The sequence below is a fragment of the Oncorhynchus nerka genome, linkage group LG12 (assembly GCF_034236695.1).
Source record: "Oncorhynchus nerka isolate Pitt River linkage group LG12, Oner_Uvic_2.0, whole genome shotgun sequence".
Classification (NCBI taxonomy): Eukaryota; Metazoa; Chordata; class Actinopteri; order Salmoniformes; family Salmonidae; genus Oncorhynchus; species Oncorhynchus nerka.
The window spans coordinates 18,462,999-18,535,087 of NC_088407.1; the positions used below are offsets into that span (position 1 = coordinate 18,462,999).

The following is a 72,089-nucleotide window of genomic DNA, read 5'->3' on the forward strand; positions in this document are numbered from 1 at the left end:
TGTGAACAGTTCCTAAGATCTGTGGTTTGTCATGTCGACTAGGGGGTGGATCTTTGCTATAAAAGATCTCAGTTGCCATTATGTTGACACTCTCAGATATTTCATTTATAGACACTGAATTGATCTGAGAGTCACAGGGCTATGGTGAAGCTCATATTATTAAAAGATTAAGTTTAAAGTATAACTCTGACTTGTGTGTGGTTTGTAAACTCTCCTTTCACTTAGTAATACAGGAAATTACCACGACAGTCTGCATTTAAAACAATGTTAACCCATTGTTGCTTGGCATTAGAAAAACTCCCTGGTCTTGGTGGTTGAATCTGTTAAGCACAATTTTACTCGTGAACTTATTTAGGCTAGCCATAACAGAGGTTATGCCTCCTCCCCAGCCATGTCAAGGGGACAAAATATGACCCTCTAATCCATTTCTGTTTTTCATGGACTCTTGGAAGATTTTGCCCCATTGGGGACTAAAATAGATTAAAATAAACAAATTCCTCTGCCATGTTGACAACAATAGTAAGAGATAACTTGCTGAAATATTTTCAAAATAACTTTATTTCTTTTTTGAAAGAGAAAGCTTGAAATGGGCATGGTGTAATTAACTCAACAACCTTAAACACAGATTTAAGTTGAGATTTCTTAATGAACCAGAAAATCAATAGTTATATCTGGTGTTTTGTCAAAGTTAGCTGGCTAACTGAGTCAGGTTACCACGCTAGGGGTGAGATTATCTAGTTCGAGTTATTATTTGGGGGCAGATGTACATTTTAGTTTTCTTGGACATGGTGTGACAGAAAGAACACTGCAGTATCACAGTATTTATGGTCTATCATGGTCTTATGAATACTGATATTTCTCAGGTTATTTCATTTATTCATATTCTATATAATGTTCATACATTAATTACATTATTTCCCAACTCGGTCTCAATGTTTTAACAGGGGAGTACATCAATTTGTAGAGAATTTATGTCACACATTTGTATGGTTTCTGCACAATTAAATTAAAACACCTAAAGCTAAGCTTCTATTTAGAAAATACCAGATTGGGTATAGTGCCAAGCAGAATCAATGCGTTAGCCACAAACATGCCTAAATATTCTAAAATAACTATATATATTAGAAAGATAAGCTTGAAATGGGCATGGTCTAAACCAAAAACATAATGTACCTGAAAATCAGTCTTTATTTTGGTTGTTTATCAAAGTTGGCTGGCTAACTCATTGGTGCTTCTTTTGTAAGTCAATAGAATGCAGGCTTGAAGTAATATACTTGACTAAACCATGTTCATTATTTGAAACAAATACATGTTGAAAGGAATAATGTTGTTGATACAAACATTTAAATACAGGAAAACTTCAATTAATTGCCCCGGCACTTATTTGCTTATATCACTGAACACAACAGCCGCATATTAGATACATGCTTCTATTTAGAGTTGAAGTCGGAGGTTTACATACACCTTAGCCAAATACATTTGAACTCAGTTTTTCACAATTCCTGACATTTAATCTGAGTACAAATTCCCTGTTTTAGTTCAGTTAGGATCACCACTTTATTTTAAGAATGTGAAATGTCAGAATAATAGTAGAGAGAATTATTTATTTCAGCTTTTATTTATTTTATCACATTCCCAATGGGTCAGAAGTGTACATAAACTCCATTAGTATTTGGTAGCATTGCCTTTAAATTGTTTAACTTGGGGCAAATGTTTCGGGTTCCTTTTGGCCCATTCCTCCTGACAGAGCTGGTGTAACTGAGTCAGGTTTGTAGGCCTCCTTGATCGCACACGCTTTTTCAGTTCTGCCAACAAATTTACAATGGGATTGAGGTCAGGGCTTTGTGATGGCCACTCCAATACCTTGACTTTGTTGTTCTTAAGCCATTTTGCCACAACTTTGGAAGTATGCTTGGAGTCATTGTCCATTTGGAAGTCCCATTTACAACCAAGCTTTAACTTCCTGACTAATGTCTTGAGATGTTGCTTCAATGTTTCCACATACTTCTCATTATGCCATCTATTTTCTGAAGTGCACCAGTCCCTCCTGCAGCAAAGCACCCCCATAGCATGATGCTGCCACCCCTGTGCTTCATGTTTGGGATACACTTTAGATGTACTTTGATGTACTTTGGTGGTTGGATGTACTTTGGTGGTGTTCATCACCATAAGCAGTAGAATCACCAACATCACCACCATCAGTAGAATCATCACCATCAACAGTAGAATCATCACCATTATCAGTAGAATCATCACCATTAACAGTAGAATCATCACCACCAGCAGTAGAATCACCAACATCACCACGAGCAGTAGAATCATCACCATCACCACCAGAAGTAGAATCATCATCACCATCACCGCCAACAGTAGAATCATCATCATCACCAGCAGCAGTAGAATCATCACCATCACCACCAGCAGTAGAATCATCAACATCCCCAACAGCAGTAGAACCATCACCACCAACAGTAGAATCATCACCACCAGCAGTAGAATCTTTATCATCATCACCACCAGCAGTAGAATCATCCCCACCAGCAGTAGAATCATCATCATCATCACCACCAGCAGTAGAATCATCACCACCAGCAGTAGAATCATCATCATCATCACCACCAGCAGTAGAATCATCACCACCAGCAGTAGAATCATCATCATCACCACCAGCAGTAGAATCATCACCACCAGCAGTAGAATCCTCACCATCACCACCAGCAGTAGAATCACCAACATCACCACCAGCAGTAGAACCATCACCACCAACAGAATCATCACAACCAGCAGTAGAATCATCACCACCAGCAGTAGAATCATCATCATCATCACCACCAGCAGTAGAATCATCACCACCAGCAGTAGAATCATCACCACCAGCAGTAGAATCATCACCACCAGCAGTAGAATCATCACCACCAGCAGTAGAATCATCACCACCAGCAGCAGTAGAATCATCACCAACAGTAGAATCATCATCACCAACAGTAGAATCATCATCACCACCAGCAGTAGCATCACCACCAACAGTAGAATCATCACCACCAGCAGTGGAATCACCATCATCCCCACCAGCAGTAGATTCAACATCATCATCACCACCAGCAGTAGAATCATCAACATCATCACCAGCAGTAGAATCATCATTACCACCAGCAGTAGAATCATCACCACCAGCAGCAGTAGAATCATCACCAACAGTAGAATCATCATCACCAACAGTAGAATCATCATCACCACCAACAGTAGAATCATCATCACCACCAGCAGTAGCATCACCACCAACAGTAGAATCATCACCACCAGCAGTATCATCATCACCAACAATCATCACCACCAGCAGTAGAATCATCACCACCAGCAGTAGATCATCATCATCATCACCAGACTCATCATCACCACCAACAGTAGAATCATTACCACCAGCAGTAGCATCACCACCAACAGTAGAATCATCACCACCAGCAGTGGAATCACCATCATCCCCACCAGCAGTAGAATCAACATCATCATCACCACCAGCAGTAGAATCATCATCACCACCAGCAGTAGAATCCTCAACATCATCACCAGCAGTAGATCATCATCAGCAGTAGAATCATCACCATCACCACCAACAGAATCATCAACATCATCACCAGCTGTAGAATCATCACCATCACCACCAACAGAATCATCTGTAGAATCATCAACATCACCACCAGCAGTAGAATCATCACCACCAGCAGTAGAATCAGAATCATCACCACCAGTAGTAGAATCATCATCCCCACCAGCAGTAGAATCATCATCATCCACCACCAGCAGTAGAATCATCAACATCATCACCAGCTGTAGAATCATCATCACCACCAACAGTAGAATCATCAACATCACCACCAGCATCATCACCACCAGCAGTAGAATCATCATCACCACCAGTAGTAGAATCATCATCCCCACCAGCAGTAGATTCAACATCATCATCACCACCAGCAGTAGAATCATCAACATCATCACCAGCAGTAGAATCATCATTACCACCAGCAGTAGAATCATCAGTAGAATCATCACCAACAGTAGAATCATCATCACCAACAGTAGAATCATCATCACCACCAACAGTAGAATCATCATCACCACCAGCAGTAGCATCACCACCAACAGTAGAATCATCACCACCAGCAGTAGAATCATCACCACCAACAGTAGAATCATCACCACCATCAGTAGAATCATCAACATCACCACCAGCAGTAGAATCATCATTACCACCAGCAGTAGAATCATCACCACCACCAGCAGTAGAATCATCACCAACAGTAGAATCATCATCACCAACAGTAGAATCATCATCACCACCAACAGTAGAATCATCACCAACAGTAGAATCATCATCACCAACAGTAGACTCATCATCACCACCAACAGTAGAATCATTACCACCAGCAGTAGCATCACCACCAACAGTAGAATCATCACCACCAGCAGTGGAATCACCATCATCCCCACCAGCAGTAGAATCAACATCATCATCACCACCAGCAGTAGAATCATCATCACCACCAGCAGTAGAATCCTCAACATCATCACCAGCAGTAGAATCATCATCATCACCACCAGCAGCAGTAGAATCATCACCATCACCACCAACAGAATCATCAACATCATCACCAGCTGTAGAATCATCACCATCACCACCAACAGAATCATCAACATCATCACCAGCTGTAGAATCATCAACATCACCACCAGCAGTAGAATCATCACCACCAGCAGTAGAATCAACATCATCATCACCACCAGTAGTAGAATCATCATCACCACCAGTAGTAGAATCATCATCCCCACCAGCAGTAGAATCATCATCATCACCACCACCAGCAGTAGAATCATCATCATCACCAGCTGTAGATTCATCAACATCACCACTAGCAGTGGAATTATCAACATCACCAACAGCAGTGGAATCATCACCACCAGCAGTAGAAACAACATCATCATCACCACCAGCAGTAGAATCATCATCACCACCAGCAGTAGAAACAACATCATCATCACCACCAGCAGTAGAATCATCAACATCATCACCAGCAGTAGAATCATCATCATCACCACCACCAGCAGTAGAACCATCACCACCAACAGTAGAATCATCATCATCATCATCACTAGCAGTGGAATCATCACCATCACCACCAGCAGTAGAATCATCATCATCACCACCAACAGAATCATCAACATCATCACCAGCAGTAGAAACATCACCATCACCACCAGCAGTAGAAACATCACCATCACCACCAACAGAATCATCACCATCACCACCAGCAGTAGAATCATCATCATCACCACCAACAGAATCATCAACATCATCACCAGCAGTAGAAACCTCACCATCACCACCAGCAGTAGAAACATCACCATCACCACCAACAGAATCACCACCATCAATAGAATCACCTTCAACAGATTAATCACGATCACTACCAACAGACTCCTCACCACCAGCAGTAGAATCATCACCACCAGCAGTAGAATCATCATCATCATCATCACTAGCAGTGGAATCATCACCATCACCACCAGCAGTAGAATCATCATCATCTTCATCACTAGCAGTGGAATCATCATCATCATCACCAGCAGTGGAATCATCACCATCACCACCAGCAGTAGAATCATCATCATCACCACCAACAGTAGAATCATCATCACCAGCAGTGGAATCATCACCATCACCACCAGCAGTAGAATCATCATCATCATCAACAAAATTGAACAATTACATGGGGCCCATAGGGCTCTGTCCAAAAGTAGTGCACTATACAGGGAATGGGGGGCAAGTATCCTGCCTCTACAAGTATTCTGCCTCTATTGTATTGTGTTTTGGAGAAAATGGGGGTCATGTTAGCAGTAACTGCATAAAGTTACTGTGAAACCAGGGTAAATACAAGCATTTTTTCTCAGTTCCACGCAATGAGCAGTTACTGCCTTTTTGCTTGGTAGGGCAGCATAGTTCTATGCACTATGTCAGTGTGTATCTTATTTTCCTGAACCAGCAAATCTTACCAGTGTACAAAGAGGACAGACAATTATTGTAGTTCAGACTTGTGTTCTTATTGTATTACTGTGTTGTTGTCTCTTCATCTCTTCTCCCAACACCTCATCTCTCTCTTCTCTCTTCTCCCAACACCTCATCTCTCTCTTCTCTCAACACCTCATCTCTCTCTTCTCTCAACACCTCATCTCTCTCTTCTCTCAACACCTCATCTCTCTCTTCTCTCAACACCTCATCTCTCTCTCTTCTCCCAACACCTCATCTCTCTCTTCTCTCTTCTCCCAACACCTCATCTCTCTCTTCTCTCTTCTCCCAACACCTCATCTCTCTCTTCTCTATTCTCCCAACACCTCATCTCTCTCTTCTCTATTCTCCCAACACCTCGTCTCTCTTCTCTCTTCTTCCAACACCTCATCTCTCTTCTCTCTTCTCCCAACACCTCATCTCTCTCTTCTCTCTTCTCCCAACACCTCATCTCTCTCTTCTCTCAACACCTCATCTCTCTCTCTTCTCCCAACACCTCATCTCTCTCTCTCTTCTCCCAACACCTCATCTCTCTCTCTTCTCCCAACACCTCATCCCTCTCTTCTCTCTTCTCCCAACACCTCATCTCTCTCTTCTCCCAACACCTCATCTCTCTCTCTTCTCCCAACACCTCATCTCTATATTCTCTCAACACCTCATCTCTCTCTTCTCTCTTCTCTCAACACCTCATCTCTTGTGTTTCATACAGGCCCATGAAAATCATGAATGTATATTTAAAGTGACTATGCATATATGATACACAGAGAGTAGCAGCAGTGTGAAAAAGAGGGGTTGGGGGGGCACACAATGCGAATAGTCCGGGTAGCCATTTGATTACCTGTTCAGGAGTCTTATTGCTTGGGGGTAAAAACTGTTGAGAAGCCTTTTTGTCCTAGACTTAGCACTCTGGTTCCACTGTAGAGAGAACAGTCTATGACTGCATTGCTTGCACCAGCATTGCTTGCTGTTTGGGGTTTTTAGGCTGGATTTCTGTACAGCACTTTGATATATCAGCTGATGTAAGAAGGGCTATATAAATACATTTGATTTAATGACTGGGGTGGATGGGGTTTTTGAAAATTTTTAGGGCCTTCCTCTGACACCGCCTGGTGTAGAGGGCTTGGATGGCAGGCAGCTTAGCCCCAGTGATGTACTGGGCCGTACGCACTACCCTGTAGTGCCTTGTGGTCAGAGGCCAAGAAATTGCAGTACCAGGCAGTGATGCAACCAGATCGGATGCTCTCGATTTTGCAGCTGTAGAACCTTTAGATCTGTACCTAGGGGAAACGTCACCCCGGACCTACACAGAAAAAGGATGAGCTTATTTTGCACAACTAAACTGCGTAACAGATAAAAGGTGTAGTTTGCCGTCCTAATCGAGAACTATAGAGCCTGGTGACACAACAGATAAGAAGAAAATGTCAGATAGATTTTTTTTTTTAAAGCAAGAATAGTTTCTCTAAATATTGACAGACAATACCATGGAACTGTTAAATTAGCCTCTGATGCAAATGGCTGTTGAAATGTTTGACGACAGTCCGCTCATTTGACTGTGGCTGCCATGTTTTACATCGGACTAATAGACACTCTGGGGTGAAGTTTCCCCCAGGTGCAATAAAGATCTTGGATCAGCTTCCTCTCCCTCAATCGTGACCTTAACCATTACTCACGATCAGTGCCTAGGGCAAACCCCAACTTCAACTAATTTTATGGGTTAAGTTTAGGCAATACGTTTAAGGTCAGGGTTAGGTTAAGTTTAGAGTTTGGGTTGGATTAGACTGGAAACCTTTAATCGTAAGCCACAATTTACATCCTGCCTTTTTTATTTGTATTTTACCCCTTTCCTCCCCAATTGGTAGTTACAGTCTTAATCCATCGTTGGAACTCCTGTACGGACTTGGGAGAGGCGACGGTCAAGAGCCAGGAATTAATAAGAATATGTACATAAAAATATATGAATGAGCAATGGCCGAACGGCATAGGCAAGATGCAATAGAAGGTATAGAGTACAGTATATGCATATGAGATGGGTAATGTAGGGTATGTAAACATATAAAAGTGGCATTGTTTAAAGTGGCTAGTGATACATTTATTACATCAAGATGGCAAGATGCAGTAGATGGTTCAGAGTACAGTATATACATATGAGATGAGTAATGTAGGGTATGTAAACATATAAAAGTGGCATTGTTTAAAGTGGCTAGTGATACATTTATTAAATCAAGATGGCATGATGCAGTAGATGGTACAGAGTACAGTATATACATATGAGATGAGTAATGTAGGGTATGTAAACATTATATAAAGTGGCATTGTTTAAAGTGGCTGGTGATACAGTCATTACATACATTTTTCATTATTAAAGTGGCTAGAGATATTTTCAGTATGTTGGCAACAGCCACTAAATGTTAGTGATGGCTGTTAAACAGTCTGGCCTTGAGATAGAAGCTGTTTTTCAGAAGGGACATGAACAGTCAAAAAAATGCAAAAGGCTAACATGCAAAAGGCTAACATGCAAAAGACTAACATGCAAAAGGCTAACATGCAAAAGGCTAACATGCAAAAGACTAACATGCAAAAGACTAACATGCAAAAGACTAACATGCAAAAGGCTAACATGCAAAAGGCTAACACTACTCCTTTCACTATCTCTGTTGTGAACTGGTGGTACAGAGAATGGTGGCGTGTTCTTTAACACACTAAAACGTGATAAACACAGAGATGAATAGGTGTACTGTCAACAACTTTATTCTGACAGGGATTCTAGACAGTGCTCCATTCAGAGAGAGGTTCAGATGAACAGAGACTCTACAGTACCAGATCAGGTAAGGACATTTCACCAGTACAGAGGAAAGCTAGCAGGTTTTCTTTACAAAAGTGATAACAACATAATTCAAGAAATGTATCATATTTTAAGGGTGATGAGGATGACAACAATCATGTCTAAATGTATTCACCTTTGGTCTGTAGGTACAAGAGGTCTGTTATTATGTCATGGACAAGAAGGTGCTGGTCCTGTTTCTCTCTGGTCAGTGTCTTTATCAAGGTTTTGTTTTTAAATCCAGATTTGAGATTTTAAGTCAACATTTATCTGGCAGAATTTTCCATTTACAAGTATATTCACATATTGCGCTGGAATGGATATCTATAGGCTACAGTAGTTTTAGAAAATATAATCATTTGTTTGGTAAGAACATTTATATGGAGAGGTATGCTGGTTGAAAAGTGAGCTGTTTGTTTGTCAGCGTCACACTGCATGGAGAGCACACCATGGCACAAAGCTCAATTGCAAGCCTGTTTATTCTAACATTATTATAATTATAACATTGCAAGACAGTCAAGTTTGATACCAAAGTCTCAAGATGTGACGTAGAATGTATTTATTAACTGTATTGAATTTGCATCGGGGATTTGGGTTCGATAGAAAAAACAGCCCATTCTTCTCGTAAAGGTCGTTATTGAACCAATACTTCCAACATGTAGATAATGTTCCTCACATAGACACTACAGTGAAAATATGAATGAGATAATGGACTTCTCCACAGGGCTCTACACTCTCTCGTCATGCCTTGCTCATGAGTATCACTTTGTGAACATGAATAAGACCTGGACTGAAGCACAGAGATACTGCAGAGAGAAGTACACTGACCTGGCTACCATAGAAAACATGGAGGATATGAAGAGGCTGATCAACACTGTAGACAGTGGTTATATTGGATCAGCCTGGATAGGGTTGGAGAAGGGAGAGTGGCAGTGGTCTCTGGCAGACAGAGATTACAGTCAGGGATATGTCAACTGGGAAGAGACCGAACCCAATAATGCCGGAGGGAAGGAGGACTGTGTATTTATGAGACGCAGTGGTCAATGGAATGATGCCCTGTGTAACGTTCAACATTTCTTCATCTGCAATGGCAGTAAGTAACCCTATTAGGAACACTGGCTCTTTCCATGAGAGACTGACCAGGTGAATCCAGGTGAAAGCTATGATCCCTTATTGATGTCAATGGTAAAAATCCACGTCAATCGTTGTAGCTGAAGGGGAGGAGACAGGATAAAGAAGGATGTTTAAAGCCTTGAGACAGTTGAGTGCCATTCACAGGGTGAACGGGAAAGACAAAACATGTAAGTGCCTTTGAACAGGGTATGGTAGTAGGTGCCTTTGAACGGGGTATGGTAGTAGGTGCCTTTGAACAGGGTATGGTAGTAGGTGCCTTTGAACAGGGTATGGTAGTAGGTGCCTTTGAACAGGGTATGGTAGTAGGTGCCTTTGAACAGGGTATGGTAGTAGGTGCCTTTGAACAGGGTATGGTAGTAGGTGCCTTTGATCAGGGTATGGTAGTAGGTGCCTTTGAACGGGGTATGGTAGTAGGTGCCTTTGAACAGGGTATGGTAGTAGGTGCCTTTGAACGGGGTATGGTAGTAGGTGCCTTTGAACAGGGTATGGTAGTAGATGCCTTTGAACGGGGTATGGTAGTAGGTGCCTTTGAACAGGGTATGGTAGTAGGTGCCTTTGAACAGGGTATGGTAGTAGGTGCCTTTGAACAGGGTATGGTAGTAGGTGCCTTTGAACAGGGTATGGTAGTAGGTGACTTTGAACGGGGTATGGTAGTAGGTGCCTTTGAACGGGGTATGGTAGTAGGTGCCTTTGAACGGGGTATGGTAGTAGGTGCCTTTGAACAGGGTATGGTAGTAGGTGCCTTTGAACAGGGTATGGTAGTAGGTGCCTTTGAACGGGGTATGGTAGTAGGTGCCTTTGAACAGGGTATGGTAGTAGGTGCCTTTGAACAGGGTATGGTAGTAGGTGACTTTGAACAGGGTATGGTAGTAGGTGCCAGGTGTCAAGAACTGTGATGCTGCTGGGTTATTATTGCTCAACCGTTTCCCATGTGTATCGAGAATGGTCCACCGCCCAAAGGACATCCAGCCAACTTGACACAACTGTGGGATGCATTGGAATCCCTGTTGAATGCTTTCGACACCTGAATCAATGTACACTGCTCAAAGAAATAAAGGGAACACTTAAACAACACAATGTAACTCCAAGTCAATCACACTTCTGTGAAATCAAACTGTCCACTTAGGAAGCAACACTGATTGACAATAAATTTCACATGCTATTGTGCGAATGGAATAGACAACAGGTGGAAACTATAGGCAATTAACAAGACACCCCCAATAAAGGAGTGGTTCTGCAGGTGGTGACCAGACCACTTCTCAGTTCCTATGCTTCCTGGCTGATGTTTTGGTCACTTTTGAATGCTGGCGGTGCTTTCACTCTAGTGGTAGCATGAGACGGAGTCTACAACCCACACAAGTGGCTCAGGTAGTGCAGCTCATCCAGGATGGCACGTCAATGCGAGCTGTGGCAAGAAGGTTTGCTGTGTCTGTCAGCGTAGTGTCCAGAGCATGGAGGCGCTACCAGGAGACAGGCCAGTACATCAGGAGACGTGGAGGAGGCCGTAGGAGGGCAACAACCCAGCAGCAGGACCGCTACCTCTGCCTTTGTGCAAGGAGGAGCAGGAGGAGCACTGCCAGAGCCCTGCAAAATGACTTCCAGCAGGCCACAAATGTGCATGTGTCTGCTCAAACGGTCAGAAACAGACTCCATGAGGGTGGTATGAGGGCCCGACATCCACAGGTGGGGGTTGTGCTTACAGCCCAACACCGTGCAGGACGTTTGGCATTTGCCAGAGAACACCAAGATTGGCAAATTCGCCACTGGCGCCCTGTGCTCTTCACAGATGAAAGCAGGTTCACACTGAGCACATGTGACAGACGTGACAGTCTGGAGACGCCGTGGAAAACGTTCTGCTGCCTGCAACATCCTCCAGCATGACCCGTTTGGCGGTGGGTCAGTGATGGTGTGGGGTGGCATTTCTTTGGGGGGCCGCACAGCCCTCCATGTGCTCGCCAGAGGTAGCCTGACTGCCATTAGGTACCGAGATGAGATCCTCAGACCCCTTGTGAGACCATATGCTGGTGCGGTTGGCCCTGGGTTCCTCCTAATGCAAGACAATGTTAGACCTCATGTGGCTGGAGTGTGTCAGCAGTTCCTGCAAGAGGAAGGCATTGATGCTATGGACTGGCCCGCCCGTTCCCCAGACCTGAATCCAATTGAGCACATCTGGGACATCATGTCTCGCTCCATCCACTAACGCCACGTTGCACCACAGACTGTCCAGGAGTTGGCGGATGCCTAGTCCAGGTCTGGGAGGAGATCCCTCAGGAGACCATCCGCCACCTCATCAGGAGCATGCCCAGGCGTTGTAGGGAGGTCATACAGGCACGTGGAGGCCACACACACTACTGAGCCTCATTTTGACTTGTTTCTAAGGACATTACATCAAAGTTGGATCAGTAGTGTGGTTTTACACTTTAATTTTGAGTGTGACTCCAAATCCAGACCTCCATGGGTTGATACATTTGATTTCCATTGATCATTTTTTGTGTGATTTTGTTGTAAGCACATTCAACTATGTAAAGAAAAAAGTATTTGATAAGAATATTTCATTCATTCAGATATAGGATGTGTTATTTTAGTGTTCCCTTTATTTTTTTGAGCAGTGTGTAATACATGTATATCAAAATATTCAGCAAATATCTGTTGATCAGGGAAATATAATACTGTAGTAGTTCCATCAGAATAACACCCAATCTGACTTAATGTCATACTTACATTACAGTGAAAAATTCTAAGGAGTCTTTCCATTTCATTAATGAGGCTAAAACGTGGCACGAGGCACAGAGTTACTGCAGGAAGTACTACACAGACCTGGCCAGTGTGAGGAACCAGACTCAGAACCATGAGGTAGTGACAGTGGCTGCTGCCAATGAAGGGTGGATCGGCCTGTTCAGAGACTCCTGGAAGTGGTCGGCCGGAAGTAACTCCTCATTCACATACTGGATAAAGGAAAAGCCCAACAATTCCAAAGGAAATCAGGACTGTGCCTCGACAAGGTTGAATAACTTGGGAAGATGGGATGATATGCAGTGTTACATAAACAGTCCCTTCATTTGCTACGGTGGTGAGTTATGCTCCTTTTTTATCACATTCATCCTCAGTACACAAACACTGCTGAGAAGGATCTGTGTCTGTGTCTCTGTCCATGTGTGGTCCTAGGGCTCAGATCCTCTGGGAGATGAGAGGGAAATGGAGAGAAAGGGAGAGAAAATCAGTGGGAGCATACTTAAATTCATCCAGGACACCAGATAAGACAGGAGAATTTCGCCAGATAGGACAGACTGACCCTAGCCCCCCCAGCACATAGATTATTGCAGGATAGATACTGGTTACTGAGATAGGACCAACTAGGCAGGATATAACCCCACCTACTTTGCCAAAGCACAGCCCCCCCCCCCCACCACCACCACCAGAGGGATATCAACAGACCACCAACCTACTACCCTGAGACAAGGCCGAGTATAGCCCACAAAGATCTCCCTACCGCACAAGACCGAGGGGGAGAAAAATCAGACAGGACGGTCATGTCAGTGACTCAACCCACTCAAGTCAAGTATAGACTTAAAGGTTTAGACCGAGTCTGCGTCTCTCACATGGATCGGCAGGCCATTCCATAAAAATGTTGCTTTATAAGAGAAAGCCCTGCCTTCTGCTCTTTGCTTTGAAATTCTAGGGACAATGAGGAGGCCTGCGTCTTGTATAGGTACATGCGGCTGTCTCTTTGTCTCCGTCTGTCTCTGTTAGCTCCAGTGAAGACACAGCAGGTGGTGAGAGTGAAGCTGACCCCAAAGGACCAGAACATGGACCTGACTGATCCTGCCATTCAGGAGGCCATCTTGCAGCAGGTGAATTTCACCTTCTCTTCCTCGTTGAAAAATTAGAGCCAGTTTAGTACAAGTGATAAAGGGTTACTGCAGTATCTGGCCATAATATATACCATTGACTACAGATGTAGTACCTGTCATCTATAACGACCATTACAAGTACAGTACATTTAAAACATATTATGCTATTGTTCATAATGTTTATTACCGCCTATGACTGATGCTATAATTTCTTATGTAGCTGTTATAAAGGCTTTATGAATGAGGAATACAGTAAAGTGTTAGCCAGTACTGGCTGCATAGTTGGTAGACTAGTCAGACTAGTTTGTGTTCCAGATAAGGAAAGAGCTGAGGGAGAAGGGGATTTCTGATGACGTCAAACTGAGATGGAAGGAGCAGACCGATGGAAAGATCTTCCACAAGGAAGAAAAGAAGAATTAAAGAGGAGAAACTCAACCGAGTATTAAGCTGGAACTGTAAATACCATTACAGTAGAGACTATGGGGACTTTTCTGACCAACATCCCATTGACAGCCCGACTAATCAAAACCCTGAAAACTAACCCTTACCGTGTCCCTAATGTTAACCAACCCCCTAACCCTAACCTTAAGTAACCCCCTAACCCTGACCTTAACCCTAACCAACCCTCTAACCCTGACCGTTACCAAACCCCTAACCCTAACCTTAACCAACTCCCTAACCCTAACCTTAACTAACCCCCTAACCCTGACCTTAAGTAACCCCCTAACCCTGACCTTAACCCTAACCAACCCTCTAACCCTGACCTTAACCAAACCCCTAACCCTGACCTTTACCAACTCCCTAACCCTGACCTTAACCCTAACCAACCCTCTAACCCTGACCTTTACCAAACCCCTAACCCTAACCTTAACCAACTCCATAACCCTAACCTTAACTAACCCCTAACCCTGACCTTAAGTAACCCCTAACCCTAACCAACCCTCTAACCCTGACCTTAACCAAACCCCTAACCCTGACCTTTACCAACTCCCTAACCCTGACCTTAACCCTAACCAACCCTCTAACCCTGACCTTAACCCTAACCAACCCTCTAACCCTAACCTTAACCAACCCCTAACCCTGACCTTAACCCTAACCAAACCCCTAACCCTAACCTTAACTAACCCCTAACCCTGACCTCAACCCTAACCAACCCTCTAACCCTGACCCTAACCAACCCTCTAACCCTGACCTTAACCAACTCCCTAACCCTAACCTTAACTAACCCACCTAACCCTGACCTTAAGTAACCCCCTAACCCTGACCTTAACCCTAACCAACCCTCTAACCCTGACCTTAACCAAACCCCTAACCCTGACCTTTACCAACTCCCTAACCCTGACCTTAACCCTAACCAACCCTCTAACCCTGACCTTTACCAAACCCCTAACCCTAACCTTAACCAACTCCATAACCCTAACCTTAACTAACCCCCTAACCCTGACCTTAAGTAACCCCTAACCCTGACCTTAACCCTAACCAACCCTCTAACCCTGACCTTTACCAAACCCCTAACCCTAACCTTAACCAACCCCTAACCCTGACCTTAACCCTAACCAACCCTCTAACCCTGACCTTAACCAAACCCCTAACCCTAACCTTAACCAAATCCCTAACCCTGACCTTAACCCTAACCTTAACCAATCCCTTAACCCTAACCTTAACCTCAGTTTAACCAATGTAGAAATTAAATATAGTCGTTCAAGTACCCTTCGTTTCTCCCAACTTTTATATATTAAAATAAAAACGTATATTCTTTGAATCCTGTTCTTTATACTCAGTAGCCAACAACAGTTACATATTAATACTGTCAAATTGCATCTGGATTGTTTTCACACTTATTGTTCAAACTATAATTCCAATAAATATCTAAAAGTTTCAGCTTTCTTGTTATTGATTCAATCTATTTCTTTTTCTTGTTGTTTCTAACTGTAAACAACTACTTACTGTACCTTAACATGAAAGAGTGAGTTTAAATTTACATTGTCGGTTAAAGGGGAAATAGTTGTATCTCTGTGTTTATTCTGTCGTTTTTTTTCAGGTAGGTTTAACATAACAGTCCCCACAGGGAGAATATGTAAATGGTTGATTTTAAATCTAATTTGTTGATCAGTTGATTGATTGATTGCTTTATTATGTGATTGATTATGTATTGAATAATTATGGGATTTTAATATGTTTTACAGCATTAAAGATTATTTCATTGATAAGGTTTTACTGTGTATGTTTTTCTTCCTAGGATACACATGTGAAGTCATATAATCTACAGTTTACCTTGTGCATCTGTTGCCCTTGTTACACATTCAATGACTGGCTATATTTAGAAAATGTAACATTTAAGGAGAATTGACCTGATAATACAATTGTTTCTGACATGCAAGAAAACAGAATACATTCTATTCTATTCAAGACATTTCATTACCTAGCTCCTGATGATGTAGGACACTGTTGTGAAATTCATTCCATGGAGAGTTTTCACTCTTCCCTTGTAATTGATTCATCAATTAATATCACTGATTAATTAGGATCTCCCCTCATCTGGTTGTCTAGGTTGTAATTGGACACAAATTGAAAGGAAAAAACAAAAAACCAGCAGACATTCGGCCCTCCATGGATTGAGTTTGGCACCCATGATCTGGTAGGCTTTCTATTCATTGTGATGATCTAGGACCGGTTAGTCAAGTTTGGGTAAGGAAAAAGATAACTATTTCAGGAACCTTCCTGAAGAATAGGCAACACACACACAGAGAGAGAGAGAGAGACTCTCGATAGAGAGACAGAGAAAGAGAGAGAGATAGAGAGAGGAAGAAAGAGGTGAGGAGATCATGGTTTCTGCTTTTAATACAGAGGTTGACAAACTGTAGAAACATTTATAACACTGGATTATTTGAAGAGTTAAACTTACTTTAAAACTTGAGTTATACTTACTATTATTTCTGTGTTCAAGAAGAGGTCAGATAAGGATTGTCTGCTGGACCAGATGAATGGTGAGATTAAGATATAGAAGTAACACATTATAATTGCCATATTCAAATGAAATATTTATGAATAGTTTGTAAATCGTTCATAAATTTTTTGTCATTATAGCTATTACAAAGCAACAAAAAAAAACACTAATGGACCTGATATTCAATGTATAAACCCATTGATATTATCTTTATGACTGAAATGGGGAAAATGTATATGTCGTCGGATATGGCCTTGAATTCTTCAGCGAGCGGTGTGATCATCTTTCAGTTCCAGCCAGGTGAGTCTGTCTGTGTCCCAATAACACCATATTCCCTGTATAGTGCACTACCTTCAAACGGAACCCTATGGGCCCTGGTCAAAAGTAGTGCACTAAAACAGGGATTAAGATGCCATTTGAGAGGCAGCCATACACACTCGCAATTATTTGCTTAAAGGCGCACTCTAGATTTTCACAGCGATTTTTAAGCCATTTAAATGAATGATAAATACTAATTGAATAAATTATAAATTACAGTTCAATTAAATTTGAGGGTGGTTACATTTCCCTAGTGTCATCCCTCAGCTTTTTAGGAAACCAAGAGGCAGGGCTGCCATTTTGTTGCTGTTTGAATTACAGAGTGGGGATTTAAATCATGAATGCGATATCAAACGTACAGCTATGGAATAAATTGATGTTTAGATTATGATTGCATTTAAGGGTTCATGGTTTCAGTTCAGGTCTGTTGGGTTTCAATTGAACAGAAAGAAAAAGAAAGAAAGAAAGAAGTTTAAAAGGAAAAGAACAATAGGGTAGAGGAGATAGAGGAGGAAAATAGATAAATGTCATAAAAAGGAGGACAGGCAAATGAGGGATGGATGTGTGAGCGACATAGAGAGCAGCAAAGTGGAAGAAGAAGGGCAAAAGAGAGAGAAAGAGAGGGAGGGAGAGACGCAGTCAGCCAGACTAACATAAAACAACTTGAAAGACAGGTTAGCTACTTTAAAGAAAAAACTTCTAACAGTTTTAACAGTTGTTGATATTTTATAACCTATAGCCGTGATCTTGGTATCAAAGGAAGTCATCTGTTCATGCTCTCTTCCCAGTGTAGCCTGGTGTCACTACGGGAACATAGACAAGGTAAGATACCCACATGTAAACGTTTATTTAGGCCTAAAATATTATTTGAAATGTGGAAACGGCTTTTCGTGTCATTTGTTTTTTTGTCATTTGTGTTACATATTATTTGAACTGTAGCTTTTGTTCATTTGTTTACAATTCTCTTCATCCACATATTGGTCTTTGACAGAGAGAGAGAAAGAGAGAGAAAGAGAGAGAATAAGAGAGAGTGAGAGAGAGAGAGAGAGAGAGAGAGAGAGAGAGAGAGAGAGAGAGACCTCGGCCTAAACATCAGCACCACAGGTAACTTCCACAAAGCTGTGAACAATCTGAGAGACAAGGCAAGAAGGGCCTTCTATGCCATCAAAAGGAACATACAATTAGATTTAGGATCTGGCTAAAAATACTTAAATCAATTATAGTGTCACTACCTCTGAATGTCGTTACATATACAACACATTGCCTTTTATGGTTGTGAGTTCTGGGGTCCACACACACCAACCAAAAATTCACAAAATGGGACAAACACCAAATTGGAAAAATATCCTCCTGGTAAGCATAAATGGTTAGCATAGCAGAAGTGGTTAATGTTATAGCATTATGGTCTGGTTAGCACTGGTTGGCATATTAGACGTGGTTATAGCATTTGGGCCCGGTTAGCATTAGTAGTTATGGTTAGCATGATTTAGCACTGAGGATTATGTGTGTGTGGGGGGGGGTTCCTCCCTTTCCACATGGATTTACAGTCAGTCATCCAAGGAAGACAACATCATGATTGTAAAATATCAAAGTTACTCAGAGAACCTGAATGGACTATGCCCTGACTCTGACCCTCCTTTGTCCTTCAGTATCCCTGGCAACAAGGACAGGGATGCAGGATTGAACCACCATGCAAGACAACCCTTAAGGATACTTGGTGGTTGGGGGAAACAGGACTGGAGACATGAACAAGACTGGTAGTGGGTTCTCTTGTGGTGGAGACAGGGAAGACGGAGACAAGGGAAGAGACGAGAGAGACAAGCCTGGAGCTGACAGATTTGTCCAGCAGCACAACAGACAATGCTGACTCTAGAGAATGTCTGATTGCAGAGGAAGAAGAGGATGGTGACAGCAAGAAAAGGAAGGACATCACAGTGAAAACATTTGGTATCAGGACTCACAGTAATGACATCAGAGATGAGGTCAGCGGAGATTCCAAGAGCCAATCAGTACACGGTGAGCCTCGTGTCTATAGAGTTGGGCGTGGCTAGGGTGGAGCTAGCTCCAGAACCACTCAAGGCCCAATTGCCTGTCAAAGAATCTCTGGAGCCCCACCCCCTGGTGATAACTATGGCACTGAATTCAAACCAGACACTGTGAAAATTCAATGTGGATGCAGTTGCTTGCGAACGTATTCACCCTCCTTGGCATTTTTCCTATTTTGTTGCCTTACAACCTGGAATTAAAATTCATTTTTTGGGAGTTTGTATCATTTGATTTACACAACATGCCTACCACTTTGAAGATGCAAAATACTTTTTATTGTGAAACAAACTTGAGCATGCATTACTATTCACCCCCCTCCCCCCAAAGTCAATACTTTGTAGAGCCACCTTTTGCAGCAATTACAGCAAAAAGTCTCTTGGGGTATGTCTCTATAAACTTGGCACATCTAGCCACTGGGATTTTTGCCAAAACTGCTCCAGCTCCATCAAGTTGGATGGGTTCCGCTTGTGTACTGCAATCTTTAAGTCATACCACAGATTCTCAATTGGATTGAGGTCTGGGCTTTGACTAGGCCATTCCAAGACATTTAAATATTTCCCCTTAAACCACTTGAGTGTTGCTTTAGCAGAACCTCCATCCCAGTCTTATATCTCTGGAAGACTGAAACAGGTTTCCCTCATGAATTTCCCTGTATTTATGGCCATCCATCACTCTTTCAATTCTGACCAGTTTCCCATTCCCTGCCGATTAAAAAAAATCCCCACAGGTGTTTTCTTATTTTTTTATTTAAGCAATGGTATTTTTCTGGCCACACTTCCATAAATCCCAACTCTGTGGAGTGTACGGCTTAAAGTGGTCCTATGGAAAGACATTCCAATCTCTGCAATGGAGCTTTGCATCTCCATCAGGGCTATCTTTGGTCTCTTTGTTGCCTCTCTGATTCATGCCCTCCTTGCCTGGTCTGTGAGTTTTGGAGGGCGGCCCTCGCTTGGCAGGTTTGTTGGGGTGTCATATTCTTTTCATTTTTTTAATAATGGATTTAATGGTGCTGCAAGGGATGTTCAAAGTTTGGGATATTTTTTTGTAACCCAACCCTGATCTGTACTTCTCCACAACTTTGGAGAGCTCCTTGGTCTTCGTGGTGCCCCTTGCTTAGTGGTGTTGCCTTTCAGATCAGGTGTATATATACTGAGATCATGTGACAGATCATGTGACACTTAGATTGCACACAGGTGAACTTTATTTAACAAATTGTGTGACTTCTGAAGGTAATTGGTTGCACCTGATCTTATTTAGAGGCTTCATAGCAAAGGGGGTGAATACATTTGCACGCACCACTTTTCTGTTTTGAATTTTTTGACATTTTTTGAAACATGTTATTTCTTTCACTCCACTTCACCTATTTTGTGTTTGTCCATTACATGACATCCAAATAAAAATCCATTTAAATTACAGGTTGTAATGCAACAAAATAGGATAAATGCCAAGGGGGATGAATACTTTTGCAAGGCACTGTAAATGCACTGCCAGTCCTGACGATGGATGAATTCATCACAGACTTTAACAATGGCGCCTTGAAATGAAAAACAAATCCCTACAATCACAACTTTAATCTAGCCGTGATGGACTCCACAACAACCCTCTGCAGCCATAACCACGACAACAACACAACCCATGACGACACTTCCTGATCAGCAAATTCCATCCCTGTGAACCAATCAGACCCTGTACCCGACATCACATGAGACAACACTCCGCACCTCAGAGAGGGTGGACGGTCCTCACAGAAGAGTGTAGCAGAGGGGGTGTGCTGCTGCTACAGAGGCGTACACAAGGCATTCATAAGGTGTGTATGATTTGGACATTTTAAATCCAGGGATGAAACCCTGGTCTCCGGTGGGGGGAAGCAGTAGCCTGTTAGCCCTCGACCACAGCTCTCTGTAGGTGGAAGGAGGATGATTATAGCCACACAGAAGCCTATGGTCAGCATCAGTCCAAGCTGGTGTCTCCTCCAGACATCTTATGAGAGAAAATAATGGAAACATTACCTTGGTGTCAATAACAGCGAAGGCTGAGTTAATTTGATACAATTGACGATTTCCATAAATAGGAAGAATAAACAAACAATAGAAATGTCCAACAATTACCATTTAAATCTTCCCAATGGAGACTAGGGTTCAATCAGTGTGTCCACCCTTCCACTGTTTCTCCCACTAGCCAGTCTCCCCACTTGATTTCTCTTTTTTTACTTATATCAATAAATGACATTTTATGTGTTTAGGTGGGTTGATACAATTATTTGCAGCAATTAATGAAAAAAAAAATGAAATTGAAAAATGAAAAAATGAAAAAAATGAAATTGTCATAAATATGAAAAATAAACTCTGCACTAAATATCTATTTCAAATGTGTATAGTGTGTATAGTGTCGTTGGATTACGCTAGTGTGTGTTTATTTTTCATATTTATGACAATTTTCAATTGATCTACAACATGGAGGAGCTCTCTTGCTTGAAGTGTTGTGTATTAAATGTATCTTTATATGAATTATATTTCAATTCATATGGTTTTATCTAAATCTTTCTCTCTCTTTCCCTCCCTCCCCCTCTGTCCCTTTCTCTCTCCCTCTACAGGTAGCATTCTTCCAGTTTATGTCTCTGTGTGTGTACATGGTGCAGCCCCTGTCCCTAGCCTGGGCCTTAATGGTGGGCATAGAGACCAGCGTGTCACACATTATCATCATAGATGACCACCATTAGTGGGCTGCCTTCCGAACAAGTCGAAAGAGATCGAATTAACCCCACTCCCCTCAATTCTGCTAGGAAACATGAAATCTTTGGACAATAAAATTGACAAGTTATTGGGAAGAATAATCTACCAACGGGACATTAGAAACTGTAACATCTTCTGCTTCACAGAGTCGTGGCTGAACGACGACAATATCAACATACAGCTGGCTGGTTATACGCTGTATCGGCAGGATAGAACAGCGGCGTCTGGTAAGACAATGGGCAGCGGTCTATGTATTTTTGTAAACAACAGCTGGTGCATGATATCTAAGGAAGTCTCGAGCCTGAGGTAGAGTTTCTCATGATAAACTGCAGGCCACACTACGTACCGAGAGAGTTTTTATCTATATTCTTTGTAGCTGTTTGCATACCACCACAGTCCGTGGCTGGCACAAAGATAGCATTGATTGAGATGTATTCCTGCCATAAGCAAACAAGAAAATGCTCACCCAGAGGCGGCGCTCCTAGTAGCTGGGGACTTTAATGCAGGGAAACTTAAATCAGTTTTACCAAATTTCTATCAGCATGTTAAATGTGCAACCAGAGGGAAAGAACTCTGGACCACCTTTACTCCACACACAGAGACGCATACAAAGCTCTCCCTCGCCCTCCATTTGGCAAATCTGACCATAATTCCATCCTCCTGATTCCTGTTTACAAGCTAAAATTAAAGCAGGAAGTACCAGTGACTCGCTCAATACGGAAGTGGTCAGATGAAGAAGATGCTAAGCTACAGGACAGTTTTGCTATCACAGACTGGAATATGTTCCGGGATTCCTCCAATGACATTGAGGAGTACACCACATCGATGACATCGTCCCCACAGTGACCGTACATACATACCCCAACCAGAAGCCATGGATTACAGGCAGCATCCGCACTGAGCTAAAGGCTAGAGCTGCCGCTTCCAAGGAGCGGGACTCTAAACCGGAAGATTATAAGAAATCCCGCTACGCCCTCCGACGAGCCATCAAACAGTTAAATGGTCAATACAGTACTAAGATCGAGTCTACACCGGCTCTGATGCTTGTCAGATGTGGCAGGGCTTGCAAACCATTGCAGATTACAAAGGGAAGCACAGCCGAGAGCTGCCCAGTGACACAAGCCTACCAGACGAGCTAAACTACTTCTATGCTCGCTTTGAGTCAAATAACACTGAAACATGCATGAGAGCATCATCTGTACCGGAAGACTGTGTGATCACGCTCTCCGCAGCCGATGTGAGCAAGACCTTTACACAGGTCAACATTCACAAGGCCGCAGGGCCAGACAGATTACCAGGATGTGTACTGTGGGCATGCGCTGACCAACTAGCAAGTGTCTTCACTGACATTTTCAACCTCTCCCTGTCCAAGTCTGTAATACCAACATGTTTTAAGTAGACCACTATAGCGCCTGTGCTCAAGAACACTAAGGTAACCTGTCTAAATGACTACCGACCCGTAGCACTCACGTCTGTAGCCATGAAGTGCTTTGAAAGGCTGGTCATGGCTCACATCAACACCATCATCCCAGAAACCCTAGACCCACTCCAATTTGCATACCACCCCAACAGATCCACAGATGATGCAGTCTCTGTTGCACTCCACACTGCCCTTTCCCACCTGGACAAAAGGAACACCTATGTGAGAATGCTATTCATTGACTACAGCTCAGCCTTCAACACCATAGGGCCCTCAAAGCTCATCACTAAGCTAAGGACCCTGGGACCTCCCTCTGCAACTGGATGCTGGACTTCTTGACAGGCCGCCCCAGGTGGTAAGGGTAGGTAACAACACATCCGCCATGCTGATCCTCAAGACAGAGGCTCTTCAGGAGTGTGTGCTCAGCCCACTCCTGTACTCCCTGTTCACTCATGACTGCACGGCCAGGCACGACTCCAACACCATCATTAAATTTGCTGATGACACAACAGTGGTAGGCCTGATCACCAACAACAATGAGAGCCTATAGGGAGGAGGTCAGAGACCTGGCCATGTGGTGCCAGGACAACAACCTCTCCCTCAACGTGATCAAGACAAAGGAGATGATTGTGGACTACAGGACAAAGAGGACCGAGCACGCCCCATTCTCATCAACGGGGCTGCAGTGAAGCAGGTTGAGAGCTTCAAGATCCTTGATGTCCACATCACCAACAAACTAACATGATCCAAGTACACCAAGACAGTCGTGAAGCATGGTTGCATCACTGCCTGGTATAGCAACTGCTCGGCCTCTGACAGCAAGGCACTACAGAGGGTGCAAATACATCACTGGGGCCAAGCTTCCTGCCATCCAGGACCTCTATACCAGGCGGTGTCAGAGAAAGGCCCTAAAAATTGTCAAAGACTCCAGCCACCCTAGTCATAGACTGTTCTCTCTGCTACCACACGGCAAGCGGTTCCAGAGCGCCATGTCTAGGTCCAAGAGGCTTCTAAACAGCTTCTACCCCCAAGCCAGAAGACTCCTGAACATCTGGTCAAATGGCTACCCAGACTAATTGCATTGCCCCCCCACCCCACCCCTCTTTACACCACTGCTACTCTCTGTTGTCATCTATGCATAGTCATAGTCCTATTAATCATTCCCCTTTAGTTTGATAGTTACACACAAACCCTCCTCATGCCCCTCCCCTGACAACAGGAGCATCTCCTCCTGTCTGTGTTGCCATGGTACATCGCCATGGAGCTGAAGACAGAGATCATCAAATGACTGTCAGAGAATAAATACAAAGGACAGAACTTCCACAGTCTGTACATCCGTCAACACAAAGACGTCAGGTCAGGAAATGTGTCTGTACATCCGTCAACACAAAGACGTCAGCTCAGGAAATGTGTCTGTACATCCGTCAACACAAAGACGTCAGCTCAGGAAATGTGTCTGTACATCCGTCAACATAAAGACGTCAGCTCAGGAAATGTGTCTGTACATCCGTCAACACAAAGACGTCAGCTCAGGAAATGTGTCTGTACATCCGTCAACACAAAGACGTCAGCTCAGGAAATGTGTCTGTACATCCGTCAACACAAAGACGTCAGCTCAGGAAATGTGTCTGTATATCCGTCAACACAAAGACGTCAGCTCAGGAAATGTGTCTGTACATCCGTCAACACAAAGACGTCAGCTCAGGAAATGTGTCTGTACATCCGTCAACATAAAGACGTCAGGTCAGGAAGTGTGTCTGTACATCCGTCAACACAAAGACGTCAGCTCAGGAAATGTGTCTGTACATCCGTCAACACAAAGACGTCAGCTCAGGAAATGTGTCTGTACATCCGTCAACATAAAGACGTCAGGTCAGGAAATGTGTCTGTACATCCGTCAACACAAAGACGTCAGGTCAGTCTTGTCCTGGAGGCAGCTCTGCAGAGTGGTCACTATCTTGTTTAGCCACAAAGTGATAAAATCTGATTTTAAACCTACAGTAACCATAGCATTAACCCTAACCTCAACCACACTGCTAACCTTATACCTAATCCTAACCTTAAATTAAGACCAAAAATCGAATTTTTTAAAACTATTTACGATATAGCCAATTCTGACTTCGCAGCTTGGAGATTTAGCGGAAAGATTCATCCCAATAAACTTCAACCTGCTTTTTTGGGGGAGTTGCTCTCATCTTCCCAATGATCTGTTACTTTGGCCAGCACACCTAAATACTATCAGAGGACCGAGCAGAGTCACATTGATTCCCCTACTGTATCTTCTTGGCTCGGTGTAGTATTCTGTATTCTGACATCGTGGGGTTTACTAAGCTGGCCACCTGTTCTCTAGAGGAGCTGGTGGGAGTCCTCAACAAACTCTTCAGCAGGTTGGATGACATTGCCAAGGTGACATATCATTTCAACAACAGCTGAATAGATCCCGATGGCGTACGCTCACTCAAACATCATCACATACTACTCAGGGTACCATGTAAAAACTCTCCATCACTGACTCTCTAACTCTTTCTTTATCTCTCTCTCTCTCCCCTCTACCTTCCCTCCCTCTCCCCTCTCCCCTAGTCTCCGTCCCCCTCTCTCTCCCATCCTCTTCTCCCCCTCACTCCCTCCCTGCCTAAATCTCTGGATCACTCTCACCCCTCCCTCTCTCCCTCTCCGCCCCCTCTCCCTTCTTCTCTCTCTCTACTTCCCTCTCTTTCTTTCTCTCCCTCCCTCACGTCCTCCTTACCTCCTGCCCTCTATTTCCCTCCCACCCTCACACCCTCCTTATCTCTCTCTCTATCTCTCTCCAGAAGAATGAGTGTTTGCGTATCAAGATCCTGGGTGACTGTTACTACTGTGTGTCCGGTCTGCCAAACACCATCCCCACCCATGCTAGGAACTGTGTTCAGATGGGGCTTTACATGTCATTCTGCCAACCAACCAATCACTGCTCTTCATCACCTCTCACATACCATGCTCTCTCCTTCATCTGTATCTGCCTGTCATTAAACTCCATCTATCACCTCCATGTATCACCTCCATGCATCACCTCCATCTATCACCTCCATGTATCACCTCCATGTATCCCCTCCATGTATCACCTTCATGTATCACCTCCATGTATCACCTCCATGTATCACCTCCATGTATCACCTCCATGTATCACATCTATCACCTCCATCTATCACCTCCATGTATCACCTCCATGTATCACATCTATCACCTCCATGTATCACCTCCATCTATCACCTCCATGTATCACCTCCATCTATCACCTCCATGTATCACCTCCATCTATCACCTCCATGTATCACCTCCATGTATCACCTCCATGTATCATCTCCATGTATCACCTCCATGTATCACCTCCATGTATCACCTCCACGTATCACCTTCATGTATCACATCTATCACCTCCATGTATCACATCTATCACCTCCATGTATCACATCTATCACCTCCATGTATCACATCTATCACCTCCATGTATCACCTCCATCTATCACCTCCATGTATCACCTCCATGTATCACCTCCATCTATCACCTCCATGTATCACCTCCATCTATCACCTCCATGTATCACCTCCATGTATCACCTCCATCTATCACCTCCATGTATCACCTCCATGTATCACCTCCATCTATCACCTCCATGTATCACCTCCATCTATCACCTCCATGTATCACATCTATCACCTCCATGTATCGCCTCCATGTATCACCTCCATGTATCACCTCCATGTATCGCCTCCATGTATCACCTCCATGTATCGCCTCCATGTATCACCTCCATCTATCACCTCCATGTATCACCTCCATCTATCACCTCCATGTATCACATCTATCACCTCCATGTATCACCTCCATGTATCACCTCCATGTATCACCTCCATCTATCACCTCCATCTATCACCTCCATGTATCACCTCCATCTATCACCTCCATGTATCACCTCCATCTATCACCTCCATGTATCACCTCCATCTATCGCCTCCATGTATCACCTCCATGTATCACCTCCATGTATCACATCTATCACCTCCATGTATCGCCTCCATGTATCACCTCCATCTATCACCTCCATGTATCACCTTCATCTATCACCTCCATGTATCACATCTATCACCTCCATGTATCACCTCCATGTATCGCCTCCATGTATCATCTCCATGTATCACCTCCATCTATCACCTCCATCTATCACCTCCATGTATCACCTCCACGTATCACCTCCATCTATCACCTCCATCTATCACCTCCATGTATCACCTTCATCTATCACCTCCATGTATCACATCTATCACCTCCATGTATCACCTCCATGTATCACCTCCATCTATCACCTCCATGTATCACCTCCATGTATCACCTCCATGTATCGCCTCCATGTATCATCTCCATGTATCACCTCCATCTATCACCTCCATCTATCACCTCCATGTATCACCTCCACGTATCACCTCCATGTATCACCTCCATGTATCACCTCCATGTATCATCTCCATGTATCACCTCCATGTATCACCTCCATCTATCACCTCCATGTATCACCTCCATCTATCACCTCCATCTATCACCTCCATGTATCACCTCCATGTATCACATCTATCACCTCCATGTATCACCTCCATGTATCACATCTATCACCTCCATGTATCACCTCCACGTATCATCTCTATGTATCACCTCCATGTATCACCTCCATGTATCACCTCCATCTATCACCTCCATGTATCACCTCCATGTATCACCTCCATCTATCACCTCCATCTATCACCTTCATGTATCACCTCCATGTATCACATCTATCACCTCCATGTATCACCTCCATGTATCGCCTCCATGTATCACCTCCATGTATTACCTCCATGTATCGCCTCCATGTATCGCCAAATCCCGAGCTGACAAGGTAAAAACATTTCGTTCTGCTCCTGAACAAGACAGTTAACACACTGTTCCTAGGCTGTCATTGAAAATAAGAATTTGTTCTTAACTGACTTGCCTAGTTAAATAAAGGTAAAAAGATATATACAGTATAAATCTGTATCATGTAGATAAATCAATCATTTATCTCAATCACTAATCTACTTTCTCTATTAATTATTTTATTGGCTCTGTTTCTGATAAATCAACTTGTCTCGCTGGCAATGCAGAAATAATTTACAAATAATTTAACCTTGTCATATCTCTGTAGTAAACTACGGGAGGCTACAGGTGTGGAGATCAGTATGAGAGTGGGCGTGCACTCCGGCAACATTCTCTGTGGCGTAATTGGTCTACAGAAGTGGCAGTACGATATCTGTTCACATGACGTGACCCTGGCCAATCATATGGAGTCTGGGGGCATGCCAGGGTAAGGAACCAGGAAGCTGATGTGTTTGTTTTATGAACTGTTATAAAGGTGTAATAAGCTTTTTAAGACATGTCTCATACTGTACCTGGGTTAAAAACCCATGTGGTATGTGTGTATTATGATAGCTTTATGCAAGTGTGTGTTCAGGTGGGCACAACGTTACAGATCATTTAGACAGAAATTTCTTAGGTAGTACAGATGTGATTGTTTACCATGCAGAATATGGCGTTGTGTCAGTTCTATTCAGTACAATTCTAACTGCAATGTTTCCCACCCAAGGCGTGTCCACATCACAGAGGAGAAACTGGGTCACTTAGCTGGGGCATAACAAGTGGACACTGACGGGGGGAGCTGGGACTTTCTGCTAAAGGGGAGGAAAACCTACCTGGTGGTCGACCCACATAAGGAAGAGACGACCTCTAAGAAGAAGGAAGAGGTGTCTGCAATGTGCATGTTTTAGAACCTGTTGTTGTGTGTATTGATGCGTTTATGTACAGTACCAGTCAAAAGTTTGGACACACCTACTCATTCAAGGGTTTTTCTTTATTTTTACTATTTTATTACATTGCAGAATAATAGTGAAAAGATCAAAACTATTGTCTGGGTTCCACCATCTGGACTCACAGTGACAGACAAAAGGCATGAAACTCAAACCAGGGTTGAGTCAGACATGTGTGTCCAGTTTGTGGAACCCTCTCTCTCCTTCCCTCTCTCTCTCAGGAAAGTGAGTTTGAATATGTTTTTTAAAAGACTGACATCACAGAGGGGGAGAGAGAACAAGGGAAATACGGATTATTACATGGTGGCTCAAAGTGTGTGTTTGTATTTCCCCAGGCCTGGAGTCCTAAAGGACCCTAAGATCATGGCTGGAGTTTTGTTGTTCATCTTCTATTACACCTGTCTGTTCATACGTGCATGCGTGCTTGTCACTGTCACGACTTCCGGGCGTTCGGTGGTTGACGTCACCGGCTTTCTAGCCATCGCCGCTCCACTTTTCATTTATCCATTTGTTTTGTCTTGTTTTACACACCTGGTTAACATTTCCCAATCACACTGCATGTATTTATTCTTCTGTTCCCCCTCATGTCTTTGTGTGATATTGTTTGTGTGTTACGTGTTTTGTAACGTTAACGGTTTTTGATGCAGCTGCGTCCGTCTGTAATCTTTCTCCTGTAAGAAACAATTCTCTGCTCTCCTGCACCTGACTTCACCAAAAGTATGCACACGCCTGACAGTCACACCCATGCCTTTCTGCTTTAATGTGTGTGTGTGTGTGTGTGTGTGTGTGTGTGTGTGTGTGCGCGCACATGCAAGTGTGTAGCTGTACTGTATGCGTTTGTGTTTTAATTGTGTTTGTTTAAACCGTGTGTGTGTGTTTTAATTGTGTTTGTTTAAACCGCGTGTGTGTGTTTTTTAAAACTGTGTGTGCGTTCTTCAGGTGAACTGGGCTGTCGTGTGTTCCTGCTGGAGCAGTGTTTAGGACAGAGAGAGATGAGATGGAGAACATTAACAAATTACTACTGCAGAATGTCCTGCCCCTTCATGTAGCATCTAAATTCATGGCAAAGGCCATACGCAACCAGGCAAGTGTGTGTGTGTGTGTGTGTGTGTGTGTGTGTGTGTGTGTGTGTGTGTGTGTGTGTGTGTGTGTGTGTGTGTGTGTGTGTGTGTGTGTGTGTGTGTGTGTGTGTGTGTGTGTGTGTGTGCGACCTGGTGTAACGAGTGCGCTGAGAGTCGGGAAGCAAGTTCAGGGAGTGAGTGTTTTAATAAATTAACAAAACAAAAAAACACGAAACACAAACAACGCACCGACATGAAAAGAGAGTCAATGACACCTGAGGAAAGACATATATAGGGAAGATAATCAAAGAGTTGATGGAGTCCAGGTGAGTGTCATGAGGTGCTGGTGCATGAGACGATGGTGACAGGTGTGCGGGATAATCAGCAACCTGATGACCTCGAGGCCTGAGAGGGAGTATACGTGACACCCGGACTCAAGTACAATTTGAAATCATTTAAAATACTTAAGTTCGATTGAGCTGCCTGTTGCAATTTAATTATTACCAAAGTCCCAAAAGTGCAAATGCCCACATGGCACTCCCGTCAGGCTAAAGCAAATGTCGTAAAGATTTTAAATAGTAGTGGAAGCCAGGTCTGGAGACGACAGAAGGTCAGTCTGACTGCTCCGAGCAACACTGTAACGGTGATAGGCCCACTTCATGCAAATGACCAACCAAACCATGTATATAACGTGTTTGTGTATATAATGGGTGTGCTTTTATATAATGTGTGTGTTTTGTGATATGACATTATGACGTGTTTTGTGTGTATATATAACGTGGTTGTGTCAGTGTTATATGATATAATCTTTGTGGGTTGTGATATGACATTATGACGTGTTTTGTGTGTATATATAATGTGGTTGTGTCAGTGTTATATAATATAATGTGTGTGTGTTGTGTTCGTCTCGGTACCCCAGTTTAAGGACTTCTACAACGAGCGCAGAGTGAACCGAGATGGACTGCAGTGTCTACACTTCCTCAACGAGATCATCTCAGACTTTGATGAAGTACAAATATTCCCTATATAGTGCACTACTTTTGACAAGGGCCACTCAGGATTCCCAGTCTAAAGGACTGCATCTCAGTGCTAGAGGCATCACTACAGACCCTGGTTCGATTCAAGGCTGTATCACCGTGATTGGGAGTCTCATAGGGCAGTGCACAATTAGCCTAGCGTCGTCCTTTGGCCGGGGTAGTCCGTCATTGTAAATAAGAATTTGTTCTTAATTAACTGACTTGCCTAGTTAAATAAAGGTTAAATAAAAAGGGTCTGGGTTCAAAAGTAGTGAACTATAGGGAATAGAATCCCACTTCAGAGTTTGGTCTGGAACTCGGAAGGGAAGAAGGGCCTGGAGATTTTCCTCAACTGCTAACCTGACCATGAACTGACAGTTTGTTATCAAACGTACCCTTTCTCTTTCTCTGCCTCCCCTTCTCTCTCAACCCCTCTGTCTCTAGCAGCTTCTCTCTCAACCCCTCTGTCTCTAGCAGCTTCTCTCTCAACCCCTGTCTCTAGCAGCTTCTCTCTAAGCCCCTCTGTCTCTAGCAGCTTCTCTCTCAACCCCTCAGTCTCTATCAGCTTCTCTCTCAACCCCTCTGTCTCTAGCAGCTTCTCTCTCAACCGCTCTGTCTCTAGCAGCTTCTCTCTTAACCCCTCTGTCTCTAGCAGCTTCTCTCTCAACCCCTCAGTCTCTAGCAGCTTCTCTCTCAACCCCTCAGTCTCTAGCAGCTTCTCTCTCAACCCCTCTGTCTCTAGCAGCTTCTCTCTCAACCCCTCTGTCTCTAGCAGCTTCTCTCTCAACCCCTCTGTCTCTAGCAGCTTCTCTCTCAGCCCCTCTGTCTCTAGCAGCTTCTCTCTCAGCCCCTCTGTCTCTAGCAGCTTCTCTCTCAACCCCTCTGTCTCTAGCAGCTTCTCTCTCAACCCCTCAGTCTCTAGCAGCTTCTCTCAAAGCCAAAGTTCTGTTCTGTGGAGAAGATTAAGACTATTGGCAGTACCTACATGGCAGTACCTACATGGCAGTACCTACATGGCAGTACCTACATGGCAGCTGCTGGACTGACCAATCCTGCTATAGGGGAAGAGCGAAAGGTTGTATATACAGTATATCACAAAAGTGAGTACACCCCTCACATTTTTGTAAATATTTGAGTATATCTTTTCATGTGACAACACTGAAGAAATGACACTTTGCTACAATGTAAAGTAGTGAGTGTACAGCTTGTATAACAGTGTAAATTTGCTGTCCCCTCAAAATAACTCAACACACAGCCATTAATGTCTAAACCGCTGGCAACAAAAGTGAGTACACCCCTAAGTGAAAATGTCCAAATTGGCCCAAAGTGTCAATATTTTGTGTGGCCACCATAATTTTCCAGCACTGCCTTAACCCTCTTGGGCATGGAGTTCACCAGAGCTTCACAGGTTGCCACTGGAGTCCTCTTCCACTCCTCCATGACGACATCACGGAGCTGGTGGATGTTAGAGACCTTGCACTCCTCCACCTTCCGTTTGAAGATGCCCCACAGATGCTCAATAGGGTTTAGGTCTGGAGACATGCTTGGCCAGTCCGTCACCTTTACCCTCAGCGTCTTTAGCAAGGCAGTGGTTGTCTTGGAGGTGTGTTTGGGGTCGTTATCATGACACTCCACCACCATGCTTGACTGTAGGCAAGACACACTTGTCTTTGTACTCCTCACCTGGTTGCCACCACACACGCTTGACACCATCTGAACCAAATAAGTTTATCTTGGTCTCATCAGACCACAGGACATGGTTCCAGTAATCCATGTCCTTAGTCTGCTTGTCTTCAGCAAACTGTTTGCGGGCTTTCTTGTGCATCATCTTTAGAAGAGGCTTCCTTCTGGGACGACAGCCATGCAGACCAATTTGATGCAGTGTACGGCGTATGGTCTGAGCACTGACAGGCTGACCCCCCACCCCTTCAACCTCTGCAGCAATGCTGGCAGCACTCATACGTCTATTTCCCAAAGACAACCTCTGGATATGACGCTGAGCACGTGCACTCAACTTCTTTGGTCGACCATGGCGAGGCCTGTTCTGAGTGGGACCTGTCCAGTTAAACCGCTGTATGGTCTTGGCCACCGTGCTGCAGCTCAGTTTCAGGGTCTTGGCAATCTTCTTATAGCCCAGGCCATCTTTATGTAGAGCAACAATTCTTTTTTTCAGATCCACAGAGAGTTCTTTGCCATGAGGTGCCATGTTGAACTTCCAGTGACCAGTCAGTATGAGGGAGTGTGAGAGCAATGACACCAAATTTAACACACCTGCTCCCCATTCACACCTGAGACCTTGTAACACTAACGAGTCATATGACACCGGGGAGGGAAATGGCTAATTGGGCCCACTTTGGACATTTTCACTTAGGGGTGGACTCACTTTTGTTGCCAGCGGTTTAGACATTAATGGCTGTGTGTTGAGTTATTTTGAGGGGACAGCAAATTTACACCGTTATACAAGCTGCACACTCACTACTTTACATTGTAGCAAAGTGTCATTTCTTCAGTGTTGTCACATGAAAAGATATACTCAAATATTTACAAAAATGTGAGGGGTGTACTCACTTTTGTGATATATTGTAGATAGCTCTGTTCTGCCTCACTGGGTCGAATTCAAATACTTAAAAAAAAATATGCCCTTACTTACTCTCTTCCCTGAGGTAGTCAGGGATCTGTATGTGATTGGATGAGAGAAAGAAAGGTCACTTATCATGTCATTGTTTTTACCAATCAAATCTTGTCAATGAGTGGAAGTGTTCTCTTGTTCTCTGTCTCCCTCTGTAGGGCTGTGATGTGTCCTACAGCCATGTGCGCAGCATGGTAGAGTTTGCCATCGCTCTGAAGAACAACCTGGAGTCCATCAACCAACACTCCTTCAACAGCTTCAAACTACGAATCGTTGAGTCTGTCTGGCTGGCTGGCCAGTGGGACAAGGAAATATGACTCATTTAATCTTTACTCGATTCCTTGTCGTCTCTCCTTGCCTGATTCTCAAAATGTATTGGAGAAGAAAGTCAGAGGGAAGGGACCTTCTCCTTCAGTAAGGTTGAGGATGCACAGAATCAAGGAAAGACTAAAAGAGATTGAGCCTTAACTTTGTAACCATCTCCCCATTCCAACTCACGTTCTAATGTTCTCTTTAAAATGGATAAACCATGGTCCAAACCACAGTATGATATCTGGGGGAACTTTGTGTGTGTGTGTGTGTGTGTGTGTGTGTGTGTGTGTGTGTGTGTGTGTGTGTGTGTGTGTGTGTGTGCGCGCACGCCTGCCTGCCTGCGTGCGTGCGAACGAGCGAGAGAGAGAGAGAGAGATATCCCACTACAGGTGGAGTGACTAAGAGAGGAGTCACCACCGGCAAGGGGGAATTCAACACCGACTGACCAATCAGCTCCTCTGTTCTGACCTCTCCAACCAATCATCAACACTCACCCGACCAAACAATTTTGTGTTAGAAATGCCCGCGTCGATTTCTGGTTCCAGTAGGTTCCTTTCTGTTTTCTGAAGAGGTTAAACCACAATCCAGACTGTTGGCGATAATTTGTGATAATTTATTCATTGTGTTTTTAATGACTCTCTACTCATGTACTACTTACTGTATGTATCTATGTGTGATCTGTGTATGGCAGACACCTACCCAAAGACCTTTAACAACATCCTCTTATTACTAATGACAGACACACAGAGTTGGTTCAAGGCAAGAAATTACATTGAAAGGGCCTTCTTGGGAAATGACAGAGTATATGGAAACTCTAGATTGGTTCCCTTAATGGGATGTTTGAAATAAGTGGTGCTGCATGTAATAAGCATGGTGTTATGTTACTGCAATGGATGGGGAGGTTCTGGCCAGTAGGCTTCTCTGCCAAAGGTATTGAAACATTCACACATAGCTACACCTTTTTGAATCCATCTGCTGCCACTTTAGTGGCCTGAGAATGCAATATAACTTTTGATAATTTAATTATTTGTTTTGTACTGAGTTTGTATTAAAGAGATTAATATGTGTTGTCTATTCTGAACTACTTTATAATAAAAGCATGCTTGACTATAAATGAATGCACATAAAAATTAACTAAGATGTGGGAGATTTTGTCATTACTTCTAAGCGACCAAATTCTTTAAATACTGTTAGTGCATTACTACTTTAGTAAGATTATAATAATGTGTAGCCTATTAGTTCGTACTCATAAAGTGTCATGAAGCTCAAAGAACCAGGCCTACCTTTTTATTCTCGATACGTCAGTTTCCCGACATGAACTGAGAGCTGTGGAATTTCCCCTCTGTTTAAGCCACACCCACAGACCTCTCTGACTGGCCAGAACGATTTATATGTAAAACTCTTCTCGCTCGTTATTGGTCCTCATTCTGTTTTGGGACATTTCGTGAGTTATGTTATATGAAAGTTTTGGTTGATCTAAAAGTTGGTGAAATTGGTAAGTGTTGTTATTATTAACTGTCAAATAATGTGTAAATATATTCGTTTCAGTCGAGTTTTGAACCGATATGGCACCTGTTTCCTATTCGTCATGGTTTGTGAGGTAGAATGACTCGTTTTGGTAGCTAATTTAGTAAAGCGTCAGAATCGTCAGGTAGCGTGACCGTAGCTACCAGACATGTTCAACATTGCGATGTGGGCTGTTGTAGAGTTATGGCTAGAAGGATTCCAGCTTTTGTCAAATTTACGTCAAAAGTATATATATATTTTAGCTTGATTCCCCTAACAGCTACGTCAATTCTCCCTACCTATTGGGGAAAGTCTAATCTGACAAAAACTGGATCCTTTCTAGCCATAAGCATACATCTGCTAGACGCCCAATATCATGTAACTACATTCACGCGAGATTCAGCTCTGGTCCGAGATTAGGTTATGGTAAAATGTGCAGGTTATGTTTTATAACTAGTTTATAATCTACCTTTTTGAGGCTATGTTGTGCCATTTAGTGACCGCACCATCAATGCCACGAGATACACCCACCTGCTCTATTCACACAGATTGGGGCTGATGGATAGGTGAGCTTACTCAACTGAGGACACATACTCACAGCACAATGTCTGGGGCCCAGGACCACAAGAGACGGCAACCCCCAAAGATGTACTTGGTGGTCTCCAACCTAAAGATTCAGGACCAGTTGGAAGGTACCATCCGACTGCTACGCGGGAACCTCTGTCAGGAGCAAGAGGGGGGAAGGAGCAGGGGCGACCAACTGTGGGTAAAGGTAAGAAAAGGAATGAATACTTTATCACGCCTGTCTTCTCTCTTCCTTGTGTTTGAATATTCTCTCTTCTCTTCCTCTTTCTTTCTCTGCTCTCCCTCCCTCTTTCTCTGCACTCTCTTTGTCCTTGTCTCCCACCACCCTCCATCCCTCTCTCGCTCTCCTCTCTCTCTCTCTCTCTCTCTCTCTCTCCCTCCCTCTCTCTCTCCCTCTCTCTCGCGCGCCTCCTCTCTCTCCTTGTCCCCCACCACCCTCTGTCTCGCTCTCTCTTTCTCTCTCTCGCTCTCCATCAGGTATTTGACAATGCCAGTATGTCAAGACTGTCAAGCAGCTGAAGATTGACAAGTTATACACTCCTCTCATTTCTTTCTCTCTCCCTCAGGTGTTAGACTATGGTTGTATGGTAAAGATTGACAAACAGCTGCTTATAGAAGTCCCCACCGACCTGACCGGCCTATTGGAGCCTGTATCTGATCCAGAGTCCCGCCTCAATTTGCTCATTAACCCCAAGCAACTTTACCGATTGGCTGCCTTGCCCCTAGGCACCCCCCTCTATGTCCAGATGGGCCAACCAGGAGAGCTGGCGGAGGCGGAGCTGAGGTATCGAGGACCGCTGACCAGAGGAAGTACTGCTGTGTTGTTTGGGGTGCAGCTGAAGGTATTGTTGCTAATGTGGTGTTTTTAGCTATAGACAACAGATCATAACAACAAACTTTCACTCTTTGATGATTGTCTTGAAAATCATTTTACTTGTATTTTAGTTAGCCACTGTCACACAGTAGTTACCAAAATTGTCAAATGACTCGGGTCTAGCTTTCTCGCTCTCTGTCTCTCTCTCTCTCTCTCTCTCAGGACTCAGCAGTGGGTAGAGGCAACAGTAATGGTTCTTACAAAGGCCACCAGCTCTTTACCTGTCCCGAAGCCTCCGCCCTCTTCCTACCGGCCAATCAGATTAGGCTACGACGCTGGTCCCGTGCCAATGACGACCATCACATCAACGCTCTTCCTCCTCAACCTCAACCCCCCATTGGTAACATCATTGCTAGAACGGCCGAATCGTCTCCCAGCCTGGCCCCAGTCCCAGTCCTGGCTCGAAACCCCAGCTCCCCACCTCCCTTCCAGGTGGGCCACAGGGTGTGCTTCCCTCTGGAGGATACTGTCCATGGGGGAGAGGTGAGGTTCTGTGGGGCCCTGCCTGGACGGACCTCCACTGGGGTGTTCGTAGGAATCCTGCTGGTCAGTATTACTGCTGGAGGGTGCGGCTGTATATAAAAATACAATCTGTGTGATTATACACATTTTAGATTTTATAGTCATTATTGTGTATTAAGACACCCAAAATACAGTGTTTTGTGGATAACATTCACACATATTTAGGCCAAATTCTTCATCTAACAGTCAATGTTTCCTGTATATTTGCGCTAATCAGTTTGTTTATACGCAGGACAATGCGGTTGGTAACTGGGATGGTTCATATAAAGGAGAGAAGTTGTGCTCCATCTCCTCTTCTCTGTATGGTTGCCTGCTACCCATCTCCAAGGTGTCCCCTGGTACGTCACTCCCTGGTTCAAATGTTACGGCAGATCACAGATCCTGTTTGGTTTACTGTTGAGTTACTATTATGACAGTTATGAGAGAGGGTGTAATTGGAAAACAAAACGTTGTGGAAAATCATGACTGTTAGATGACTGACGTCCTCCCTTCCTTTACCCCTGATTGTCTTTAATTTTCCTCCTACCGGGCTTTGAATTGTGTGCTGTGTTTGACCGTTGACCTCTACTGACCCCCCCGCAGAACCAAGGTCACGCCGCCACACTCCTCCCCTCCAGAACCCCAAACCGGTCCTCAAACCCACCCAACCACCAGCTCCTGTATCCTCACCTGCCTCCACCCCAAAGATCGCTCTGATGCCCCCAACTCCTCTCAGCCAAACTGGCCTTAAAACCTCCACCCCTCCCCAGCCCCAAACCTTTCACGAAACCTCACCCCCTTCCCCCAACCCCTCCCACCATCAAACCCCCAACCCTGCCCTCCCCGACCGCCACCGACCAACCACAGCTCTTGAACGGTTCGCCCGGTCCCCTCTCTCCGGGTCGAGGTGACGGATTGGACGCTGAGGAGAACGGAGACGCGGGATTGGAGGTTGAGTTGGAGGTGGGGTCCATGGTGGAGGTGAATGACCCACCCCTTTTTGGAGTGATTCGTTGGATTGGACGAATCATTGGAGTTTCACAATTGGTGTCAGGAATTGAGCTGGTACGGTAACACTGTCAACACTGTCACTGTGTGTCATCAACTCCCTGTAATTCCATCAACTCTGTAATTGTGTCAGTGTCAAGTCAATCAGTGTATGACAACGTTGTAAAGCAGCGGTATTCAAGCATTTTCAACTAAGGCACCCTTAAAAACAAAAAAAATGTCTAGTGTGTGTTCGTAACATATTTATCTGCTTACTTTCCTTTCTCAGGACCAGGAACTGACCGCTGGAACAGACGGCAGTTACCTTGGCGAACGCCACTTCCGTTGCCCTGCCAACAAGGGGCTGTTCGTCAAACTCCAGAACTGCAGGCGGGATTCCAGATTCCCTGCCCCTGAGACACCGGTCAATCAGGTGGAGCGCTGCAACTCCATAGGTGTGTTATCTGTGTGTGTGTGTGTGTGTGTTGTCTTGCCTGACTCACGCCACTCCCTTGAGATGAATGAGCTAGCCTAGGTTCCCACTGCTTCAGGTCTATGACCTACAGGTGCCGCCCTTCCAGCCCAGTCCGGATGACAGCTGGAGTGGGAGAAACCTTTTTTTGTTAAAAAGCACTCAGCCGGTCGTCCAACTCCGGGGTAGGGCAACCAGGGGAAGCATAAGACCAGGGGAACTAGAGGGACAGTATAGTTTCTCCTCTCTGCAACTGTTTTTAGTTTTACACCCATGGGTGCGCGTCACGAACCGTTCACCTGTGAACCTGAAGTTACCCACCCTAACGGGACCTAGTGTCCTACGGGACGGAAGAGGTATATTCACACCTAAGACATTTTCATACACATGCCAAGCATGAACCACACAGTTACCAAGAGAGGAAACCATCGGGTCTATTTCGGTCAGTGGCCCCTTGAGAGGAAGTACACCACCTGTATTTATTCAAGCACAGCCCTATACAAAGACTCTACTTATCTTGTGAATACCCTAGCTCTCAACCCAGAGGAAACAGACGCCTCACAAGTCCTCAACTGGAAGCTTCATTAAATAGTACCCGCAAAACGCCAGTCTCATTGTCAACAGTGAAGTGGCGACTCCGGGATGCTGGCCTTCTAGGCAGATTTAATGTGCTTCCTTTAAAAAAGTAATTTGGTCACTTTCATTGTGATTACAAACCTTATCAAAACATGTAGGCTTATGGGCTTGGCTACATGAGATGGGCGGCCTATGATAAAAATATTATTTTAAAAAAGGCATTGTTTCTTGCCGTAAGTTGGGCGTCATTCACAAGTGATAGGCTAATATTGTCACTCATCACACTATTCTTGATTTAATCATGTCTTTACATATACTAAATTACATATGTGTGAAATGTGTTATGTTTCGAAACAGGGATAGAGGGGGGAAAATACATGTCATCTATGCACTTAAATAGCAAATGGAGGTTGCTTTCCCCCGTGGTTTATTTTCATGCCAGCCAGGTAGGTTATATACTGTTGCAAAGAGAAGAAATGTACTTAATATTAGGAAAGTTTAGAAATAAATATAGTAGACCTAACCCAGTGGTTCCCAAAATATTTATAGTCCCATACCCCTTCAAACATTCAACCTCCAGCTGCGTACCCCTCTAGCACCAGGGTCAGTGCACTCTCAAATATTGTTTTTTTGCCATCATTGTAAGCCTGCCATACACACACTATACAATACATGTATTAAACATAAGAATGAGTGTGAGTTTTTGCCACAACCCAGCCTGTGGGAAGTGACAAAGAGCTCAAAGATCTCGGGGCACAAATAGTAATATAATAATAATAATCAATCATTTTGCTCTTTATTTAGCCATCTTGCATATAAAACCTTATTTGTTCATCAAATATGGTGAATAACTCACAACAGGTTAATGAGAAGGGTGTGCTTGAAAGGATGCACATAACTCTGAAATGTTGGGTTGTATTGGAGAGAGTCTCAGTCTTAAATCATTTTCCACAAATAATCTGTGCCTGTATTTAGTTTTCATGCTCGTGAGGGCCGAGAATTCACTCTCATATAGGTACGTGGTTGCAAAGGGCATCAGTGTCTTAATAGCGCAATTTGCCATTGCAAGAAACTCTCTCAATCCAGAAATCTGGCAGTGGCTTCTGATTAAATTCCATTTTCACAGAACGGCTTGTTGCAATATCGATGAGGCTATCTTGTTCAGATATCGGTAAATGGACTGAAGGCAGGGCATGAAAGAGATAACGAATCCAGTTCTTTGTGTCGTTCGTTTCGGGAAAGTATCTGCGTAAGTGCGCACCCAGCTCACTCAGGTGCTTCGCTTCATCATGTTTGACATTGTCCGTAAGCTTGAGTTCAGTTGCACACCCAAAAATCATACAATGATGGAAAGACCTGTGTGTTGTCCTTGTTAATGCAGACAGAAACGAGCTCCAACTTCTTAATCATAGCCTCAATTTTGTCCCGCACGTTGAATATAGTTGCGGAGATTCCCTGTAATCCTAGATTCAGATCATTCAGGCGAGGGAAAAGATAGGCAGTCGTGTGAGGAAACTCGTCATCATGCAAGCAGTCAGACAAGTGAAAATTATGGTCAGTAAAGAAAACGTTAAGCTCGTCTCTCAATTCAAAAAAAGTTTAAATACTTTCCCCCTTGATTACAGCGCACTTCTTTCTGTATGTTGTAAAAGCTTTACATGGTCGCTGCCCATATCATTGCATAATGCAGAAAATACACGAGAGTTCAGAGGCCTTGCTTTAACAAAGTTAACCATTTTAACTGTAGTGTCCAAAACATCTTTCAAGCTGTCAGGCATTCCCTTGGCAGCAAGAGCCTCTCGGTGAATGCTGCAGTGTACCCAAGTGGCGTCGGGAGCAACTGCTTGCAAGCATGTTACCACTCCACTATGTCTCCCTGTCATGGCTTTTGCGCCATCAGTACAGATACCAACACATCTTGACCACCAATTTTATTTTTGGCAGTGAAACAAGGCTATTCAGGTGAGGGAAAAAAACCTCACCCAAATGTATAGCCCCGTTGGAAAATATAAATGCACTGTTTGAAAATGTGTGGGGGGAGGGAATATTATATATATATATTATGTGAATCACATTTTTATTTGGCGTACCTCAGACGACATTGCACGTACCCCAGTTTGGGAATACCTGGCCTGGCCTATAGAAAGCTGATGTGATCCTCCTCTTTTTAATAGATGCCATCACTCTGTTTTCTCACACAATTTAATAGCTTATAGAAATGTTGCGCAACATGAGCTCATGGGCTCCCATGAAGTGTTTGATTAGATTTGCATTGATGTCAGAGTGATTAGAGGGACAGTAGAGTGCTGAGTACCAGTTAGCAAGTTTGGTAGGCTACTAATGACCATCATCAGCATCACAGCTTGGAGAAGCCTAATTACCGTGACTATAGTCACGTGAAATTTCACTGCCGTCACAACTCGTGACCGCCGGTATGGCGGTAATACGGTCACCGAAACAGTCCTAGCTGCCTCCTCCTCTTTCTGCTAGCTGCGGTGCCTCTCGGCTCTCTCCCTTCTGTTCCTTTTCCCGCCCCGTTGAGTCTCTGTTTTCTTGGCCTCCTGCTCTCTCCATCCCAGAAGCCGTAGTTTCAGCAGGGATGAGTTACATCCGTCCGAGGGTTTGCGTGTGTGTGTGGCACATTTTTGTCTCTGAGTGTGTGTGCATGCGTGTGTGTCTCCATACCATGTAACATGATGACCAATCCAACCACCAGCGTTTGCCGAGTGGGGCAGTGAGCGCGTCGAGGAGCACACCCCTCCAGTCCAGGGGGACGAGGCCAGAGATATGTACCAGGGCTGTAAGAGAGGCATCCAAGGCCACCTCAACTCCTGCTACCTGGACGCCTCACTATTCAGGTGACCATACGCTGGCATTCTCCCTCCGTCCTGTTTGTGATATTATTAAGTCAATAATTGTTATTCAGTTATGTAATAGGATGTTGAGAACCGGAACCCTCAGTTAGAACCGGAACCCTCAGTTAGAACCGGAACACTCCGATAGAACCGAATTAAGGATTAGATAATGTAGTCAAATGCTTTTTTGTGTGTGCAAAAATGTCAAATTGGGCAATGTTATCATGTCGAATCTAAGGTTGTTTTTTAAACTAGAAGGAATGCTGGATGCATTCATGTTAATTAAACTATTTTCTTCCCCTCCCCCATCTCTCTCCCCCTCAGTCTGTTTTCGTGCTGCAGTTCAGTAGACTGGGTGTTGCTGTGGCCCTCGAACCCCTCAGACGGCCCCCACTGCAGCCAAGCCCAGGACCTGCTTCGCTGTGAGATAGTCAACCCCCTACGCAGGTGTGTGTGTGTGTGTTCCTTCACAATGGATGTTTATGTATAGGCATATATTGTGATTTAAATTGTTCTGTTGTAGATCAGTGTCACTTTGTATTTATATAGTGAATTTGAATAGCTTTTATGAATGTACTTGGCTATGTGTGTATCTTTCAGGTTTGGCTATGTATGTGCCAGTAAAACCATGGCCCTGAGAAGACTACTGGAGGCTGAGAGTAGTGACACAGGCTTCACCAACCAGGAGAAAGGTGTGTGTGTGTGTGTCCGTCCGTGAGTCCGTCTGTCCGTGGGAGAGGGTGTTTGGCTGTCTGTCCATCTGTCTCTCCGCCCGTGTCAGTAGGATGGAGAGGGAGAGAAAGGGACTGTGTTCAGGGGAAATGTTGATAGTGTTATTTAACTCTAGAAAGTTGAGTAAAGTTGAATTTCGTGCCACTCTGCGCAGGCTGATATTTGAAGGAACATTGGTGGTGAGTGTTTTTAAACACGTCTGTCTTCTTTCTGTCAGACCCAGAAGAGTTCCTCAACAAGCTTTTCCAGCTCCTCCGGGTTGAACCTCTTCTGAAGATCAGGTATACTTTCTCTCCTTCCCCTCCCTCTCTTTCTCTCCCCCCCCCTATCTCGTTCTCTTATTCTTTCTTACAGACACTTTCTCTCCTGCTCCCCCTTGTTCCTTTCAGGTCAGTGACACAGAATCAGCAGCCTCAGGAGTGTCACCTCTACCAGCTCTTCCCTCCATCCGTTCCCCTCTCTCCCTCTTCCCCTGTCCCTCTGTCTCCGTCCCTCAGTCCCATCCCTCTCTCCTCCCCTGCAGTACTCATGAGGGTGGCCAGTGTTCAGACTCTGTTAGAGACATCTTTTCTCCACGCGGGACTAAAGTTTGCTGAGGTAACAACACAAGACGACATAGTAGATACACAAACAAACTCTACGTTGATGTGTTAATGGATTGACTCTCCCCTCCGCCAGGCCCCTTCCTGCCTCCCCCTCCTCATGCCTAGGTTTGGGAAGGACTTCAAGATGTTTGACGCCATCTTGCCTTCACTCACCATCGACATCACAGACCTGCTGGATGACAGTAAGAACCAAAGATATTGTCATGGAAATTCTTAATGAATCATTGTTTATTGTCAGCACGCTGGAGAGGTTCCAACCAACTCAATGCACCATAGTACACATGTCAATCAGGAGCTCTGCCTGGGCAGTCCCAGCAGTTATCTTCTATATGACTATACACAGACAAGTTATATTTGCATAATTAATTTCATTACCATTTTGTTTCATTCATGTGACAGACCAACACCTCACGAGTCTTCTCTCTAAGATGAGACCTTGAAACTGAGATATCTTTTGTTCGTTCTCAAAACAAGGTCTGGGCGTACTGCCAAATTGCGGATTCTGATATATCAAATTAAATGTTATTTGTCACATATATTTGTCACTGAGGGTTCCGGTGTAGACCTTACGGTGAAATGCTTACTTACAAGCCCTTAACAAACAATGCAGTTTTAAGAAAATACCTACAAAAAAAGAGATAAGAATAACAAATGATTAAAGAGAAGCAGTAAATAACAATAGCGGGGCTATATACAGGGGGTACCGGTACAGAGTCAATGTCAAATCAAACTTTATTTGTCACATACGCCAAATACAACAAGTGTAGACTTTACCGTGAAATGCTTACTTACGAGCCCTTAACCAACAGTGCAGTTCAAGAAGAAGAAAATATTTACCAAGTAGACTAAAATAAAAAGCAATAATAAAAAGTAACACAATAAGAATATCAATAACGAGGCTATATTACAGGGGGCACCGGTACTGAGTCAGTGTGCAGGGTTACAGACTAGTTGAGGTAATCTGTTCATGTAGGTGCGGGCGAAGTGACTATGCATAGGTAACAAGCAAACAGCGAGTAGCAGCAGTGTACAAAAGGGAGAGGGGGGTCAATGTAAATTGTCCGGTGGCAATTTCATGAATTGTTCAGCAGTCTTATGGCTTGGAGGTAGAAGCTGTTGAGGAGCCTTTTGGTCCTAGACTAGGTGCTCCGGTGCCGCTTGCCGTGTGGTAGCAGAGAAAACAGTCTATAACTTGGGTGCCTATATTTTATATCGGTCCTAGATGGCAGGGAGCTTGGCCCCAGTGATGTACTGGGCTGTTTGCACTACCCTCTGTAGCGCCTCACGGTCAGATGCCGAGCAGTTGCCATACCAGGCGGTGATGCAATGGTCAGGATGCTCTCTGGTGCAGCTGTAGAACCTTTTGAGGATCTGAGGACCCATGCCAAATCCAAGTCTCCTGAGGGGGGAAAAGGTTTTGTCGTGCTCTCTTCACGACTATCTTGGTATGTTTGGACCATTATAGTTCGTTGGTGATGTGGACACCAAGGAACTTGAAACTCTCGACCCGCTCTACTACAGCCCCGTCGATGTTATTGGGGGCCTGTTCGGCCCATCTTTTCCTGTAGTCAACGATCAGCTGCTTTGTCTTGCTCACATTAAGGGAGAGGTTGTTGTCCTGGCACCACAGTGCCAGTACTCTGACCTCCTCCCTATAGGCCGTCTCATCGTTGTCAGTGATCAGGCCTACCACTGTTGTGTCGTCAGATAACGTAATGATGGTGTTCGAGTCGTGTTTGGCCACGCAGTCGTGGGTGAACAGGGAATACAGGAGGGGACTAAGTACACACCTCTGAGGGGGATCAGTGTGGCAGACGTATTGTTGCCTACTCTTACCACCTGGGGGTGGCCCGTCAGGAAGTCCAAGATCCAGTTGCAGAGGGAGGTGTTTAGTCCCAGAGTCCTTAACCTCTCTAGGGAATTTCACCTGGCCAACATCCGGTGAAATTGCAGAGCGCCAAATTCAAAAACAGAAATGCTCATAACAAAAATTCAAAAAACATACAAGTGTTATACATTGGCTTAAAGATGAACTTCTTGTTAATCCAACCGTTGTGTCAGATTTCAAAAAGGCTTTACGGCGAAAACATACCATGCGATTATCTGAGGACAGCACAGCGCCCAGCACACAAAACATTACAAACAGTTACCAGCCAAGTAGAGGCGTAACAAAAGTCAGAAATAGCAATAAAATTAATCACTTACCTTTGATGATCTTCATATGGTTGCACTCACAAGACTCCCAGTTACCCAATAAATTTTAGTTTTGTTCGATAAAGTCCCTCTTTATATCAAAAAACCTCATAGTTGAAGTGTACCTATGATGAAAATTACAGGCCTCTCTCGTCTTTTTAAGTGGGAGAACTTGCACAATTGGTGGCTGACTAAATACTTTTTTTGCCCCACTGTTAAAGAAAAACAAGAAAGGTGCGCTTCCGGTCGTGCGCAGTAAACAGGTCTGGGGACTTTCCACTATCCACTCACTCAGATAGGTCTTACTCTCTCATTTTTCAGAATACAAGCCTGAACAATTTCTAAAGACTGTTAACCTCTAGTGGAAGCCATAGGAAGTGCAATCTGAGTCTTAAATCATGGGATATTGTATAGGCAGTCAGTGGAAAAGTACAAACATAAAAAAATCCCACTTCCTGGATGGATTTTTCTCAGGTTTTCGCCTGCCATATCAGTTATGTTATACTCACAGACATTATTTGAACTGTTTTGAAAACGTTAGAGAGTTTTCTATCTAAATCTACTAGTTATATGCATAAGCTTCTGGGCCTGAGTAACAGGCAGTTTACTTTGGGCACGCTTTTCATCCGGAGGTAAAAATAGTGCCCCCTACCCTAGTGAGGTTAACTAACTCACTTCGTGGGCACTATGGGGTTGAACGCTGAGCTGTAGTCAATGAACAGCATTCTCACATAGGCGTTACTTTTGTCCAGGTGAGAAATGGCAGTGTGGAGTGCGATTGAGTCATCTGTGGATCTGTTGGGGCGTTATGTGAATTGGAGTGGGTCTAGGGTGTCTGGGAGGATGCTGTTGTGAGCCATGACCAGCCTTTGAAAGCACTTCATGACTACCAATGTGAGTGCCACGGGGCAGTAATAATTTAAGCAGGTTACCTTTGCTTCCTTGTGTACCCGGTGGTCTGCTTGAAACATGTTGGTATTATAGACTTGGTCAGGGAGAGGTTGAAAATGTCAGTGAAGACACTTGTCAGTTGGTTCACGCATGCTTTGAGTACATGTCCTGGTAATCCATCTGGCCCAGCGGCTTTGTAAATGTTGACCTGTTTAAAGGTTTTGTTCACATCGGCTACCGAGAGCGTTATCACTCAATCATCCAGAACAGCTGGTGCTCTCGTGCATGCTTCAGTGTTGCTTGCCTCGAAGCGAGCATAAAAGGCATTTAGCTCGTCTGGTAGGCTCGCGTCACTGGGCAGCTCGCGTCTGGGTTTCCCTTTGTAGTCATTAATAGTTTTCAAGACCTGACACATCAGACAAGCGTCAGAGCCGGTGTAGTAGGATTGAATCTTAATCCTGTAATCCTGCTTTGCTTGTTTGATGGTTCGTCTGAGGGCATAGCGGGATTTCTTATAAGCGTCCAGATTAGGCTACGGCTCCTTGAAAGCAGCAGCTCTAGCCTTTAGCTCGATGTGGATGATGCCTGTAATCCATGGCTTCTGGTTGGGATATGTATGTACAGTCACTGTGGGGGGGACGTCATCGATGCACTTATTGATGAAGCCGGTGACTGAAGTGGTGTATTCCTCAATGCCATTGGATGATTCCAATATAAACTCATATATGAAAATGTACACTGAGTGTACAAAACACTTTAAGAACACCTGTTCTTTCCATTACAGACTGACCAGGTGAATCCAGGTGAAAGCTGTGATCCCTTATTGATGTCACTTGTTAAATCCACTTCAATCCGTGTAGATGAAGGGGAGGAGTCAGGTTAAAAAAGGATTTTGAAGTCTTGAGACAATTGAGGCATGGCTTGTGTATGTGTGCCACTCTGAGGGTGAATGGGCAAGACAAAATATTTTAGTTCCTTTGAACGGGGTATGGTAGTAGGTGCCAGGTACACCGGTTAGTGTCAAGAACGGCAACGCTACTGAGTTTTTCACATTACAGTTTCCCATGTGTATCAAGAATGGTCCACCACTCGAAGGACATCCAGCCAACTTGACACAACTGTGGAAAGTATTGGAGTCACCTTGGACCAGCATCCCTGTGGAACGCTTTCAGCACCTTGCAGAGTCTATGCCCCAACCAATTGAGTCTGTTTTGAGGGTAAAGGGAGTACAATTCAATATTAGGATTGTGTTCCTAATGTTTGGTGTACGTCTGGTAAGAACCCTGCTATGTTAAAACATGAGGACATTTTATCGGGCGGGTTTCCTGTTGATGACCTATTTAATGCTTTCTCTCTCTTTCTCTTCACTCTCATCACTCTCTCTCTCCCTCCCCCTATTGCAATTTCTTCCTCTCTATTTCTCCCTCCCGCTGTCTCTCTCTCCTCCCCCCTCTCTCTAGCTCTCAGACAGTGCAGTATTTGCCAGGCAGTAGCAGAATGGGAGTGTCTAGAGTGTTATGACGACTTGGACATCACACCTGGTCGTCTCAAACAGTACTGCCACACCTGCAACACTCAGGTAACCATAGCACACCATTATTACCTATAGTACAGCTCTCAAAGTTCCATCAAAAGTCCCTTACATCTACACACTGCAGTACCAATATCCTCTGTCTCCCTTTCTCTTTCTCCCTCCATCCTTCCATTAGGTGCACATCCACAAGAAGCGCCAATCCCACAGTCCGTGTCAGGTGGGTGTGGCTGGGGGTCCATGGACCGGCCCACTGCATGGAACTCGTCAGCGATTGGCTCTCTTTGCTGTGACGTGCATCGAGACCAGCCACTACGTGAGCTTCGTCAAGCACGGACCCCGCCCCAACGACTGGCTATTCTTTGACAGTATGGCCGACAGGGAAGGTGAGAGATGTCAACTTTAAAAAGGGGCCTTAAGGCCTGCAGCTAATTTTCATTTCTTCCTGTTAGTCAATTGATTGGCCAGAGAGTCTACTCACCTGGTGTTCCAGATCTGAATCACTCCCTGATTACAGGGCAAATGCAAATCTGCAGTACTGCAAATCTCAAATAGCCCCCGAAACCATGAAACTCTTAATTTATATGATTGTGACATCCCATAATAGTTACCATGTTCTGTTTCCATGGTTACGGCCAGGCGGGGAGAACGGTTTCAACATTCCCCAGGTGAGGGCGTGTCCAGAGGTGGGCCGCTACCTCAGCCTATCGGCGGAGGAGCTGGGCAGGCTAGACCCCGCCTCCTTGAGAGAGTCCGCTCGCCGGCTGCTGTGTGACTCCTACATGTGTCTCTACCACAGCCCCGAGCTCAGCCTGTACAAGTAACACACACACCAATGTGCCTTCAGGATGAGTGACATGCAGTATTGTACATTAACCACTGTTGTGCCTGTTCAAGTAACACACGCACAAGTTCCAGTATTGCACCAATGTGCCTCCAACAAGCAACACAGAAACAGACTCCTACAACAACCACTGCCCAAATGTGCCTTTGCAACACGAACAACCTGTTTTTCACTCTTCTGTTTACTTTATCCTTATGTTCAATGGAAATCTGAGAAGAAAATTATGAATAATTGTATATAATATCATAATTTGATATAATATAATGATGTTATTATATATATCAAAATAATTTGCATATTTTTATTTCACACACCACTTTTTATTCCATATTGGTTATGTTGTAATACATAGATTTAGAAAATGACCATGAGAATATATTAAAGAGAATTATAATGAAATATGTTGTTTGAAACATGTTATTGTCAAAATATGATTCTGGTGTATGAAAAATAGCCTTAAATGCTTATCGGCGCCAGGTAGTCCCGAGATTAGAGTGTTGGGCCAATAGCCGATAAGCCTCTGGTTCAAATACGGGAGCCAACGAGGTGAAAAATCTGTTGCTATGCCCTTGAGCAAGGCACTTCACCTCAATTGCTCCAGGGTTGCTGGACAATGTTTACCCTGGCCGTGACTCCACTCCCTGCAGGTGTCTCAGGGAGAGTTGGGATATACAAGAAAAATATTTCCATTACACACTTATTGGTGTAACAGGACATATATATGCACCCCTCCAAATAATAATGATTATTATTATCATCACGTTTTATTTTAGTAGAGCCACCACAACCTGTGACTGTTTCTTATCAAACAGAGGGATAGTGAAATGCAACATGTTAAAGGTGGACTTTGTATTATTAATTTCAATGGTCATAAACTGTACAGCACAAGCAGAGAGGATGTCAAAGAAAATTGGAATCATTGTGAATGCAGCTGAACGTTTTTTGGTTTTTCATAATTTCACAGCCGGGGCCTTGCCAGAAACCCTGTGGGTGATGTACCGTCATCACAGGCCACTGAGCCTGCTAGGGATGTATTTTGGAGTGGACTTGAAGACGTGGGATGGGTTTTGTATCTAATTTTATATGATGTCGTTAACCACATTTTCCGTAATGTTTTTATTTCCTCATTCAACACCCCGACTAGCTGGTGGCGGTAATGCGCCATTAACATCGGATGCCAACCGCCTTTAAACCCCATTGAAGGGGTAGTTTTATTTTTCAACTACTATGTTTGCCCACAAGAAGGCAGTGAATAGCGACATCGATCATGAAACGTCATCATTATGAGACCGACCATCGTATGTTATTTTTTACTTTTTTTCGACCATCATATGTCGTCCATTCAAGTTGTGTTCACTACTTGTAATTTGATGATTATCCATTATTTGCCTGCTAATTCGGCACAATAGTAATATAGAAGCATATTAAACAGTAGTTGGAACGTGTCTGAAAGGTAAGGAATGTTGGCATTTTAAATATTTAACCTCTAATGTTTACTATAGTAGATGTCTGAAACTAGCTAGTAACGGTAGCTAACTAAGATTGCATGCTATCAAGCTAGACAGCTGCTTCAGTACATTTGTAGTCTATTAGCAAAAGTCCCAGTTTACATTAGGGACATGTCTTGATAGCGCCTTTAAATGTAATTGACGTCGATAAACGTATGGTTTACACCTGCTGTAATCTGGCATGTGACAAATACACTTTGATTTGATTGTAGCCAGATCTAGCGATCTTTCGTTCAAATTTAAAACGAAACCAATACGTTTCACCCCTGTAATAGTCTTGTTTGCCCTATGTCAAGTCAAACCAAGGCCTTTTCCCTTTCCTCTAGTAGAAAATATTTGTGTTTTTTTGTAATAGTCTCTGACACAAGCAAGATCTATGAAGTTCTGCAAAAACAAAGATCTGTGTTTGTTTTGGTCATTGTTAATATGTACTTCAGTTCCTGTCATGTAATAATGTTGTGTTTTCTCTTTGGGTTTGTGGTGCTACTTTGTGTTCTTGTTCAGCAGAGTTTTACGTTGCCATGGCGACTCCAGGGGGACAGGGGGGAGGGGCGTTGTCTACAAGAGGAGGAGCTAGGAAGATGAAATGGGCTTTGGAGCTGACATTGGGCAATGCCAGGTAAGAAGAGAAACCCACAGGTGCGTAGGGTTTAGTGGTTGATTTTTGGATTGGAACTCTATCAGCCATGTTGATTTTATCTGACAAATGGTGGATTATTGTGCCCAGAGCCCACATTTGATCATGAATTCAGATACACAGGCATGACTTGCTTGAAGAACTAGCTACCTTGTTAGAACTATGAATAACCTGTATATCCTTCCACCATCTACAGCCCTCTGAATAAAGTGAACTGAACTGACCTATGTCTCTTCCAGGGGTCGTGGTGACAGACAGAGTAACCAGGGAGATGTGATGTATCCAATTGGCTATTCAGACAAACCAGTCCCAGACACCAGCATCCAGGAATCAGACAAAAACCTGGTGGAGAAGGTAGGTAGTGTAGAGGAGGAATTTAAATTATCTGTTTGTGCTTTTGCCAAATCCGTTGCTGTCATTGTCAATTAATGACAGGAAGTTTGCATGGTAACACAATCAGACTGGCCCTCGGGCTACATATGATCAGGAAGCATTAACAAATCTCCCTGTGCACATTGTACTTAAAAAAAGAAAATGCCTTGAATATACAGGTAACTGCCAAACTAAAGGAAACATTTCAGTAAATGAGGGATACAAAGTACACTGCTCAAAAAAATAAAGGGAACACTAAAATAACACATTCTAGATCTGAATGAATGAAACATTCTTATTAAATACTTTTTTCTTTACATAGTTGAATGTGCTGACAACAAAATCACACAAATTATCAATGGAAATCAAATTTATCAACCCATGGAGGTCTGGATTTGGAGTCACACTCAAAATTAAAGTGGAAAACCACACTACAGGCTGATCCAACTTTGATGTAATGTCCTTAAAACAAGTCAAAATTAGGCTCAGTAGTGTGTGTGGCCTCCACATGCCTGTATGACCTCCCTACAATGCCTGGGCATGTTCCTGATGAGGTGGCGGATGGTCTCCTGAGGGATCTCCTCCCAGACCTGGACTTAAGCATCCGCCAACTCCTGGACAGTCTGTGGTGCAACGTGGCGTTGGTGGATGGAGCGAGACATGATGTCCCAGATGTGCTCAATTGGATTTAGGTCTGGGGAACGGGCGGGCCAGTCCATAGCATCAATGCCTTCCTCTTGCAGGAACTGCTGACACACTCCAGCCACATGAGGTCTAGCATTGTCTTGCATTAGGAGGAACCCAGGGCCAACCACACCAGCATATGGTCTCACAAGGGGTCTGAGGATCTCATCTCGGTACCTAATGGCAGTCAGGCTACCTCTGGCGAGCACATGGAGGGCTGTGCGGCCCCCCAAAGAAATGCCACCCCACACCATGACTGACCCATCACTAAATCGGTCATGCTGGAGGATGTTGCAGGCAGCAGAACGTTCTCCACGGCGTCTCCAGAATGTCATGTCTGTCACATGTGCTCAGTGTGAACCTGCTTTCATCTGTGAAGAGCACAGGGTGCCAGTGGCGAATTTGCCAATCTTGGTGTTCTCTGGCAAATGCCAAACGTCCTGCACGGTGTTGGGCTGTAAGCACAACCCCCACCTGTGGACGTCGGGCCCTCATACCACCCTCATGGAGTCTGTTTCTGACCGTTTGAGCAGACACATGCACATGTGTGGCCTGCTGGAGGTCATTTTGCAGGGCTCTGGCAGTTACATTGTGTTGTTTAAGTGTTCCCTTTATGTTTAAGTGTTCCCTTTGTTTTTTTGAGCAGTGTATATTGAAAGCAGGTGCTTCCACACAGGTGTGGTTCCTGAGTTAATCACGCAACCAACATCTCATCCTGGTTAAGGTTGTGTATAAAAATGCCCTGTTGCCCATTGTTTAAGCTACCATGGCTAGAAGAAGAGATCTCAGTGACTTTGAAAGAGGGGTCTCAAAGGAGCCTAGGGGGTTTAAAGGGTGTTTATCTCAGTCTCCAGAACTCAACCCAATTGAACACTTACGGGAGATTCTTGAGCGGCACAATATCCCCCCTTTTCCGCAATTGTTTTTTTATTTGTTTTATTCAACAAAAGACTTTGATGGAGTTTCTCATGGAAGAATGGTGTCACATATAGAGTTCCAATAGAGTTCCAGACACTTGTTAAATCTATGCCAAGGTGCATTGAAGCTGTTCTGGCGACCCGACGCCCTTTTAAGACACTTTACCTTGGTGCTTCCTTTATTTTGGCAGTTACCTGTAGATTGTTATTAACTTGCTTTCTCTCGCCCCCCCCCTCCCCATAACAGCGTTGCTGGGACGTAGCTCTGGGGCCTCTGAAGCAGATTCCTATGAATCTATTCATTATGTACATGTCTGGTAACACCATATCCATCTTCCCCATCATGATGGTCTGTATGATGGCCTGGAGGCCCATCCAGGCTCTCATGTCCATGTCTGCCAGTGAGTGTTTATTTAACCAATAAGGCACCTTGTGTGGGTTTGTGGTATATTGCCAATATACCACGACTAAGGGCTGTTCTTAAGCACAACGCAATGCGAAGTGCCTGGATACAGCCCTTACCCGTTGTTAGTTTTTCACTCTGCTTGTCAGAACCTAACTGACAACTAGGAAAAGCTCAAACCAAGTTTATTCACCCAATGGGTCAGACAGCTGAAATGACAAAGATATGTTCCCACCAGCACAATAATTTATTCTCCTCTTTAGGTGATGTCTCCTCCTTCTCTCTAAACATGACATCTTTGTTGCTAGACAGGAAGTTAAGTGATGTGTGTAATAAACTGTTCCTTCTCCCTTAATCTGACCTGACTTGACCTCGGCCCCCATTCCTCACCAAACCACATCTCTCCACCCTTACCAGTGACCTCAATCATGTGATTGCCTTTTCCCTCACTTAGTAACTCTCCAAGCCCATGTCTCATATCCACCCTTAATTGACCCCACCATATACATTCCTCCTATGTATAACCATTAACTTCTGGTGTAGCAAGTATTTCAAATAATAACGCAACAACTGAAACCAGAGTGTAGCCCTTCTCCACTCTATAGGGTTCCTAATATCTAACAATAATATGTTCTGTTAGAATGTAAACTCTCTGCATTCTACTCTCTCCTTTAGTGACATGAATAAGGATATTTCAAGTTTAGACGTCAGTACCCATCAGTCCCCCCTTTTGAATAATAACGCCGTACTGTTCAACATTATATACACTTGGAAATTACTTATAAATGAACAAAAAATAAAACATTAACAACACAGTTGACTATTAGGTTTACACCTCTGAGACTCGTGGCCTCTGATATATAACTACACTATGCACACTTTTATGTTCATATTTTGTTGGACAACTGATAATGACATTTCAGCTGGAGCTTTTGACTTTCTTCATGTCCTCCTTCTGGTTCCTAAGAGAGTGACAGCACAAGACTTGAAACCAAAAAGAAACACAAAACATAACAAGTATTAATAATGTGCTATGGTATGCATAAACTTATATAAACTCAGCAAAAAATGAAACGTCCTCTCACTGTCAACTGCGTTTATTTTCAGCAAAATTAATTATGTGTAAATATTTGTATGAACATAACAAGATTCAACAACTGAGACATAAACTGAACAAGTTCCACAGACATGTGACTAACAGAAATTGAATAATTTGTCCCTGAACAAAGGGAGGGGGGAGTCAAAATCAAAAGTAACAGTCAGTATCTGGTGTGGCCACCAGCTGCATTAAGTAATGCAGTGCATCTCCTCCTCATGGACTGCACCAGATTTGCTGTTTTTGCTGTGAGATGTTATCCCACTCTTCCAACAAGGCACCTGCAAGTTCCCGGGCATTTCTGGGGAGAATGGCCCTAGCCCTCACCTTCTGATCCAACAGGTCCCAGACGTGCTCAATGGGATTGAGATCCGGGCTCTTCGCTGGCCATGGCAGAACACTGACATTCCTGTCTTGCAGGAAATCACGTACAGAATGAGCAGTATGGCTGGTGGCATTGGCATGCTGGAGGGTCATGTCAGGATGAGCCTGCAGGAAGGGTACCACATGAGGGAGATGGATGTCTTTCCTGTAACGCACAGCGTTGAAATTGCCTGCAATGACAACAAGCTCAGTCCGACGATGCTGTGACACACCGCGCCAGACCATGACGAACCTTCCAACTCCAAATCGATCCCGCTCCAGAGATACAGGGCTCGGTGTTTACGCTCATTCCTTCGACGATAAATGCGAAACCGACCATCACCCCTGGTGAGACAAAACTGCGACTCGTCAGAGAAGAGCACTTTTTGCCAGTCCTGTCTGGCCCAGCAACGGTGGGTTTGTGCCCGCAAGCAACGTTGTTGCCGGTGATGTCTGGTGAGGACCTGCCTTTACAACAGGCCTACAAGCCCTCAGTCCAGCCTCTCTCAGCCTATTGCGGACAGTCTGCGCACTGATGGAGGGATTGTGCGTTCCTGGTGTAACTTGGGTAGTTGTTGTTGCCATCCTGTCCTGCAGATATGATGTTCGGATGTACCAATCCTATGCAGGTGTTATTACACGTGGTCTGCCACTGCGAGGACGATCAGCTGTCTGTCCCGTCTCCCTGTAGCGCTGTCTTAGGCATCTCACAGTACGGACATTGCAATTTATTGCCCTGGCCACATCTGCAGTCCTCATGCCTCCTTGCAGCATGCCTAAGGCATGTTCATGTAGATGAGCAGGGACCCTGGGCATCTTTCTTTTGGTGTTTTTCAGAGTCAGTAGAAGGGCCTCTTTAGTGTCCTAAGTTTTCATAACTGTGACCTTAATTGCCTACCGTTTGTAAGCTGTTGGTGTGTTAACGACCGTTCCACAGGTGCATGTTCATTAATTGTTTATGGTTCATTGGACAAGCATGGTCCTGAAAATGGAATGTTTCTTATTTTGCTGAGTTTATATGCAAAGAAAAACCCAAGTTTGATAACATGACGATTCCCACTCTCTCTTCGTCTGACTCTATGCCTTCGGGATACTTTTCTGCTGGATTCCACTAAAATGAAGGCCATATGAAGCCTCATGCTTTCACCCAGTCTTCCCCTGTCAGGCCACAGGCTCCAAGAGGTGTTCCCAAGCCATGTCATTTTCACTTCACTCCCCATCTCTTTCCTCTTCCATGTCCACCCGATAAACACATGCGGTGGCCTTAATCAACTTTACTTCATCTTGAGGTAACTCAACACTTTATATACGTTTCAACATCAATGCCCTCAAAAGATATCCCAACAATGCTACTAAAGTAACCCCTGCTACTACTAACACTGCCCCTGATGTGTTCTTCACAATACTCTTCATTTGCTCTGTAGTCCAGTTCCATGCTGTTACTATATTATCCTTTGCCATTACTACAACTCCTTCAGTTACTGTCCTTAATGTGACTGCCGTGAGAATAGCTATTGCCCGTGAATCTGTCTCCTACTCTCCTGTTATCTTCTTGGTTCACTGATAACTCTAGGACTGAACCTTTCAGATACTCCCTACTGGTCTCCCAACTCATACCCTGTTTCCTAACCACCAACATCTCCAATGACCTCCTGTGTTCTGCTACAGTTGGTACCTGTGGATAATACTTTCCTGTGCTCAGGTTAGGTACACATCGCTCATCCCAAGGCCGATCTACACCCCACCCCTTTGTGAACACCCTCGTTACAGTATAATAATTGTGTCGCTCGGTCCCAATCTTCTGGGAGATATGTCAAGTGTTTGCTGGCTGTTAGAAATGGGGGAGAGATTAGTGGCGTTGGAAGACTATCCAACCGTACAAAACTCTGAGTCACATGTTTCTTAATCCCACTATGCTATTATTACCACTAACTTCCCTTCTGGGGATTTGGCCTCTTATATACAGGGAACTGTGGCTATTATTTCATTGACAAACCAATCACTGAAAGTTCTTTTTTTTTCTTACTTCAGTTTATTTTCGTAAATAGTTTAACTGTTATTTTTCTTAACTGAGCTGTTGGTTACGGGTTTGTAAGTAAGCATTTCACTGTTGTACTTGGCGCATGTGACATAAAATACGTCAAATCAAATTGTATCAGCATTTTACCACTGCTCACTGTTGCCTTTTCTCTCAGCATTCAAGCTGTTGGAGAACTCTAACCAGCAGTGGCTTCAGGGGCTGGTCTATTCTGTAGGAAACCTGCTTGGCTCGGCATTGGCTATCTACAAGTGTCAATCAATGGGGCTTCTCCCAACGCACTCTTCTGATTGGCTCGCTTTCATAGAACCGCCTGTGGTGAGATTTTTTTGCTATGCTGTTAAATCCAGTTTTAGCACTTATTTTGTGTTTTATATGTTTTTCAGGTTTATTTGTCATGTGTAATGAATACATTGGAAATCTTACTCACGCATTTTCTGTCCTCTGCAGAGAATGGAGATTATGGGTGGAGGGATGGTGTTGTGAAGAGGACAGATGCCCGTGCACACTGAAATATGCTCAACTATTAATTATGAATACATGAAATCTCTTCCAAGTCTCTGGCTTTTAGGTTTTTGTCAAACCCCTCAAGGTTTGTATTGATCCCTACACTTTATTTCTGTTCATTTGTGGGTTTTTATTGCAATTTTCACAGGTGATCAAACGTTACAACTGATAATATTAGGGGGCAAACGACATCCACCATCCTACTAAATCCACATTAGGTTTAATTAAGATGTCACCATAACACGTTTTTCATTTAAACTTTTTGTCAAATAAAAGGGTCAAAAAACAAATTAAGGTGTCAAATGTATTTTTGGGATATGTATTTTGTAGAAAACTGAAGAAAAACTTGCACAGGACAGAATGATGACTCCACTGGCAAATGTGTGGGAATGTCACTGTTCTAGAATAGTGAATAAAAACATTCTTCAGAAATTGAGATTTCCCCTTTAAACCTTGGACACACCTCTGTTTTCAAACTTGTTTTCTCCACGTTGGTGAAGAATGTGGAAAGGTAGGTTTTGCATTGTACCATCAGGCCATTTCTTCCACATCATCCACTTTGTCCAGGCATGTCATTTCATCAGGTGATATTTGCAACAATGGTTACATATCACTATTTCTGCTCATGCATGTTACACATTGCAAGTCTTAAATTGATGGAAATTAGCAATGGCTTTCTAATGCTTGTTACACCTGCAATTGTCAAGCTTACAATTTTACAAACAAAACAGGTTAGAAGAAAAATAATGAGATTACGAACTGAAATTCCAGCCAATCATTGAGCAGCATTTGCACTGTTAAACAAATGAATCTCGCATATTTATATTTGTTCCCCTGCCTCCACACGACGGGGTTATTTCCAAGAGAATATACTGCTTCAAAACGTGGTCAGAGATAGGCGATGGCGATGGTATCCACGGAGTGTAGATGGCAGATAAATAAACTCATTTAGACTGCAGGTAAGACTTTCCTCACTATTTGCTGTCATTAATATGTCATGTTTTTTCAATGGGTGGCTACTTTGAAGAATATTAAACAAATCAAAATGTGTGTTATTTCATATTTTAGATGTCTTCACTATTATTCTACAATGTAGAAAATAGTCAAAATAAAGAAAAACTTGAATGAGTTGGTGTGTCCAAACTTTTGACTGGTACTGTATATGATGACCTGCTGCTTACTATCAGGCTGTTAGTAAATGAGTGAGTGAATGGTGGGAAGGGGAGGGCCAATGTGTGCAACCTCTGTAAATGTCTGTACTGCTCTGTCACTACACAAATGCGATGATATGTGTTCCAGTACCTCAGAACTCCCCAACCACCCTCTCGTGCTCACTTTTTGTTCCGGCACCTCCCGAGTTACAGATTTAGCACTGCGGACATGCCTAGCTTGTGACCCTCCCATCTCCCTCCCTCCCTCGCTAGCTCGCTCTTTCTTTGCTGTGGAAGATGTGAGAGTTTGTTCTCAAAGTAGACTACAGTAAATAATTTCCTCCATTCCAAAAATACTGAATCTTAGGAGTCCCCACCACACTCTCTCTCTCTTTATTTCTCTCTGTCTCCAATCAGCATGGTGTGTGTAGAAGCCATCAGATGAGCACAGTAGACAAAATCCACAGGACCAGGTTTCTTGCTTATTCCTTCTTGAATCCGGGAATCTTCCAACCAGAATTCCTGGAAAACCAGAATAATTTTGGGAAAGTTTAACATATAATTGTTACTTGCTAAACCTGTTCTAGGATTCTTCTACCTTTTGATGATATGCCTGTACTGGAAGAAGAAACTAGTGAACCCACTTCTGACCTAACTCTAGATGGCGCCACCAGTCCCTGGCAGGGCCAGGTAAAGCAATTAGGCTTGTAACGCTAAGGAACAGATTAAATGACACCATAGAGAGAACGTCTCCTATCTTTGCCATATTGGCTTCTTTCTCCATTTATCTCTGCGTTTGTATAGTGGCCAACTCCTTGAAATCAGGGGAAGGGGGATACCTAGTTAGTTGTACTACAATGTGCCTTCCGCATTTAACCAAACTCCTCTGAATCAGAGAGGTGCGGGGGGCTGCCATAATCGACTTCCACGTCTTCGGCACCCGGGGAACAGTAGGTTAACTGCCTTGCTCAGGGGCAGAACGACAGATGTTTTACCTTGTCAGCTCGGAGATTCAATCCAGCAACCTTTCGGTTACTGGCCCAACGCTCTGACCACTATGCTACCTATTGTAGTGTACTATTAATAAGTACTAAATGAGTGTACTATATAACTACTGTGCTTTATCTTGGCCAGGCCGCGGTTGTAAATGAGAACTTGTTCTCAACTGGCTTACCTGGTGAAATAAAAAAAAATATATATATATAGGACACGGGGTGTCATTTGAGACTTAGCCATTGATATTGTTGAATCTGATTGATACTAATAGGGGTGCAGTGGTTTTGTACAAAATATAATGCAGTCACTAACCCCCCTCTTAGGATTCTAGCTGTGGTGAGATGCCGGTACTGGAGGAAGAGGCTAATGCTACTACCATTACTGACCTCCACTACTGACCTCCTAACTCAAGGTGGCGCCACCAGTAAAGAAAATGTATGGGAGTAAAGAGTGCATATGTTCTTTAGGAATGTAGTCGAGTAAAAGTTGTCAAAAATATAAATAAAGTACAGAGCCTGAAAAATTACTTCATTACTGAAGTAGTACTTTAAAGTATTTTTACTTAAAGGGGCAATCTGCTATTCAAACAATAACAAAGCGACACACAACCACTGTAAGGGTGTATGGAAATCCCCATTGTTAACTGAGGAGTCACCATTTATAGTTAATGGTAATCATCCAACCATTATGTTCAATATAATGATAAACTGCATTCATCAATCTGACTCCAATAATATGTGAATAAATGCAACAGGCTGTGTACATCTCTGGAGGATCTAGTCAAGGTAGCGAGCTTTGCATCATCTCTCAGTATGACTATAATGGACACGTGTCTATCTTTCACCGTTATGCATTTATTAAGAGACTAGATGCAAATAGCTAATCCTAGCGACCAATATTCTAGCATTCATTTATTGAGGCAAGCAGATCACAGATGTCAAGGTGGTACTGTACAGTGCATTTGGAACGTATTCAGACCCCTTGACTTTTTCCCATTTTGTTACGTTACAGCCTTATTCTAAAATGTATTAAATCATCCCCCCCCCTCATCAATTTACAAACAAACCCCATAGTGACAAAGTGAAAACAGGTTTAGACATTTTTGCTAAAAAAATAATAATTAACAAACGGAAATAATACATTTACATAAGTATTCAAACCATTTACTCAGTACTTTGTTGAAGCACCTTTGGCAGCGACTACAGCCTCAAGTCTTTTTGGGTATGACGCTGCAAGCTTGGCAAACCTGCATTTGGGGAGTTTCTCTCATTCTCCAATTTGTAAGTCGCTCTGGATAAGAGCGTCTGCTAAATGACTTAAATGTAAATGTAAATGTTCTCTGCAGTTCCTCTCAAGCTCTGTCAGGTTGGATGGGGATTGTTGCTGCACAGCTATTTTCAGGTCTCTCCAGAGAAGTTTCATCAGTTTCAAGTCCGGGCTCTGGCTGGGACACTCAAGGACATTCCGAGACTTGTCCCGGAGCCACTCCTGCATTGTCTTGGCTGTGGGCTTAGGGTCATTGTCCTGTTGGAAGGTGAACCTTTGCCCCAGTCTGAGGTCCTGAGCGCTCTGGTGCAGGTTATCATCAATGATCTCTCTGTACTTTTCTCCATTCATCTTTCCCTCGATCCTGACTAAGTCTCCCAGTCCCTGCTGCTGAAAAACATCCCTACAGCATGATGCTGCCACCACCATGCTTCACCGTAGGGATGGTGCCAGGTTTCTTCCAGACGCTTGACATTCAAGCTAAAACGTTCAATCTTAGTTTCTTCAGACCAGATAATCTTGTTTCTCATGTTCTGAGAGTCCTTTAGATGCCTTTTGGCAAACTCCAAGCGGGCTGTCATGTGCCTTTTACTGAGGAGTGGCTTCACTCTACCATAAAATGCTGCTTGGTGGAGTGCTGTAGAGATGGTTGTCCTTTTGGAAGGTTCTACCATCTCTCCAGAGGTACTCTGGAGCTCTGTCAGAGTGATCATAAGGTTCTTTGTCACCTCCCTGAACAAGGCCCTTCTCCACCTGATTGATCAGTTTGGCCAGGTGGCCAGCTCTAGGAAGAGTCTTTGTGGTTGCAAACTTCTTCCATTTAAGAATGATGGAGGCCACTGTGTTCTTGGGCACCTTCAATGCTGTTGGGAGAGCATCAGTTATTGTTTATAGTTATATCCGCAGAGCATGGTTTGGAGCGCACGCTTCAAATTGTGTTATGTAAATGGTAAATGATCACAGACCAACAGATCATCACGGGAGTATTACACCATTGATAAAATGGTTAAAATGTAACAAAATGACATGAACATAAGAAGACAAACCTGGAAGGAATAAATATGAAACAATTATTATTTGCTAAATTGAAAAGTCCTGATATCAAACTAATTGAGATTATAGATTGAGATCCTAAATGACTCAATCATGCTTCATATTGAATTCCTATTGAAATCAATTGCTGAATTACTTAATTATGTTAATGATGAGAATGATTGTTATGATTTGACTTTCTCATTTGATTGGATACATGTTATTCTGTTTTGTTTGTTATGCAGCACAGACAAACTACCCAGTAAATATACCACTTTGTGTTTAAAGGAATTCCTGCCTCAGTCTCCGCCATTCCTCTGTCACGTGAACCGTGACCACCTGTTCACCTTCACTAGTGTCAGTCATCCTACCTGTCCATCTACACACACAGACTATAATCATCTTTCACCCTCTCTCTTCCTTATCTCGTATCTCTCTCTTTCTCTCATCACTTTCTCTTATTTCTCTATCATCTCTCTCATCTCGCGCTTTGCTCCCTCATCTTTTTCTATTATCTCTATCAATCTAATCTATACCAGGATTCTCCCAGATTGTATAATATTGGGATTTGAGGAGCTAATAAACCAGGCAGCTACTGATGTCCAAGTTTCCAATGGAAAGTGAAAAGGGGCATACCTAGTCAATTGTACAACTGAATGCATTCACCTGAAATGTGTCGACCGAGAGGGCGAAGTCTACCGAGAGGGCGAAGCCTACCGAGAGGGCGAAGCCTACCGAATGAGGCCTATCAAGTGGGAAACACTTATCAAAAAAAGTTATTTAATAAAATACTACACACTTTGCAGTGTAACTTTGTTGTTAAATTTGATGGTTGGCCTAATATATTGTACAGTGGTTCCACAGGAGGCTGGTGAGGGGAGGACAGCTCATAATAATGACTGGAGTAGAGTGAATGGATTGGTGTCAAACTATGTGTTTGATGTGCTTTATACGATTAAGTAGACTCCGTTCCAGCCATTACTATGAGCCCATTCTCCCCAATGAAGGTGCCACCAGCCATCTGTGTGTGGTTCAGTCTCCTTTCCCCCCTCCTCATCCCCCTCTCTACTGCCTTCTTTCTTAGGACTCTCCCAGAGTGGATGGATGCTTGTGGGATTCTCCCTGAAGATACTGGTCACACTACACCTTCGCAACAGTCAGCGTGCCTGGACCAAACACTAACCACCTCCTCTTTAACATGCTGTTTTATTTACCCTGCCTTTATAATAAGCTGGCTCATTGAAATACACTGTAATGTACACTATTTGGTTACGTACTTACATTGAAAATACTGAGTTACATTTAATCAGTTACATGCACAGTAACATCAGAACAGTGTTTACTCACCACGAACTGGTAGAAGCTTTTTCCTTTAACGAGTCCAACGTGAAGGATATACTGCTTTCCCGGGAACAGGCCCAAATCCCTGTCATTTGCATGAAGAGAAGACAGGGAAAAGGGGGCGGAGGTCAGGTTGCCTTTATGAGAATTCGTTGGCGAGCGAGTAAACCCCCACTGCCATCAGTTCTATTGGCAGACCTGCAATCATTGGAAAATATAATTGATGACCTACGAGCAAGATTAAACTACCAACGGCACATTCAAAACTGTAATTTCTTATGTTTCAATGAGTTGTAGCTGAACGATGACATGAACAACATACAGCTGGCACGTTTTACACTGTATCGGCAGGATAGAACAGCAGGCTCTGGTAAGACCAGGGGTGGCGGTCTATGTATAGTTGTAAACAACAGCTGGTGCACAATATCTAAGGAAGTCTCAAAGTTTTGCTCGTCTGAGGTAGAGTATCTCATGATAAGCTGTAGACCACACTACCTACCTATAGTTATCATCTGTATTTTTTGTAGCTGTCTACATACCACCACAGACCGATGCTGGCACTAAGACCGCACTCAATGAGCTGTATACCGCCATAAGCAAACAGAAAAACGCTCATCCAGAGGCGGCACTCCTAGTGGCCGGGGACTTTAATGCATGGAAACTTAAATCCGTTTGACCAAATTTCCACCAGCATGTTAAATGTGCAACCTGAGGGGAAAAAAACTCTAGACCACCTTTTCTCCACACACAGAGACGCAAACAAAGCTCTCTCTCGCCCTCCATTTGGCAAAGCTAACCATAACTCTATCCTCCTGAGTACACCACATCAGTCACTGGCTTCATCAACAACTGCATCGATGACGTCGTCCCCACAGTGACTGTACGTACATACCCCAACCAGAAGCTATGGATTACAGGCAACATTCGCACTGAGCTAAAGGGTACAGCTGCCGCTTTCAAGGAGCGAGACTCTAACCCGGAAGCTTATAAGAAATCTAGATATGCCCTCCGACGAACCATCAAACAGGCAAAGTGTAAATACAGGACTACGATAGCATCGTACTACACCGGCTCCAGAGTGTGCAAAACTGTCATCAAGGTGAAGGGTAGCTACTTTGAAGAATCTCCAAAATAAAATATATTTTGATTTGATTAACACATGATTCCATATGTGCTATTTCATAGTTTTGATGTCTTCACTTTTATTCTACAATGTAGAAAATAGTAAAAAAAAACAAAGAAAAACCCTTGAATGAGTAGGTGTGTCCAAACCTTTGACTGGTACTGTACATATTACCTAAAATACCTCGACTAACCTGTGCACCTGCACATTGACTCTATACCGGTACCCCCTGTATATAGCCTCGCTACTGTTATTTTATTGTTGCTCTTTAATTGTTTGTTATTTTTCTATTTTTTTTACTTCTGTTTTATTTATTTTGTTTGTAAATACTTTATCACTTATTTTTCTTAAAACTGCTTGTTGGCTAAGGGCTTGTAAAGTAAACATTTCACTCTAAGGTCGACACCTGTTGTATTCGGCGCTTTTGACAAATGAAATTTGATTAGATTTGATTTAATACTAAATTACCTAGACGATTGGCTAACCTGTGCTCATTCACGAGAACAGGCAGAAGCTGACACGACATCTCTCCTGAAGCACATCTCAGAGCTAGGCCTCAGGTTGAACATGCAAAAAGCCACCTGGCCCGCACACAAACTGCAATATTCGTGGGCATGCGGATCGACTTGTCTCTAATGAGGGCCCACTTCGACGAAGAGAAAGTACAGAAATTGTAGTTCACCTCAATGTTTTTGTCCAAAACCAGAAGGTAAATGTTTTTCAGTGTCAGAGACCGATGGGTCGCCTCTTTTTTGACCCCATTGGGCCTTCTACACTTGCAGAGACCCCTGCCGAGTTGGTTCAATGCTCAGGGTTTACATCCCAAGGAAGACAGGTATTGTCGTCTGACTGTGTCCAAGGAATGTACCTGAGCAGTGGCAAGATAGCAATCACTGAAATTATTTTCAGTCAAGATACGCCTGGACAGAGTCCATCGGAGGGAACTGGTCCAAACAGACGCCTCCTTGACAGGCTGGTGAGCAGGTATTGAGGAGGAGGGAGACCAGTGGGACATGGAGCCCCAGCTGGTCCAAACTCCCCATCATCATGCTGGACTTAAGAGCAATCCAACTAGCTGGGCTCAAATCTTCTACTACAACTGCGAGACTAACCTGTGCTGGTACAGACAGACAGCACCACAGTGGTAGCTGTGGGGGGTCTGGGTTCCATCCGCCTCCACCAGATGGCACTTACACTTCTGCCGTGGTCACAGAAGAATCTGGCCTCACTGCGAGCTGTACACCTCCCAGGGACTCTGCAGCGGACATGCTGTCCAGGGAAAGCACTCGGGAAGGGGAGTGGCGACCGCATCCCCGAATAGTGAGGGGAAGCAGAGCTGGATCTGTTTGCCTCAGAGAGATACACACGGTGCCCCTTCTGGTTCTTGATATCCCCCCAGGCTCTTGGTCTAGATGCCCTGGTTATACACCTTTCCCCGCTCCCGCTGATTCCAGTGACTCTTGTCAGAATCAGGGAAGCGGGCCACCAGGTCCTTCTGATTTCCCTGAGATGGCGGAGACACAACTGGTTCAGCACAATACTGTCACTCCTAGCAGGGACAGCATGGGAACTACCTCGAAGGCCAGACCTATTGTCACAGGAGGGGGGCACATTGAGGCATCTGAATCCCTCCCTCCTGCAGCTGTGGGCCTGGCCACTGAACAGCGAAAATGGTCTGGTTTAGATTTTGAGCCCTCTGTTGTTAACATCTTACAGAGTGTCAGGGCCCCGTCCACCACATCGATCTATGACACAAGGTGACGCGAATTCTGCCAGTGGTGTGGGTGGAGCAGGGGGTTGCTCTTCTTGTAGAATAAATTGATGAATACATGAATGCTATCGAAATGATTTGGATGCATTCAAGCATCTATCTATTTATACGTGCATGTATTTATTTATTAATGTATTCGGCTATTTATTTGTGTGTACATTTGATTTATTCATTTTTTTCTCTAATTGTGGCAGATTAGGTCCTCCATACAATTGACCGACTGGTTGTTTGTTTCTTTGTTCTATGGCCTATCTCATGTTGCTATGTAGGCATAAATGTTGTTGACTGAGATTGGATGATGGAGCATGATGTTACACAGATTGCGACAGATGTCCATGGTCCATTCTTTACCCGACATTCTAATCCAACACATTTCTCCAGTATTAGCTTATGAGAATAGACAATACTCATTTAGCAATGCAGCCAAGGATGACTATTTTCTCAAAACATGTTTACTGGCAAGCTTATTAAATGGGCTAAATGTAAAACAAATTATCAATAGTTTTTTTGGCACAATAAATTAACTTTAACACCCTAATTAGATGACTGTCGTTCGACTGGGCGTGTAGGCCAATAGGCTAAACATGTACCTGTGACCGACCTTTTAACCGGTTCGACTTGATGCCACAACCGTGGTTGCTTGGATGTCAGTGAGGGGATTCGATTAATCTGTCTCGGGAGCCTGGTATGGCGTGTTTTGCACCGGGTAAAATTTGATCGCATACGTTTTGGAACCTCCTTAGGCGTGAGCCAGGTGCCCGTTCAAAGCCCACGGCGACGTCGGTTTAAAACAAAAGTGATGTAATTAAGCATGTGGGGTAAAGAGTAGCATATGCTAAATTGATTGCCATATCTGCCTTACCAATGAAAAGTCGTTTGAAAATAAAAATATATACTTTATGGAAATGATATGTACGTTTCTGGACGATGCACCATGCTGCCTTGTTAACAAAATGACAAAGCAGCACATATTATTGTTCTTTTTGAGAGGGTACTCCTCCCTTACCGCCTTTCCCCGTTCACGTCACAGTCCATAGACCGGTGTCTCGCGGCTCAGCATAATCGAATCCTCCCATTGTCGGAGTCTTTCTGAAGGGCGTGACAGGTGTGGTATGTTAAAAGGATGGACTAACTACCCAGGTTGTTGTTATTCTTTTACTTTATGTGCAAGGACGCTAGCGCACCTTTCTTATAACGTTCATTGTGTTGTAGTACAATAAATCAACGTTTGGGATTTTTTGTTTGTTTTGTACGGGTTCACGTCTTCACTTGGCTAGTTTTCATTTTGGACTAGTCTTTATTTATTTTTTATCCAACCAGCTTTTTCGCACTCGGTCTCCTGTCCTTCGCTCTCTGTATCTAGACACGTTTTGAGATATCAGGTTTTATGCAAAGCAAAACAGTTGCAGCGGAATTAACTTTCGACTCTACGGCATATTTATTACCATTCGGTGAATACCTCACACAGCAAAGCTGAAAGGGTTCATTTGAAATCTGGTTTGATCTGTCAAGGCTTGCCTAGTCGCCATGGAGAGGCAGAACAGTCACCAAGCAACTTATTCTTCCCAACACCCATTTGTGCACACGTTGAAACTGACCAGGGCGCAGTTAATAAGGGTGAGTTGTCTTATTTTGCTTGAGGAAATGTGGTAAGAGCTGCACAACGATCATACCTCTAAAACATGCTAACCTCTCACCATTATGCCTAACCTGGTCAGCCGCCAGTGGGCGTTATGGATCTCCACTATCCATATTATATTTATACCACTTTCACACTGATCATTATTCACGATTGATTAATGATTATCTGTAATCATGGTAGCGTCCACATTTGAATGTAGTTCATTAAATGAAGTGTTCAGAAATATATAATATTCTTATTTATAATAAAAATGACACTACATTATTCACCATTCAGTTACTATTGGGTACAACATGATCCGAAAACACAACCAAAACAAAATGCAAATGCCTCCAACAAGTTGGTAGTCAACAAGTTTGATGTAGTCATTGCGTGCATTGAATATGGGACCGTAAACTAAACTTTTGTCTACTTTAATACACTATAAGGGAATTTGTCCAAATACTTATACACCTTCAAATAAAACAGGTTTGAATGACAATACCCACAAATAAAAGGTGACATTCTGTACTGTCGACTCATGAAATATTTGATCTCAAATTCAAAATGCTTGAGTATAGAGGCAAATTAAACGTTTCAGCTTCATTGTCCAAATAAATATGAAAGGGTTGTATGTCTCTGTGTGCAATGCATGTATGATACAGTTGAAGTCATTAAAACTCGTTTTTCAACCACTCCACAAATGTCTTGTTAACTAACAAACTATAGTTTTGGCAAGTCGGTTAGGACATCTACTTTGTGCATGACACAAGGCATATTTCCAACAATTGTTTACAGACAGATTATTTATCTTATAATTCACTGTATCACAATTCCAGTGGGTCAGAAGTTTACATTCTCTAAATGTACTGTGCCTTCAAAACAGCTTGAGAAATTACGGAAAATGGTGTCATGGCTTTAGAAGCTTCTGATAGGCTAATTGACATCATTTGAGTCAATTGGAGGTGTACCTGTGGATATATTTCTAAACCTACCTTCTAACTCAGTGCCTCTTTGCTTGACATCATGGGAAAATCAAAAGAAATCAGCCAAGACTTCAGAAAACAAATTGTAGACCTCCACAAGTCTGGTTCATACTTTGGAGCAATTTCTAAACGCCTGAAGGTACCACGTTCATCTGTACAAACAATAGTGCGCACGTATAAACACCATGGGATCATGCAGCCATCATACCGCTCAGGAAGGAGAAGTGTTTTGACTCCTAGAGATGAACGTACTTTTGTGCGAAAAGTGCAAATCAATCCCAGAACCTCAGCTAAAGACCTTGTGAAGATGCTGGAGGAAACGGATACAAAACTATATATACCCACAGTAAAATGAGTCCTATATCGACATAACCTGAAAGGCTGCACAGCAAGGAAGAAGCCACTGTTCCAAAAACAAAACCAGACTACGGTTTGCAACTGCACATGGAGACTTTTTGAAGAAATGTCCTCTGGTCTGATGAAACAAAAATAGAACTGTATGGCCATAATGACCATCGTTATGTTTGGAGGAAAAAGGGGGAGGCTTGCAAGCCGAAGAACAACATCCCAACCGTGAAGCACGGGGGTGGCAGCATCATGTTGTGTGGGTGCTGCAGGAGGGACTGGTTCACTTCACAAAATAGATGGCTCCATGAGAGGGAAAAATATGTGGATTCATTGAAGCAACATCTCGAGACATCAGTCAGGAAATTAAAGCTGGTCGCAAGTGGGTCTTCCAAATAGACAATGACCCCAAGCATACTTCCAAAGTTGTGGCAAAATGGCTTAAGGATTAAAAGGGCAAGGTATTGGAGTGGCTATCACAAAGAACTGACCTCAATCCCATAGAAAATGTGTGGGCGGAACTGAAAAAGAAACAAAAGCTGAAATAAATCATTCTCTCTACTATTATTCAGACATTTCACATTCTTAAAATAAAGTGGTGATCCTAACTGACCTGAAACAAGGAATGTTTACTAGGATTAAATGTCAGGAATTGTGAAAAACTGAGTTTAAATGTATTTGGCTAAGGTGTATGTCATCTTCTGACTTCAACCTACCCTATGCAACATAATATCCTCCATATATGATCATATCCCTGTCCCTCCCATCCACAGGGCATGGTGTTGGGCTCCATCCTCGTCCCCATACGAGTTTTTCTGGCTGTCCTCTGCTTCCTGATCATGTGGCCTATTGCCCGGCTCCGATTGGCTGGCCTCTCAGAGGCGGAACGGTCCCGACCAGTAACGACTGGGTGGAGGAGATGGTTACTACACCCCATCATCTGGTTCCTTAGCCGGGCAGTGTTTTTCTTCCTGGGGTTCTTCTGGTTCCGGGTCAAAGGTTGTAGGGCGGGGCATAAGGAGGCTCCTGTGTTGGCAGTGGCACCTCACAGTAGCTTCCTGGATATGTTGGTGCTGACGGAAACCCAGCTGCCTACGGTGGTGTCTAGATCAGAGAACCAAAGCATTCCCGTTATAGGGGGTGAGTGTTTTGTGGGAGACTGGGAGAGGTTCTGGGTCAAAGTTGCCCTTTTAAAGAGACAGGATGTACATTTTTCTTTGGCATCGCCTTCATTAAAATAATCAAATACATTTTCACATCATACACATTTAAACCAGTCAGTCCATCATTAATACATTAATACATTCACTCACAAACGACCACTGTCCCAACTGCACTAGATAAGTACATATACCGATACAGTCTACTTTGCATTTAGTAGTCCAACAGCACAAGGAACTAATGAATATTTGAACACAACTCTCATGACTCTCTTCTGAATGTGTGCTAAAGTTGTATTTTCCCTCATTTTCTTTCACACCTTCCCCCTCTTAGTCGCTTTGTCCTGCACTCTTTCCCCACCTTCCATCTTTCTCCTTCACCTTTTCCATCTCCTCCTCTCCTCCCTCTTCCTCGCCACCTCTCACATTTCCCTGTCTGTTCTCTCTAGTCTCTCTCTCTCACACAATTCCCTGTCTGTTCTCTCTAGTCTCTCTCTCTCTCTCTCTCTCTCTCTCTCATGTCCCTGTCTGTTCTCTCTAGTCTCTCTCTCTCTACATTTCCCTGTCTGTTCTCTCTAGTCTCTCTCTCTCTCACATTTCCCTGTCTGTTCTCTCTCTCTCTCTCTCTCTCACATTTCCCTGTCTGTTCTCTCTAGTCTCTCTCTCTCTCATTTCCCTGTCTGTTCTCTCTAGTCTCTCTCTCTCACATTTCCCTGTCTGTTCTCTCTAGTCTCTCTCTCTCTCACATTTCCCTGTCTGTTCTCTCTAGTCTCTCTCACATTTCCCTGTCTGTTCTCTCTCTCTCTCTCTCTCTCACATTTCCCTGTCTGTTCTCTCTAGTCTCTCTCACATTTCCCTGTCTGTTTCTCTCTCTCTCTCTCATTTCTCTCTCTCTCTCTCATTTCCCATTTCCCTGTCTTCTCTCTCTCTCTCTCTCACATTTCCCTGTCTGTCTCTCTCTCTCTCTCTCTCACATTTCCCTGTCTGTTCTCTCTCTCTCTCTCACATTTCCCTGTCTGTCTCTCTCTCTCTCTCTCATTTCCCTGTCTGTTCTCTCTCTCTCTCTCTCACATTTCCCTGTCTGTTCTCTCTCTCTCTCTCTCTCACATTTCCCTGTCTGTTCTCTCTCTCTCTCTCTCTCACATTTCCCTGTCTGTTCTCTCTCTCTCTCTCTCTCACATTTCCCTGTCTGTTCTCTCTCTCTCTCTCTCTCACATTTCCCTGTCTGTTCTCTCTCTCTCTCTCTCTCACATTTCCCTGTCTGTCTCTCTCTCTCTCTCTCTCTCACATTTCCCTGTCTGTCTCTCTCTCTCTCTCTCTCTCACATTTCCCTGTCTGTTCTCTCTCTCTCTCTCACATTTCCCTGTTTGTCTGTCTGTCTCTCTCTCTCTCTCTCTCACATTTCCCTGTCTGTTCTCT

At 43.7% G+C, this 72,089-nt stretch overlaps 4 protein-coding genes and 1 pseudogene across 6 annotated transcripts in view; all 5 read left to right on the plus strand.

Annotated features, from left to right (window-relative positions):
• Window positions 1–8,685: 8,685 nt before the first annotated feature.
• On the plus strand, window positions 8,686–16,081 carry LOC115137907 (macrophage mannose receptor 1-like). Of its 2 annotated transcripts, none has more exons than XM_029674194.2 (6): window positions 8,686–8,886; window positions 9,032–9,089; window positions 9,607–9,975; window positions 12,745–13,086; window positions 13,767–13,867; window positions 14,171–16,081. In XM_029674194.2, exons 1-6 carry the CDS (start codon window positions 8,857–8,859, stop codon window positions 14,285–14,287), a joined length of 1,017 nt encoding a protein of 338 aa, XP_029530054.2. In that variant the 5' UTR covers window positions 8,686–8,856; the 3' UTR covers window positions 14,288–16,081. The 2 variants fall into 2 exon arrangements, with proteins under 2 accessions (XP_029530054.2, XP_029530055.2); XM_029674195.2 differs by having other exon boundaries at window positions 8,688–8,886; window positions 14,183–16,081.
• Window positions 16,082–21,462: 5,381 nt separating this feature from the next.
• LOC115139044 (adenylate cyclase type 2-like) lies at window positions 21,463–29,012 on the plus strand (annotated as a pseudogene).
• A 6,588-nt stretch (window positions 29,013–35,600) lies between these two features.
• cyld3 (cylindromatosis (turban tumor syndrome) 3) lies at window positions 35,601–49,752 on the plus strand. The gene is given in 17 exon segments (XM_029674198.2): window positions 35,601–35,696; window positions 36,256–36,479; window positions 36,859–37,134; window positions 37,329–37,712; window positions 37,921–38,026; window positions 38,271–38,391; window positions 38,393–38,732; window positions 38,944–39,109; window positions 42,419–42,560; window positions 42,882–43,004; window positions 43,158–43,249; window positions 43,507–43,570; window positions 43,679–43,886; window positions 43,968–44,076; window positions 48,439–48,557; window positions 48,688–48,895; window positions 49,149–49,752. Coding segments are annotated over 16 exon segments (2,811 nt in total). The 5' UTR covers window positions 35,601–35,696; window positions 36,256–36,311; the 3' UTR covers window positions 49,334–49,752.
• An 889-nt stretch (window positions 49,753–50,641) lies between these two features.
• LOC115137909 (ER membrane protein complex subunit 4-like) lies at window positions 50,642–58,168 on the plus strand. 2 transcript variants are annotated; one of them, XM_029674200.2, is made up of 6 exons: window positions 50,642–50,806; window positions 51,366–51,480; window positions 51,738–51,852; window positions 53,719–53,872; window positions 57,529–57,689; window positions 57,822–58,168. In XM_029674200.2, exons 2-6 carry the CDS (start codon window positions 51,383–51,385, stop codon window positions 57,855–57,857), a joined length of 564 nt encoding a protein of 187 aa, XP_029530060.1. In that variant the 5' UTR covers window positions 50,642–50,806; window positions 51,366–51,382; the 3' UTR covers window positions 57,858–58,168. The 2 variants fall into 2 exon arrangements, with proteins under 2 accessions (XP_029530060.1, XP_029530059.1); XM_029674199.2 differs by having other exon boundaries at window positions 51,369–51,480.
• Window positions 58,169–67,624: 9,456 nt separating this feature from the next.
• Window positions 67,625–72,089, plus strand: part of LOC115136157 (lysophospholipid acyltransferase LPCAT4-like) — a 26,600-nt gene continuing 22,135 nt past the window's right edge. Inside the window, exons 1-2 of the mRNA XM_065025320.1 lie at window positions 67,625–68,175; window positions 70,284–70,650. Of these exons, the coding sequence (XP_064881392.1) occupies window positions 68,086–68,175; window positions 70,284–70,650 (457 nt within the window). The 5' untranslated portion in view covers window positions 67,625–68,085. The remainder of the gene's footprint in view (window positions 68,176–70,283; window positions 70,651–72,089) is intronic.

What these genes read in the sequence shown, in the direction of transcription:
- LOC115137907 (XM_029674194.2), top strand. Translation starts at nt 8,857, where the DNA reads ATGAACAGAGACTCTACAGTACCAGATCAG. An exon ending in ACTCTACAGTACCAGATCAG is followed by an intron (nt 8,887 to 9,031) that starts GTAAGGACATTT and finishes TTTGGTCTGTAG; the next exon opens with GTACAAGAGGTCTGTTATTA. An exon ending in TTTCTTCATCTGCAATGGCA is followed by an intron (nt 9,976 to 12,744) that starts GTAAGTAACCCT and finishes CTTACATTACAG; the next exon opens with TGAAAAATTCTAAGGAGTCT.
- LOC115137909 (XM_029674200.2), top strand. Translation starts at nt 51,383, where the DNA reads ATGGCGACTCCAGGGGGACAGGGGGGAGGGGCGTTGTCTACAAGAGGA. An exon ending in ACAAAAACCTGGTGGAGAAG is followed by an intron (nt 51,853 to 53,718) that starts GTAGGTAGTGTA and finishes TCCCCATAACAG; the next exon opens with CGTTGCTGGGACGTAGCTCT. An exon ending in TCTCATGTCCATGTCTGCCA is followed by an intron (nt 53,873 to 57,528) that starts GTGAGTGTTTAT and finishes CTTTTCTCTCAG; the next exon opens with CATTCAAGCTGTTGGAGAAC.